The 60,948-nt window shown below is 47.2% G+C and overlaps 2 protein-coding genes across 4 annotated transcripts; one reads left to right on the forward strand and one right to left on the reverse strand.

The window, feature by feature from the left end:
- The first annotated feature begins 4,230 nt into the window (after positions 1 to 4,230).
- On the forward strand, positions 4,231 to 18,779 carry Clk3 (CDC like kinase 3). 3 transcript variants are annotated; one of them, XM_020165642.2, is made up of 13 exons: positions 4,231 to 4,879; positions 8,201 to 8,352; positions 8,960 to 9,176; positions 11,433 to 11,529; positions 11,808 to 11,874; positions 14,148 to 14,264; positions 14,956 to 15,122; positions 16,266 to 16,360; positions 16,449 to 16,578; positions 16,811 to 16,893; positions 17,342 to 17,421; positions 17,657 to 17,747; positions 18,376 to 18,779. In XM_020165642.2, the coding sequence occupies exons 1-13, from the start codon at positions 4,436 to 4,438 to the stop codon at positions 18,550 to 18,552; spliced, it is 1,917 nt and encodes a 638-aa protein (XP_020021231.1). In that variant the 5' UTR covers positions 4,231 to 4,435; the 3' UTR covers positions 18,553 to 18,779. The 3 variants fall into 3 exon arrangements, with proteins under 3 accessions (XP_020021231.1, XP_020021234.1, XP_020021233.1); XM_020165645.2 differs by having other exon boundaries at positions 4,837 to 4,917; XM_020165644.2 differs by lacking the exon at positions 4,231 to 4,879 and adding an exon at positions 5,522 to 5,654.
- A 331-nt stretch (positions 18,780 to 19,110) lies between these two features.
- On the reverse strand, positions 19,111 to 60,593 carry Edc3 (enhancer of mRNA decapping 3). The gene is made up of 7 exons (XM_020165647.2): positions 60,439 to 60,593; positions 54,004 to 54,214; positions 50,463 to 50,782; positions 39,619 to 39,954; positions 25,933 to 26,086; positions 22,926 to 23,143; positions 19,111 to 21,334 (listed from the first exon to the last, which is right to left on the reverse strand). Exons 2-7 carry the CDS (start codon positions 54,165 to 54,167, stop codon positions 21,000 to 21,002), a joined length of 1,527 nt encoding a protein of 508 aa, XP_020021236.1. The 5' UTR covers positions 54,168 to 54,214; positions 60,439 to 60,593; the 3' UTR covers positions 19,111 to 20,999.
- Positions 60,594 to 60,948: the final 355 nt, after the last annotated feature.

Consider the following 60,948-nt stretch of genomic DNA (forward strand, 5'->3'; position numbering starts at 1 on the left):
CACGGCCCTCCTCCCCCAGCTACTGCTCTGAGAATGAAGACAGAGAACAAAGTACATGGCAGGCCCAGTGTTCAGGGCCCTGCCATGCGGGCTCTCATGTCATCCCTACCTCAGGAGTCCCCAGGCTGGGCTCTGGATCAAGGGGCTGCTGGCACATCTGGCCCAAATGCCGAGGGACCTTTCCCATCTCTGAGTGTAGTAACAGGATTCTAGGGACAGAAGGGACTGTCTGTCTGCCCTTCACCACTCCACCCTCCTCTAATGTCTCCCTGCACCTCACTTGTCTGCTAAGTCCCTCCCACTCCTTCTGTGCCTGGGATCCCTATAGCTGGTCCCTCTCCTCCTCCAGGCTAAGGAGCACTGCTGGGAGGAAGACTGGAGGCAGCAGGTGCAGAACAGCTGGGGAGGCCGACCCAGCTTTCCTACCCTGCCAGGCAAGGCAGCATCAGCAACCTCTGAGAAAGCAGATTCCTAGCTAGAGGCCTAGCTGATCGCCCAACATGAGTCTGAACCCTAGATTGTACACAAGGGACTGTGGCCCACTGCTCTGGGAGGAGGGGGGACTGCTCAGCTGTTATCTATCATGACAGGCTCCAGATGTGTAAAAATCCCCACCCCCAGCTGGCCTAGAACATACCACATCTCCTCCCCAGCTACTGATAGTGTCAGCACTTAGGCCAGCAAGAGGACTGGGAACGTTATTGCTAGACAGCAAAAAAACACACGGAGACAGTTGTCAACCAAGTTCTGAGGGTCACCCGGGCCTGAGAGGGAGCAGTGGGTCCAGGGGAGTTAGCTCTGGGCTGAAGCACTGAGTCACTAAAGACCTAGGTCTATAAGGTATCAGAGTGGCATGAAGCAGGGATGTTGGTTACATCCCCAAAACGTCTCAACAACCACTGTCACCTCCGTCTAGCTTCTGGGGATGACTGGCCTTGTAAGGAAGCTCTTCTGCCCACTGAACACATGGGCAGAGTCTTTTTTTTGCCTCCAGCTGGTGCCCCCAGCCACGTCCAGCTCATGCCTCTCAAACACAAGCACACCTCTGGGGCACCAGAGACTACTGTTCATCCTGGCATCCCTGTTAGGGACTCTGTTCCCCTCCTTCTTCAGATCCCCTAGACCCTGGTAAGCCCTCTCCTGAGAACATGACACCAGGTGTGAGCACTAGCCCTGAGCATTCTGGTTTTCAGCTTGGTAAGAGGAACTTATTAGCACAGGGGATCTCACTGGGCTGCAGAAAGGCAAGGAAGACCTGGGGGAGAGGACAGGAGCCTCACTTTCTGCTTCAGAGCCAGTGGCTCACACTCGCCCAGCTGAGTCCCAGCTTGTACTCACACCTCTGTAGCACCAAGGCTTGCTCTGACAGGGTCTTCAGTGATGCCTGCAGCCAGCCAGGCAACTCAGCCTGTTGCCACTTGCTCTCTGCCCGCCTCCAGTCCCACTCTGGGGCCTTGTCTGAGCACTTGCCAAGGGAGAGGGGAGCCAGGCTGTAGCCTGGATCATGGAGGACTGCTGTGACCAATTCTCCATGTTCACCTGCACCCTTCAGTGGGGCTCAGTGGATGGACACAGTCCAGTGGCCAGAGGTGACAGAAGTGTTGGGGACAGCTGGCAGAGCTGGGCAGACCCTGGAGCTGGGGCAGTCCTGGGTTCCCAAGCACCAGCCTGAACCTCCCCCTCCCCGACCTTGGATGCAGAACTGAGGCCCTGGGCTGGGGGTGCAAGGAACTCCCAACCCTGACCCCTGATCCAGGGTCCCTGAACTGACCCCCTAGCAATTTGGATTTCATGTAAACACCAGTCTCAACTCTGCCAGAGTCCTCAGTTCCAAGCTTCCATGAGCCATGGGTGCTGACTGTGGGCAGCCAAGAGGTAATCATCCTGGTTCAGGAGGGGAACTGAAGCTCTGGAAGGAAGTTAGATGGCCCAGGTCATGCTGGGAATTCAGGGAATACCTGGAACTCCCACCCAATGCTGCCCAGCACCCTCCCCATCCTGCCCACAGCACTCCTCTTCCCAGTCTGAAAATGGCAGGGTCCTGGGGAACATTCAGGAGCCACTACAGGGAACTCAGGAGGTAAACAGGCAGCTCAGCTGTTGCCATCTCCTACTCACTACTCCCCTTGTCACCTCCAGGATCTGGGTCTGAGTCCTACCACTGTCCTTCCACTCCTGGGCACTAGGCCCTTGTCCAGCTCTGAGAGGGCCCAGGAGGCGTGTCTCCAGTGAGCAGTGAGTGCCAGGGCATCTCTCCCATCCTACAGTCCCAGACCAGCCCTGTAGGATGGCACCACCTCCAGCAGGCTCCTCCCCTCTGGACACTTGGCTGTCCTCTCTCCACACCCTGCCCAGATTCCTGCAGCATCTCCTGTCTCCCCATGTCACCACCACCTAAGGTCAGGCTAAAACACTCCATGAGCACCGACCCCTGCTTCCACTCCCCACCCCCTGGCACAGAGCCCACAGCGCCCTCTAACTGGGGGCTCTCTCTCCCCAGGGAGAAGTGAGGGTCTCTCCACACTGAGAACTTCATGTCGGTGCAGCAGGGAATGGGGAGCGGGCTAGGCATGGGCTAGATTGTTGGGCATGAGGAGCTGAGGGAGCGCAGCATCTGATCCCTCTTGAGGATCCCAGGGAGGCTTTCCAGGGAGGTGACCCTGGGGCTGAGGCTCAAAGGTGAACCAACTGTCCTCAAAGAAGGCAAAGCTGGATGTGCCAGACAAGAGCGCATGGACAGCAGAGTCAAGAAGTGCGAAAGGGGTGGGAGGAGGGAGGCCAAGTGGGGCTGGGGGGTTCCAGTGGATGCAGGGCACGGATATCTCCCTCCCACTCTTGAATTGTGCTCCAGACCTCAACTCACACCAAGAGTGAGCCCAGGGATGGAGACTTGAAAATCATGGGGGGTGAACAATAGGTGTGGAGCAAGCTCCTCTGGGGTGACCCACTGGAGGCATGAGGTGCAGTACCCCAGCTTCACCAAGGGCCTGATGGGTGTGAGTAGTTCCAGGAAAAGACACAAAAAAAGGAAACTCTAGCAGGAAGCCTCCAGGCTGCAAGGATGAAGAGGAAGTGTTGGGAGACGGCTCCTCTCCACTCAGCAAGAGAGCTGCTTCCTTTCTGGGAGCAGGACTCCTGGGTTCTCCGTGGTGGGAGGGCTCCTGGTTACCCCACCAGAGTCTGGCACCTGGGGCAGTGCTGGGGACCACAGCCTATTAGACCTCTGTCCTGAGCTGCAGGTGTGTCCAGGTTTCCCGCAGCCATGGAAATGACGGGCGGGCCACTGACAGCACAGACCCTCCACCTGGTCCAAGTGGTTGAAGTCCTGCCGGAGGGTGGGGGGAACAGCCCTGGCCGGGGCTGGTGGCCTCCTCCGATGCCTAAAAGTTTGCTGAATCTCCCGCTCCCTGTCAGGTCCTTAAGGGGTCGGGTCCCATGAGCAGGCGCCTGGGGGAAGGAGAAGAACTAGAGGTCACCCTGAGAACTGGGGCGGCTCCCGAGTCTCCACTGGGGCTCAGTCTTCTGTTCTACTCAGTTCTGTTGTTTACTCGAGCAGGGGTGGTGCAGCTGACCGAAATCTGGGAGCATTAAGCACCCCCTTCAGCCACACGGTCACACCCCAATTGCAGGGGGAGCCACAGGCAAAGGCCCTGGGGCATCTTTACAGCTCTGGAGGCAGACCCCATTGCGACAGCGCCAGGTGCGGCGCGCGTCCCCTGTCCTGGGTGGGGAGGAGGCACGGGTGGGCGCAGCCGTGGTGCTGGGGTCCCCCCAAACCTGGCCCGCAGGGATCCCCGTCCCGGCCGGCTGCTCCGCCCCGCCGACCTCGCGTGGCGTGGGGCAATTAGGCGCCGCACCCGCCCGCTTGGCTGCGCGACGCCCGCGACATAGAGCCCGCGGCGAGGTAGCTGGCAAAGTGAAGCCTCCCAAGGGACCACGACCTGCTCTGGAAAACCGGGCCTCGCGATCCCGCCCCGACAAAGCGTGGGGCCCTAGGTGGGAGGGGTCTCGGTGGCCCCACGCTCAAGGCACAGAGAAAGAGGTTGTCGAGTGACTCCGGGGAGAAGAGCAGCTGGGAGCCTGACCGCGGCAGGGCGCGGGGCCTCTGGGTGGCGGAGTTTAATAGAGAAAGAGTGCCGGCTGGCAGAAAGACGCTCCAAGGGGCTCAAGAAAAAGGGGGCGCCCTCTTCCCAGATCCCGGCTCCTGGCCAGGGTCTCCTGAGACACCTGCCGTGGCTTGCGCGTGTCTTTCCAGAAACGGCTCTGCAAGCACCCGCCAGCTGGGGCGTGGCGCCCAGGCTTTCAAAACCCCCCCACTCGCCCAGGGAGTAATGTGTGGTTTGCTTCTTTCACGCAGGCGGAGTCGCGCCCGCCTTCCCGAACCGGGGCGCACGGGCCTCCGTTGTCTCTAGCGCCCTCCGGGGCCCCAGAAACAATGCCGGTCCTCTCCGCGCGCGGGAAGGGGTCGGCGGGCACGGCGGGGCCGCGGCGGCGGAGCGGGCGGAGCCCCGCGGTGGCTCTGGCTCCACCTTTCGGCTCCCAGCGCCCCGCCAGCCCGCTTCGTGCATCTGTCCGGCCTCGGGAGCCTCCGTGCATCGCGATACGGCGAGCGGCGGGCCGCGACCGGGGACGTCCACTTGGGTCTCCTAGAGGGAGCCTCCACGGCTGCGGCACCCGCCGGAGAGGGGCGGGATGGTCCCCCAGAGCCTTCGAGTCCGGGGCTAGAGCGGCCAGGCCTCTGGGCCGGGTCGAGCCGGGGTCGACGACGGCTGCGTCACGTGAGGGGGCGGGGCCGCCACGGGCGGAGGCCGGAGCCGGAAGCGGAAGAGCCGCTCGGAGCGGGGAGTGGGGCCTAGCCGCAGCCGGAGCCTGGGAGACGGTGAGTGTGGGCCGCGGCCCGCGTTGGCGGAGGCTGGGGTGAGTCGGCGGGGCAGGCAGGCTGGTGCGGGGATCTCGGCTCCCTGTTCTGTCTCGGCCTACCCGCTTTCTCTCTCTCTTTGGCCCCGACCTCTCACCCCTGACCCGCCGCTTCTATCCGGGAGGGCGGTCACTGCAGCCCCCGACTTGTGGATCCCGCGGTGCTGGAGGCGGAGCCTGAGCGGTGTCTGAGGCTCCTGCGAGGGTCCACTTTCGGCCCAATGCCTGGCCTCAGGGTGGGATCCGGGCCGACCTAGGACAGCCGGAAAGGCTTCCTTACGGCGGCTCGGGGCTGAGTCCGCAGACTCCACCTCCGCGCGCCGCCTGGAGTTTGGTTCCGACCCAGGCTGGCCTCTGCCCGCTGGGTCCGCCCTTGGCGCCACTGGTGGCGGTTACTGGGAGCGGGGCTCCGAGATCTCGGGGACCCGGGGCGAAAAGGGGGGACGCAAGCGAGGGCCGCAGGCCCCCTCGGTATTTTGTTGTGATGATGGGGCCGCTCCAGCCCGGGGTATGGGCCAGACTAAGCCCGCAGTACCAGTGCCCAGGCTGCTCCGCGGTCCAGTCGGCAGGCTCTGTGCTTTAGTTCCGGGTGCGGGTGCCCTGATGTGCCGGGGTGGGAATTGCCTGAGCCAGGCCCCCGTCGAGGCGGAGTTGGCGGCCTTCCAGCTTCCCTCCTCTGTGCCCTTGAAAAGGAGGAGCGTTTCACCCGGTGGCGGCGGCGGCTTGCGAGGTGGCAGGTTTGAGGTTGCAGTGGTGGGGCAGTGCCAGCCAAAAATAACCATGGGGCGCTGGGGTGGCTGGAATCCGGGAGGGCAGCCGCTGACCTGGCTGGCTGCTCTTGTCAGCCCAGTTCTCTAGCCAGGAACAGCACATGAGAAGCCGGCTAGGCCTGTGCTCAGAGAAAAGCTGGCATCCTCGGCTTGGTTTTCTTCACGTCTCTTTTTCTCCATTGTGCATAGCAGAGGCTCCCAAAGCAGAATTGTGGCCCTTAGTTTAAAAGAACTGTCTGCTGAGGTCTCAGGCAATCAGAGACAATTTGTGAGAAATGGGCCCTAGAGTCCTGGCTGAGAGGATGCCAGGGGGGACCTGGTGTTTCCCATATTGCACAAGGGAGCAAGCGATCCTGTTGTTGTGTGTGTGTGTGTGTGTGTGTGTGTGTACACTTCATGGCTTTCATACTTGACATCTCCTTCACCAGGCTGGAAGGTATTATCTCTGTTTTCTAGGCATGATAACCAAGGCCTACAGTGACTTGTGTAAAGTCACAAGGCAAGTAAGTGACACCACTGGGATTTAGGTCAGTATTTTCTGCCAGAACTCTCTCCTCTCAGGTTCCTTGGAAGTGGCTTGTAAATTGTCCTAAGGCAGTACCCTAAAGTGGTACTTGGAAGCTTCACAGTGTCAATGAAAACCTCTGTGGGCCCAAACCTGTGCTAGGCATATGACTTTATAGGGCATACATATTTAATTCTCACAGACCCTTGTAAGATTTTACTGTTCCCTTGTCTAGAGAGGAAGCTAAGATCAGAGAAGTTTTAATAACTTGTTTCAAGGCAAACAGCTGGAAGTGGCATTGCCAAGATTCAGTTTGACATCTGACTGAAGCTGTGACTTGCCACACATATAGACATAAGAATCTTCTAGGTCCCAGGAGGTAGTCTTTGACCTGTTGTGGAGTAGACCATATCTTCTAGATGTGGTGTTCGGTCTGCCCAGTGAGGATGGGCAGGACCACACTTGCCTTGGGGTAAGACTTGTGCCCTGGGCCAGTGGGATGTCTTTCTGGTCAATTAGTGAGAGGTGTCATAGAATTTTAGGCCATAGCGTGGGCACCTGACCCAAGGTAATTGCAGGAAAACAATGAAACATTAGTCAGCTGATCATCAAAACAGCAATATAAGCTCTTGGAGCGGTCATCAATTTTACCTAGGATTTATATCCAAGGATTGTTGGGGACCAGACTTCCCAGGTGGGGAGCTGCTAGTGGGGAAATGGAGGGTGGCAGTACTTTACCTAGCATCACAGAGATGCTCCAGGGGTGTTGGCTGCTGTGTGTCCCCATCCTGCTCATCTGCAGGGGACCATTCCATCTTGCTGGACTCACTGTACTGAGCTGATAAGATGGGTCTGGGTGGATTTGTCCAAAATGTGCTTGGTTAGGCAAGCTTAGGACTGCCCATGACTGGAGATAGGCTGTGGCCAAGAGAAGGCTTGGAAAGGAGGCCGGTCATGGTCTCTGCCCAGTCATTCCGTAGAGGTAGTGTCAGAGGTTGGGATATGCGTGGAACAGGGAGCTGGCCTCACATAACCATCTCTTCCAGCTGGTGGCTGATCCAGCCTGGCAATCTTCTGTGGTAGACCTAAGTTCTCATGGACTTAGTGAGGAGGGCCCTTATGTCCTTCCTCACTGTGCAGACATACCTGCAGCCAGCTAACCCCCTGACTGAGGTGGACATAGGAGGGGAGCTTGAAGAGGGGACTGTCAGAAAAGGGCAAGGCACTTGGTGGGCACTGCAAATGGTCTGAGGGGTGCCAGATTGGCCTTGGGCAAGAAACTTGGATGTCTGAGGATCTTGGCATCCTCCTGGTGCTGAGCCCTCAGCAAGAGCTGAGCAAGCCTCTGGGTACACATCCACTTGGCTGGACCCTCAGGGGAGCTAGGGAATGTTGGTGAGACCTGTGTACCTCTTTCTCTAAGGGCCAGTCTTCTCATTTCTGCTATGGCTCCTCACACTGACTGTGGTCCTTACTCCCTTAAGTGGGATCCAGTTCAGGGCTTAGCCAGGCAGCTTTCAGCTTCTTAAATCAGGGCTGTAGCCCCCTTGCTCCTTCTGTGTGTTGGCTCCATGCCTGTAGCCCTTTGGCTTCAGGCTTGCCAGAGCATTCAGGTCCTGGGACTCCACAGGCAGGAAGAAATTGATCAAGGAGACTCCTCTTTCTCTCTGTGCTTGGCATCCCTGTGACAGAGCTCTCCATCCCCACCCTCTGTTCTGGCATTGTCACCTGGGCCTTGACTCAACCAGTTCCCCAAGTGCTTGGGCCCCCAGGCCATGGTAGGGAGGCAGCTGTTTGTTTGTTCACTGGCAAAGAAGGGAGTTACCCATTGTCTGCTGTTTGACCAGTGTGACCTCAGAGTTCTTCTTCACTTCATAAACCCCTGGGAGGGGCCACCCCAAACAGAACAATGGGCCTCTTCTTCAGGGGCACCTGGCTGCCCCCAGCAGCCCTGTGGCTGGAACCGGCTGGCTGTGTGTTGAGCAGGACTCTCTTTCTTGCGGCCTAGATGCATCACTGTAAGCGATACCGTTCCCCTGAGCCAGACCCGTACCTGAGCTACCGCTGGAAGAGAAGGCGGTCTTACAGTCGGGAACACGAAGGTCGACTGCGTTACCCATCCCGAAGGGAGCCTCCCCCTCGGCGATCTCGCTCCAGAAGGTGAGTGGGAGCTGGGTTGGAAGGAAGTGCTGCTTTCCTCAGCTGTCCGGAGGCTTTGGCAGCCCTAGGCTCCTTAAGACAACTCCGCCTCTGCCCAGCTGCCCCTGGAGCCCTGCCTTGACTTCTTTGAGCTCTTCAACAGCAGCTACTTTCCTTGCCACTCCTTTCTTTGCCCCGGAGTGCCCTCCCTCTTCTTTTTACACTTTGGTCCACTTTCTAGGCCAGCATCTTCTCTGCTAACTTCCTGAGCTTTCCCCACTGGGAGTTAGGAATGTAGCCTCAGCCTTGTGAAGAATGGTCCCTGGTCCTGTCTCAGGCCCCAGGTCAAAGTTCCAGTTGCAGCAGGCAACTCTAGTACTCTTGGAGGCCTTGCACCCCAAACCCTGCCTCTGGAGACACTGGAGGGATGCTGTCATTGCCAAGGTTCTCGAGGGTACCTTCCTACCTTCCCTCTCTTGCTCACTCCCTGTCAGCCTGGATGCTTCTGTTCCACCAGGCTGTCCTTGAGAGCCCTTTGCAGGGGTCCTACCACAGCACAGGCCTCTTGCAAAGAGCTGTGGGGCTGTGGGACCCCACTTAACTTATGTTTCCATCTCCTTCTTGGCAGCCATGATCGCCTGCCTTACCAGAGGAGATACAGGGAGCACCGAGACAGCGATACCTACCGGTGTGAAGAACGGAGCCCATCCTTTGGAGAGGACTGCTATGGATCTTCTCGTTCTCGTCATCGGCGGCGGTCACGGGAGAGGGGCCCATACAGAACTCGCAAGCATGCCCACCACTGCCACAAACGCCGCACCAGGTCTTGTAGCAGCGCCTCCTCGGTGAGTGCTGGCCAGAGTGTGCTGGCTGGGGCCTAAAGGCCTCATCTCTTTCTAGCCTCCTCAGGCTGGCTGGTCTGGGTGAGTACTGCCAGCCCTGTGCACGCGCACTGCTGTGCGTGTATGTGTGTGTGCGTGTGTGCGTGTGATCTGGTCCAGATGCAGGGCTGTGCATAGGGGCCTGGTCCTCTGGCTTCTGGCCCTTTGCTATAGGGGCTTTGGCTCCGGCGCTGGCTGGTCCCCAGCCTGACTGTGTCCACACACTGCTTCAGACACATGCCACATGGTACAGGTGGCCTGGAATGCTCCTCAGGAATTGTAGCAAGGGTCTGGGCTACAGGCCTGGTCTTTCCCAGGAGCTTGTCTTCCATGAAAGTGAGTGCTCTGACAGGCTGGACTGCACCCACCTCTGCAGTGTCATCTCACATCCCTCCCCAGAGCCCTCATGGGAGGGGACAATTTACCTATCAGTCTACTCACATTTTTTTTTTTTTCTTCTGAAGTGCAGGGTCTCATACGTACTAGGCAAGCACCCTGCCACCAAGTTACATCCCCAGACCTTTATTTTCTTTCTTTCTACCACCTTCCCCGCCCCACCCCCACCAAGATTTTAAGTACTGGCCTTGAACTCATGAACTTCCTGCCTCAGCCTCCTGAGTGCAGGGTGCCACTGCCTGGTTTCCCCAGCCCTTCTTTCCTTTTTTTTTTTTTAATAATTATTTTTTTATTGCAGTGCTGAGGATTGAACCTAATGCCTTGCATATGATAGGCAGGTGTTCTACCGCTGAGGTATATCACCAGTCCTTTCTTTCTTCTTTTTTTTTTTTTTTTTTTTTGATAGGGAGTTTCACTATATTGCCCAGACTGGGCCCAACCTTCCAAGTACTTGGGATTATAGGTGCACACTACTATGCCTTGTCAGTCAACTCAGATTGGGAGCTTCCTTTCTGACCTCCAGCCAGGCCCTCTTTAGCAGCTGTTACAGGAGGGGCAGTTACGGAGAAGAGGGGCAGCTGCCTGTGTGATGAAATGGCAAAAGGGCCTGCAGTTGAAGACCTCATCCTGTTGTCCTTTCGCAGGCCACATCCTAAGCAGGGCCTGGCTTGTGTTCTAGTATGGTGGATTGTACAGCTTTCTGCTGAGACCGGCAGCCCACGCTGCACTTAGTCCTGTAGGAAAGGAAAGCCAGTTGTGTGTTTCTAAGGCTATGTGCTTTCTTCTCTTTTCCTTCCATCCCTCTTCCTTGCCTCCCTCCTGCCTGAAGAGTAGTGGTAGGATCAGTGGAGGCATCTTCTCTGCCAACTTCTCTTTGTGATTTCTTTGAGTGGACATGGATTGAAGGTTGACTCAGTGCAGGTGAATCCAGCATGGCTTTGTGGCCTCTGTGCAGTGCCACATGCTGCCATAGGATGGCAGTGCAAGTCTGTGGCTCTGCTGCTTCTCTTTTTGGTGCCCTCTGTTGTCATGGGATGGGCCTGGCCTGTGAGCAGCACAGCCAGGAGCTGGCTTGGGGCCTGTGTAGGCCATTGTGGTAGGAGACCTGGAGGTTGACTGGCCCAGAAGATCCCAGCCAGTCTCGTTTCTTCCTTGAGACTAGTGGCAAGAGGGCTGCTGGCAGAAGGCTGTTTCTGGTAGTTGGTGAAGTCTGGCCGAGGATGCTGTCTTGGGGCAAGTAGCAACTTGGCTCTGCGTGGCAGCTGTTGTGCACGTGCAAGGCTGTATGGGCAAACGGAGGCAGGCAGGGACAGGCCGGGCATTCTGCAGCTGAGGCCTGGGAGGCCGTCCGGCCAGAGTGGATGATCGGATCCAGACTGGGCCAGCTGCCTTCTTGCGCCGTTTGTTCTCGCGTCTTCAGCTCTGGCCAAAGCCACCAGGGAGGGCCGGGAGGGGGAGACTCAGAAGAGGAGGGAGTCAGGGCTGTGGCTGTCCTTGGCTGGCCCCTCAGCAGCAGAGGCTGGATATCTTTCTGAGCATTTGTGGCACTCCTCTTATAATGTCCGAGTTTTCTTTACATACCTGTAGCTGTTTTTACTTTTCTGTTTTTGAAGTCAGTTTGTGTCTTGACGTGTCCCTTGCAATATCCCTATCGTTATATATGCTGTGTGCCTTATGAAATGCTGGGATCTGGAAATACCAACCAACCAACCCACCGGCTCCTCACCGTCTCCACCTCTGCCTTTGACTGACACCTCAATCTGTCAATCGGAACCGCCTACCATGCGATTGGTCGGATGGCGTTTCGGGGGGCGGTGCATGCAGAGAAGCCAACAGAGCAGTAAGCGCAGCAGCCGGAGTGTGGAAGATGACAAGGAGGGCCACCTGGTGTGCCGGATCGGCGATTGGCTCCAAGAGCGATGTACAGCCACCTTTCGTAAAACTTTACCTCTCTACTTTCTACCCCCCTTGTTAGACAAGACCTCTCCTGCGTGGAGGGGCCTCTAGAGCGCGTGGCGCCTTAGTGGGGCCACCAGTAATTGCCTGAATGACACAAACACTAGCAACTTCTGTTTTTAAGAGTGTAGCAGTGAGAGAGAAACCTTTTTTTGTTTTTGAGAATTTGAATGCTGTGAACTTACAGGAGCTGCCAGCCTCCTTCCCTTCAGATGCTCACGCCCAGCTTCTTCTCTCTTGTAGATGAGATCGTGGGGAACCTGGGTGAAGGCACCTTTGGCAAGGTGGTGGAGTGCTTGGACCATGCCAGGTGAGTGAGCTGGGGTGGCACAGCTAACTCCAGATGTGATCTTTCCAAGGAGAGCTAGCTTGAGGCTCTCAAGTGGTGGTGGCTCTTGGAACTTTCTTCTTTTTGGAGTGTAGCACATACAGCAGTTGGGTGCTAAACTGTACATGTTGGGTTTTGCTGATTTCCTAAAATAAGGAAGAAATTCTTGGAATTTGGCAGGCATGTGACATCCCTGCCCAAGAACTACTGGTCAGTGAATACTTCTGCCTCTGTTCCCCACTTCTCCAGGACTGTGAAGGTGGATATCAGAATAGGGTCCAGGTCATGGCTCCCCAGTGGTCTGGAGCTGCTTCCTGTGAACTCCTTCAGGTGCTTAGCCAGGCAGTGGGTTAGGACTGCTCCTAGCCTGGGCCTGACCCCAACCACCTCCCCAATTCGCCTGAGAGGCCAGGCAGGTCCTAACTGAGAGAGGTGGGACTCGGCTTTGTCATGGAGTAGGCTGCTGCCGTTCATCAGTGTGGCTAAGATCTCATGTAGCCCTGCTGGATATGTCAAGGAGAGTAGGAGTGTACGTTATGTGTGGCATCTCCCTCCCTCCAGGCCTAACAACGCAACACTTTTGACCCCTTGCCATTCCCCAAGACTAGAGCCCTTGACTCCTCCCCTTTAGCTCTGGGTTGAGGTCTCCGCCTGGGAGCCACTTGCCTCCCTGCCTTAATAGCCCTGTAATTGCTTCAGTGCTTTAGCTACAAAGTGATCGTGTCCTCATTTGAGCTCCATGCCATGTCAGTCACTGCTTAGAAATGGTGAACTCAGGGATTGCCTGTGACATCCCTCACTCAGCAGTTAATGGCAGAGCCAGCTTCCACTATTCACGGTGCTCCCATGTTAAGAGGAGCACATTAAGGGCAGTTGGATAAAATAGATAGAGAGCACAAACGTAAATATCACAATGTATCCCCCATACATCTATTTTATGCTTAAAAAAAAAGACAGTTGGACCCAGGAGTCAGCTGTCCCTGTAGCCACGAGACTGAGGAGACGTTTCCATTTGCCCTTAGCTCCCACTCAAACACCCCTTGAGCCCAGTGTGTCCCAAGAGGTTAGGTGCAGATCCAGTGGGTGGAGAGGTAAGTCCACACTCACTGTGAGTAGATGGAGAATAGGACAGATCTGAGAACTGTGACACGAGGGAAGCTAAGCTATCTGGGCTGTCCTGTGCCACTTTGAGTAGGCGGAGGGGAAATGAGCCTCGGAAGTTACTAACGATGCACAGGGTCCTGGGAACATTTAAGGAACCCAAATGGAGTTGGGGCAGGGTCTTTGAAGTAGGTTCGTGGAGGCAGAATTCAGCTAAGCCAGCAGCCTTGGCAGGAGCTCTTTTGGATGCCCCCACGCATCACTAGGATGGGAATGCCATGGAGAAGGACCTTGCACCAGGAGGAGGCCTCCTATGAGAGTTGGGAAGAGGGCGACGAGGAGGGAAAGCAGGGCATCCTCTAGAAGCTGTCTTTGTCTGGACATATGAAACTGTCCCCAGGCACCAAGACCTCAGAGGCCCTAGAGGACATACCCTTGAGGGCTGGTGCCTACTCGCTCCTGGTCCGTGCTGATATCTGTTGCTGACAGGGCCTTGCAGCCCAAACTCAAACTCAACAGGTTTCCTTTTGTTCCCATTCTTCAAATGGTCTACTGGGGTGGGGATATGAAAGGCAGAGCAGGGACTATTAAAATTCTCAGGGTTCCTGGCTTTCTGGTTGCTGGTGAATGCTGTGGCCAGTAGGCAGGCAGGGAAGAGGGCCTGGTGAAGGTGTCATACAGGGAGCAGGCCTGGCCACTCAGTGAGAGAACTCCACTACTGGCATCCTACCCTCTTACTAGGCTTTCTCTCCATCTCAGAGCCCTTGCCCCAGAGGGGAGCCTTTTGGCTTGTGGAGCTCAAGTCAGGAGGTGTGTGGGAGGGCTTTGAGGGGGGACAGCTTGACTTCCAGGGTAGGTTACTGAGTGAGCACCTGGGTGGCACTGGTCAGCAGGATAGGCTTCTACTCCTCTGCCTGCACTTCTGGAAGTGGCTGAGAACATAAAAGCCTAAGGTTAGCCTGGAGAACGAGAGTGGCAACGCAGACGCCAAGGGAAACTTGGTGTTAGGCAGGCAGCAGTCTGGTGATGCATAGGAAAAGCTGGGCCTTGAGTATCTGCTCTCTCAGGACAGGCCTTTCCTCCAGCTGGGTTGGGGTGGAGCGGAGAGGGTGGCAGCTGCTAATGAGAATCTCTGCTTCCTTGCTGGGCCCCAGAGGGAAGTCTCAGGTTGCCCTGAAGATCATCCGCAATGTCGGCAAGTACCGGGAGGCTGCCCGGCTAGAAATCAATGTTCTCAAGAAGATCAAGGAGAAGGACAAAGAGAACAAATTGTGAGTGTCTGCAAGGAGTGGAAGGGAAGCCTTCCATGGGGACAGCGAACTCTACCCTGACTGCCTGGCCCCTGGGGGCTTCGAGTGTCCTGGTGCGTGTTTAGCACAGTAGCTTCTCACCACACTCAGCACCAGGGGAGTTTGGCAAGTGAGTCTTGCTAGAAAGTGCTTTTGGACTTCAGGCTTTGCCCCCAGCCAGCTCTGTGTTCTGAGGCAGGCCCCAGCCCTTCATTTGTGAGGCAGGGGCCTCACTGGGTTGTGCTGCTGCTGTTTGGGTGCTCGCAGAGAGACACTGAGCTCCTGCCCCAAGTGCACTGAGCCTGGCCGTGAGGTGCGTCTTCCCAGGCGCTCAGGAAGCTAAGCAACATGGGGAGCCTGGGCTGTCCTGGTTTGCTTCCACTTCTCCCTCAGCGACTCCTGAGCAGGGTTTTTCCTCCATCCCAGATATGTGGGTGAGTTCAGCTAGAGCTGGCCCCTCCTGCAGCAGGAATACCCGTCCTTGTCAGAGCTGAGCTGAGTGATGGAGGGATGCTCACTCTTGTATCCGCATCGTGGTGTTCACAGATATCTGTGGCCTAGGAGGTTCCAGTGGTCTAGGAGCGAGTGGGGATTGGTTTTGCTGCCTGGGGAGGGGTTGTGTGCAGGCAGCTTCCAGCAGCACAGAGCCTGAGCCCCACCCATCTTCCCCCAGCTTATGTGTCTTGATGTCTGACTGGTTCAACTTCCACGGTCACATGTGTATCGCCTTTGAGCTCCTGGGCAAGAACACTTTTGAATTCCTGAAGGAGAATAATTTCCAGCCTTACCCCCTACCGCATGTCCGGCACATGGCCTACCAGCTCTGCCATGCCCTCAGATGTAAGTGTCCACCCTCAGATGGAGGGAGGGGTGCCACACACCCACATCAAAGTCACCTGGAGGTCTTCTCCATTCACTCCACACGTTGCTAACCATTCTGAGTAGGCCTGAGAGGCCTGACTTCAGGTAGGAATCTCAGTGTGAGGACTGAAAGGGTTAGCCCCTTCCAGGAACTTCACGGCCTGGCCCTGCGCCTGCTTCTTTCCCCGCCCCCACCCCCAGGCACGCAGGAAGGAAACAGGAAAGAACTGCTCTAGAATTGGCCCCACTACCAATTCTGCTTCACCTTCATGCAGAGGAGAAAAAGAAGGTGAACCTGACTGGTCCCTCCACAAGTCCTGTCCACCCAGGAACCTATAATCCTCACTTAATTTGCCTGCCAGCCTTGAGAGTAGATTTGGTGGTGCCAGTGCTCAGCGCTGCAGGAATTGTGGAATTGGAACAGTACAGAAAGGTCCCCTGGAGAGGAGGGTGATAGGCTAGGACATAGCGGGGTCTGATAGGTCGTGGGAACAGGGACCAACAAGCCAGAAGAGTAGCTCAGCAAAGGCCTGGCATGATGTGTACTGAGACTCATTAGTACAGGTACATCACTGAGCTGAGTGCTTCCTTCTTGTAACACTCCCATGCTGGGGAGTGGTGGGCCATGCAGCTGTTAGTCTTGTGGGCCAACAAGAACCTTGAGGTTGAAAGCAGTGAGCGATAGGAAGCCACTGCTGGTGGGACACAGGCTGAAGGCAAGGGGCTTCCCTGCTCAGGGTTGGCTTCATGCATGTGACCTGTATAGTCAGTCACACTTAGCTTCTTAGCAAGGGGACCTGCATTTTCATTTCACAGTGAGCCCTGCAAATTATGTGCTGGGGAGGGAGTCACCCTGAGGCTGTTGCTACAGCTTTGGTGAGATCAATGAGGAGGCCTGGTCTCTGCAGAGGAGAGGTAGAGGGAAAACCTCCCCTTCCCTGCCCTTCAAGGCCTCAGGTCCAGAGCCCTTGAGAAGGAAGTCAGTGGAGGGGCTGGGTCAGGGCCAGCTCCCTGCTGAGGTCAGGGTGTGGACACCTCCAGCAGTTAATGGCTTTGGAGGAGGCTGGCAGGAGGGCCAGAGAAGCAGCTGGGGTCTCAGTGCCTACTTACCCTCTCCTCTAGTTCTACACGAGAACCAACTGACCCACACAGACTTGAAGCCAGAGAACATTCTGTTTGTGAATTCCGAATTTGAAACCCTCTACAACGAGCACAAGGTAGAGCACTGGGTGGGAATGGTGCAGCCCCACTTCTGGGTGGGTTGTCCGCTGGGGCGGACTGACCGTCTGGCCTGTCTTGCTGCAGAGCTGCGAGGAGAAATCAGTGAAGAACACCAGCATCCGCGTGGCAGACTTCGGCAGTGCAACCTTCGACCATGAGCATCACACGACCATCGTGGCCACCCGTCACTATCGCCCACCTGAGGTGATCCTTGGTGAGTGATGTTACACTGGGCAGGAGCCATGAAAGGAGAGGTGGTGTGTGTGCCTGTCGGTTGCCAGCAGGGCTGGCCAGTGTCATGAGACACTGAAGTAGTTACCTTGGCCTTGTAGGGTCAGTCTTAGGGCCTTGTAGGGGGACTTGGGCAAGAGTCCTCCCAGCCAAACTGGCAGCTTCCTGTGTCCTCTAGGCTGGGTCTCACAGCTTCTCCCCATCTTGGCTTACAGAGCTGGGCTGGGCACAGCCCTGTGATGTCTGGAGTATCGGCTGCATTCTCTTCGAGTACTACCGGGGCTTCACACTCTTCCAGGTACATTACTGAACCGAGTGCTGCAGGGCCGTGGGGGGCGGTAAGCTCCACGTGGCTAAGGAGTCATCAGGAGTGGTTGTAGCTAGAGCAGTCAGGGAGGAGTCCTCTGCTATGCTCTCAAGGGCAAGGACAAGGACTGGGGTGGGAGCAGTGAGGGTTTTGGACAAGGGGCACACCATGAGCAAGGGCGTGGAGATGGGTGGGGACAGCGTATGTCCTGGGCAGTAAGGAACGAAACAGGTGTGCAGTCAGGGCTGACCAAGTCTGAGGCTGTGAGCCTGGCCCTGGCAAGAGGCTGGCCTCATCTCTGGCTACAGGCCTGCAGGCCACCACCAGGTCAGGCTGGAACTGCATTGCATTGGTAGGTTTGCATCTCCTAAGACAAGGAGGGCTCTTCTCAGCCTGACAGGGCTGGGACTGACCCCTGCTTGCTCTCTCCCTTCTGTAGACCCATGAAAACCGAGAGCACTTGGTGATGATGGAGAAGATCCTAGGGCCCATCCCATCACACATGATCCACCGCACCAGGTAAGGAGCCCCGGTAGGGTAGTTGCCTTGGCAGTGGAGGGCCTTTTCTTCTTGGGTGTGGGTTAGCAGGGACCAGAGATACACGTGGTCTTTGCTGGACATTCCATGGCTTGCTGGGCGTTCTACCTGCTTTCCCTGTATCTGGCAAAGCTGCTGCTCAGACTTCCCTGCTGGCTAGGTTACTCCACAGTAGGCTGTTTTCCACCACTTTACCCCTCCCCTCTCTCGACTTCAGGAAGCAGAAGTATTTCTACAAAGGGGGCCTGGTTTGGGACGAGAACAGCTCTGACGGGCGGTATGTGAAGGAGAACTGCAAACCTCTGAAGGTCAGTTTCTGGCTCCCCCAGCTCAGCTCATGCCAAGGACACCCCAGGCACTGGGCAAACACCAGAGACAGGATGGGCAGCTAGCTGCCCTCTCGTTCCAGCTCTGTGTGAGGCGCTGCTGAGTGCCAGCAGTGGGGCTTCCTGCAAGTAGCCCCAGTGGGGCCCTTAGCCCCCCCTCCCTCACAGAGTATCTGTGAATGTAATAGGGGAACACCAGAAGAGCCAGATGTCAGACTCTGCTGCTTCCTGTCCCTCCCTCTTCTCTCAATTTGGGAAGAACTAGGCAGAACTGAGGTGAGGGGGAGGGAAGACCTGGCCGGGAAGTCTGTCAACTGCATTTGGTGCCTGGACAAGTGAATTTCGCAGAGGTGAAATCTACCCACCTGTCAGGACTTTGCATGTGGGGTAGAGGCACCAGCCTAGCAGCCTAAGTTCCAAGCAACATGTTAAAACTTGGGCATGAAAGGAAATGAGCTGCTGTTGTCCATTCCGGAGGGCAGAAGTAGAGTCCTCCAAGGAGGCATCGCTGCCTCCTCAACCCAGTCCAGCAAGGCATCCCAGAGGCGGGGACTGCAGTGGCCTCCCACGACCCTGCCGTCACACTGAGGCACCTTGTGTCCCTGAGCAGAGTTACATGCTCCAGGATTCCCAGGAGCATGTGCAGCTGTTTGACCTGATGAGGAGGATGTTAGAGTTCGACCCTGCCCAGCGCATCACACTGGCGGAGGCCTTGCTGCACCCCTTCTTTGCTGGCCTGACCCCTGAGGAGCGGTCCTTCCACACTAGCCGTAACCCCAGCAGATGACAGGTGCAGGCCAGCGCTTGGAGAAGGAGAGCGGGACTGGGCTGCCGGCCCCTTTTCTCCAGCCTCTCCCACCGGCCTTGGGGCCAGAGCCACCCATGAACAGTGCAATGTGAAGGAAGGCAGGAGCCTGTGAGGGGCTGTGGCGCCCAGCTGCCAGAAAGCACAGATTTGACCCAAGCTATTTATATGTTGTAAAGTTATAATAAAGTGTTTCTTACTGTTTGTAACCCTGGTGTACCGGTGGTCCGTCTCCATGCTCCCGGCCTTCCCTTCCCTGACTTCACTAATAGTCTTTCCTAGCAGCTCACTTGTGGAGGGCTAAGTGTAAGGTGTGGACTGGGCCAATGGACAGAACAGAAGCAGGGTCATCCCTCTGCCAAGCAGGCCTAGACCCAAAGCTGGGGCTGAGATGGTCGGCCAGGCAGTATCTGGTTGTTCCCTGTCCTGAAAATTCCATCACTGGCCGGGAGAGGCTGTAGGTTTACTGAGGGTGAGGCCTTGGCTGGGGGAGACAGTGCTCCATCATAGAGCAGCGCAGAGTAGTTCACAGCACAGAACTCGGGTCATTCAGCTTTTATTGTAGCACTGGTTTTTGATTCCCCAAGAGCTGCATGAATGATAGGCTTGGCCACCTCACTGGGACCCCTTGGGGACTGACCACTGGACAGGATGTCTCTGAAGAGAGCTGCAAGTAGAGAAATCACACCTATCTTTAATGCCTCTGGGAAAACCCAAGCCGAGAGCAGGGAGAGGCCCCAGTGCTACCTGGGGTGAGAAGAGGGAAAGGCATGAGCACAAATCCCAGTGGCCCCCAGGAATACTACCACCTGCTGGTGCCACCAGTCTTCAGGGCCAAGGTTCTAGCTTGTTTTCCACTGGGCCAAACCCGGGCCTGTTACCAGGTAGGCAGTCCGGACTGCTCCCAGAGTGTGGCTCTGCCTATAGAGAAGGCCCAGTTAGGGAGCTGCTTCGCCTGAGAGTAAACAGAGGCTCCCAGTCCCTGGCCACCTCTCGCCGTTGACAGTGGAGAAGGATGGGAGGAAAGAGGAACCAGCCCCCTGCCCTGCCTCATCTGCTCCTGGCTACGCTCCTCTTAAGAAAAGTGGTAAGTAGCCTGAAACCTATGGCACTAGGGCCTACCCTGTGTTCATACTCCCTGGCAAGCCTGCCTGCCTGCCTGCTCACCTATCCCTCAACCAGTGAGGGGGAGGCACTGAGCAGAAGGAAGCCTGAAGCCTTAAAAAAGGGTCAAAAGCACAAGTCCTTTGCAAGGGTCCCTGCCACATCTCCAGGCATGGCTCCTGTCCCACCAGCCTGCAGAGCCCAGGATGTGGGCAGTGGAGTGTTTCCATGGCTGAGCCCCACCAGCAATTTCATCCAGAACCAGCCTCATTTTGGCATCTTTGAGACAGGCCATTGTCCTAAAGCCTGCACGACAACCAGAAAGTGTTCAAAGCTCAGGCGTGAGAGCTGGCGTGGAGCCCAGGCAGAAGAGTGGGGCTGTCTGTGCAGGCAAGGAGGCAGGGGGAGGGGGTCTAGGGCAGAAGCACCCGGGAGCCTTTTCTGGCTCAGCACCAGGCTCCCCTGGAACCTCCCCAATACTGACATCAAAGCTGCGCCCTGAGGGTCTGCCAGACTAGACAAAGGCGAATCCCCCAGCTCTGGGGCATGGCACTGCTGGCAAGAAGGGCACTGTGGCTCTACAGGAACTTAGTTTTCTATGACCTGCGCTGAAGATGACAAAAGCAGCACAAAATCCTGCCGCAGTAACACCATTAGACACCACCTGAAGCCACCCCCTTCCCTGCTGCTCAGTGATGGAATGGACAGACCCTAGGAGAAATCCCAGCATTAAATTTGGATCAGCTCAGGAGAGGGTCAAAAGCTCCAAACCAGTGGTGGGACTGGGGAAAGGCCTTTGGCTGTCACAGCCCCCAGAATGGAAGGAGAGCACAGGCCTGCCCTCTGGTGGACAGCTGCCGTGTAGCCCAAGCTACATGATTAGAGGAAGGGCTGCCAGCAGGCTGGGGGACTGGAGGTGGGGAGAAGAGAAGCAGGGGAGACACAAAGCCACAAGCTCAGAAACAGAGCAATACAGGCCCCCAACAGGCCCTCACCTATTCCCAGGGTACTTGCCCAGGCCCAGTGGCTGTAAACCTGAAACACAGTCTAAGCTGCCTATGTCTGTAAACAAAGCCCCACCTGGGCGCAGGACAGGGTATAGAGATGCCTAGAGCTGCCTTGCTCAGCCTGCCCCTGCCCCACACCCTTGGCCAAGGGCAGGTAGCAGATCAGTTTTAAATGTGTTCTGTTCTCTCACAGGAGAAACAAACCCAGAACAGAAAAACTACAACAGGTCCATGAAGCTTCACATCCTTAAGGCGTTCGTTGTCAGGTTCAGTGGCAGGAGACAGAGGACTGCAGCATCCAGCCACCCAAGGGCCCCTCTAGGCAGAGTGCAGTGGGATAACAAACTTGCAGCCAAAGGGCGAGTGGTAGTTGATGCCCACCTCCTGGAAGACCTGCTGGGGAATGCCAATGTCACACAAATAGACGCGGCCTGCATGCTCCCCCAGTGGCAAAGGCAGGCCCAGTGCCAGTGACCATTTGGCATCAATGCCCTGTTCAACTTCATGCACAGGAGGGTCTATGCTGAGTACTGGCGCCCGGTTCTGGTTGGCCCAGGCCACAGCTGCCTTGTACCAGGGCTGATCTCGCAGGAAGGCGTTCTCAGGGCAATCCAGGCAGTTGATAACCAGGTCCACAGGGCTAGTGGGCAGATCTGTGGGTAAAAAGAGTTACGTATGAAAATCCCTAGAGCAGACAGCAGCCCAGGCTACGAGCCCAGGTGACCCCAGAAGTGTCTTGTTTTCCAGACACCACTCCAACACCTCTCCAAAGGCATGCCTTTCTCAAGGCTGGCTGAAGTTCAAAGGCTAGGGTGTACTGGACCAGCCGGGACCAAGAGCATGCCCCTTCTTGGACCACTGCCCTCATGGAGCTCCCTAGCTAAAGCACTGCTCTGATGAGTGTGCACTCACATAGCTTCCCTACTTAGAACATGACAGCATGAGGATTCCGTGTGGGGCTCCTGCAAAGGAGCCTGCAGTCCAGGCTTTTCCCAACTTGCCATCTGACCTCTGGCAAGGTCCTCTCTCTAGACCCTACTTGTTCTCTCAAATTCTTCTCCCCCCATTCTCACTTAAACCTCAATCTACTCAGACTCTGCTCCCACCACTGATTGCACTTAAAACTGCTCTTGAGCACACCAGGGCCTCCACTTGCTAAATCCCATGGCCAGTGCTCAAATCTCCCAGTGAACTTAACCTGGAGGGGCAGCAGCGCCTTTTAGCTGCACACTCTACTGGGCTTCCTTCTCCCTCCATCTGCTTGGCTCCCTAATTTCAGAACAAACGGCTCAGTCCTTTGACTTTCTGTTTGAGATTTTAGTATCCTCTGTACAATTCACTCCAGATTCACACAACTTCCTGCCCAAGTAACATTCCTCTGCACACAGCACCTAAACTGAGCTTCTGTTCTTCCTCCACCAAGTCCCACCTCAGTGGCAGCCCTCAGTCACTCAGGCAAAAAACCTTGGAGCCACTCCTAGCTCTTCTCTCATTCTCCTCAATGTGTTGATTCTATCTTCACCACCAATTCAGAAACTAACCGCTTTCCACCACTGCCACTGTCTCAGCCACCACCTATTCTCGTAAAAGTGTCTGAGCACCCCTGTCCCCCAATCATCTACTCTCAGCATCCAGACACCTGTCTGGGACCTAATGAACATTCTGCTGATTCCCTGAGCAACTCTCCAATCCACCTGGAGTCAAAGCCCAAACCTTTGACCCTCATGGCCACACTGTCTCCTGCTCCCCAGCCTTCCAACACACCCTTCCCATCCCCATGCTATTTCACTCCATAACACTTACTAATGCATGTCACTTGTGTGTTCAGCTCTCCTAATCAGAATATGAGCTCCATGGAAAAAATGGATTTTAAAAAAAATCTGTTGCCCTATCTATCCCAGAGCTGGGAACAGTTCCACAGTTTATGAAATACCAGCTCTCCTCCGAGTGGTGGGAAAGAATTAGGAAGTAGAAAAGAAGATACCAGGGCTATTTCCCATAGGCAGTTCCAAGGCTCCTTAAAGGCAGAGCACTCTTTTGTAAGCATGTGGTGCCTTTCCACCTGTCACCACTGGATGACACCACTAGACCATCAAACTACCAAGGAAGCAGGAGGCCTTAGGCCCAGCCCTGGAGTAGTGTTTTGTTTTTTTGGTTTTTGTGGTGCTGGGGATAGAACCCAGGGCCTCCTAAATGTTAGGTAAACTTCTATCATTAAGCCATACCTCCAGCCCTGGTACTCACCTTTGAGACTAGACACTTGCTGGCCTTGAGTCTTACTGAAAAGAGACAGCTCGTTGGTGATGGACTCCAGCATCTTGACGAAGTTGGGCAGAAAGAGGATGACCTGCACATCATGGTTGGCAAGGTGCCTTCCACAGCTGATTCCCTGAGCCCCCTTCACATGGGGCCCACATAGCAGGGCCACTGTAGGCCTCTGGTGGACATTCTTAGGGTTCAACCTAGAACAGAAAGCAAACTGGCTACAGATTGGGCAGTCCCTTGTGATCCCTGTCAGAGAAGTAGGTGTCTCTTTCTCTTATTGCTCACCAAGTCCTAGGCTCTAGAGGGGCCAAAATCCACTGCAAACCAGGCAGGTCTACAGGATGGCATTCCTACTGCCCTACATCCCAAGGTCAGTCACTTCATTGCTGGGTCCTCACCTAGATCTCAATGCATAGAACCCTATTGCCAGAACACTGTTATCTGATCTGAGAGCCCTTAATGGTTTCTCCTTGGACCTGTTAGGTCCAAACTCTTGCTTAACAGAGGCTGTTCCCTCTCTGCATCCTTCTTCTGCACTTCTTCCCCCAAAATATTACTCTGCTCCAGCAAGGCAGGTCTCCTCTGCACTGGTAAGGCTCTTTCTTGCCTATGCTCAAACTGTCTCCTGCCTGGAAAGTGGGGGGTGGGGGATAAGGGGGTTTTGAGGGGTACAAGGGATTGAACTCAGGGCCTCACACATGTGAGGCAAGCACTATTACTTGAGCCACATCTCTGACCCTCTTAGATATTATTTTCGAGACAGGCACTCACTAACTTTGCCCAGGCTAGCCTTGGATCTCGATCCTCCTGCCTCTGCCTTCCAAGTGGCTAAGATTATAGGCCTGTGGCCGCCACTCACTTTTCAAACTCCAAGACGACACCATCTCTCTCTCTCTCTCTCTCTCTCTCTCTCGGCAGTAGGAGGGCTTGAACTCAGGGCCTTGTGCTTGCTTAGGCAGGTACTCTACCTCTTGAACCACACTCCTAGCCCCCTTAACCACCTTTTCTTTGGGCTCCAGATGAAGGTTTACCTCTTCTGGGGTCACTCTAGCTTATGACAGTTTTGTGGGTTTTTTTTTTTTTCTCAACTCCTATAAACTCACAGCAAGTACCAGCTTAGGGTACTTCTAAACTGCCTTGCTCAGTTGCCAATCCAAATTCTCTGTGCTGAGCCACTGGTGCTCTCATTAAGAGCAATGCTGCAGTGTTCCTGGTTCCAAGGACACTATGTGGATCAATGGACGCACAGCACTCAGCAGGGCCTGACACACTGAAAGTCCCCAACTGACACCAACCACTGAGGAGACAACAGTGTTGGATGGAAGAGTCACTTCTGGTTTTCTGCTAGTCAAAGCTAAGATGTTTTTGGTCTCAGAGAAGCCACTAGTAAGGAGATTTGAAAGATTAGCCCTGGAGCTGGGCCCAACTCAGGCAGCTCAGCTGGCTCACAGGGTAGGAAGATAGGGGGAGATGGACTGCAAGGCTGCAGGTCTCTGCTTAGGGGTGAACATGACAAACACCATCTCCCAAAAGGAAGAAGATAACTTGTTGCCAGGAGCTTTAAAATATCCTCCCTTCCCAAATGTATTTGGGCAGTTTATCAATGTATTCTACATAGATGCCAAACCATTCTGTGCATCTAGAGGAAACGGATGAGTACATTTCCCGTCAGACAGATGCTGCAGAATTAAGGCACTGGATTCGCCAAGTCTGTTCCCCTCAATGTGCTGTTGACCTCACCCCTCACCATCAAGAAGGCACAGCTTGAACACACACCGCAACACCTCTGTGGAGTGGAGACCTGGCTCCCCTCTTATCTGACAGTCTGTCAGTTCTGAGCCACTGCTTGCTCATCTTGAAACATTTCCCTTTAAGGTGAAATTATTGTTATGAAAGTCCAGTAAAAAGCTGCACGGCACTTACATATGCTGAACTTCAAGATTACTAACTGTGGGTCTAATTCCCAAAGACAGACAACCAACTGCTACAGATAGAAATGGTGCTTCTGAGAGCCCAGCTGGGAGAAGACAGGCAAGAGGAGTGTCAGTCCCAAGAAACTAGCTAGAGAGGAATGTGACTTGATGACATTCAGCTCCTGCCCACAAACTAATGCTTCTGGAAAGCTATTTAATGGTCTCAAAAACTGTGAGGAGCTCATTCTAGGAACTGCCCCAGTGGGTGCTCTGGGAGGAGGCTTGGCAGACAGTAGCCAGGGCTGGCTCCTTCCCTGAGGAGTCTTCTCTGATCTTCCTGCATGGGAGCTGGCACAAGCAAGGGGCAAAGGAGGAAAGACCACCCTCTAACTCTACAGGCTAGGGAGTGGGGGGGCCAGTGGGAGAAATCTCACATCCAGCCTAGACTGGCCTCCTTTAGTCAACACTGCTTCAGAATCAGGAGATGCCTTCCCCCAAACAGCTGGAGAATTTTCTGTTTCCTCCATCACAGCACTGTACTTCCTGGAGTCTATGGAAGGACACGAGCAGTGTTTTATTCTTGGTATCCCCAGTGTGGAGCTCAAGTACCAATGGCACATGGTATCTACCAGTAAATATCCACCAATAAGATAAAGCACTGCTTCTGATATATGAACCCAAGGGCAGGTGGGAAGGTGCCAAGCCCCGGCAACCCTGCATGTCTATCAGGGTGGTTCTCAGATATGGCGTGCAGGACTGATTTGCATGCCAGATACTTAATGTGAATAATGAGTGTCAAAGGCCAGGTCTTCAAAGGCTCCTACAGGAGGCAGGCCTTTGACAGCAGGAGTCTCAAAGCCAGACAGCTGCTATCAGGAAAGAAGGAAGAATAAGAGGAGGATTTCTAGGAGATGGGTAAAAGGAGGACATACAAAGAAACCTGACAGCATACAGAGAAGTGACTTCAAAGAAAAGCTCTTACGAGACGAGCAGCGACTGTCTAGTGAACTCTTCAGTGTGTGTGTGAGAGGTGCTGTAGTATTGAGGCAGAGCTGCCAGTCTAGGGTACTTACCTGTTGGGTCCTCCAAGGAGGGTCAGTGCCATCTGACTGGCACACACACCTGTCATCTCCAGTCTCCGCTCTAGGGTCAGCCCGTGTTTCTCAGCCACAGACAACAGCTTTTTATGCAGCTCATAAGAAACACTTGGGACCACCAGGCCAGAATCTATGGTTCAAAAAGAGGTAAAGAGAGCAAGGGAAAGTGAGAATGGGAAGTCAGGTCTAAAAAAAATGGGTGTACTTTATCCGAAATTCTGCAAGTGCCAACCTTTTAAGACCAAGTGTCACCTGGATCATTTTCTTCCTTGTCTGGGACTGAGGTGTGCTCTTCAGAGTCCAGAGCTCAGACAGCAGATGATGGACTAAGTCACAACTTGTTCCAGATCATCACAGACCAGGGTCAGACTCACCCTCCCTTTGCAGTTTAGTTTTTTAGAACATGAAGGGCAAGTTTACCATGATGTATTTAGTACTACCAAAAATAAGGCCTGCACACAGCACGTAATGGCTTTTCCCAAAGTGAGGCAAAAGCTGTCCTGGGCAGCGGAATTTTCCTCACAAGGACCCTCATTTTCCCAACATTGATGAGGAACAGACAATAGCTAACCCTGTGACCCTCTGGGCCTGCTGTTCTTGTCAATTTCAAGGCCCTCTTCTTGCTTCTCTCTTCTGCGTAGCCCCTTCCTCTTTGCTTAAGAGATTCATAGCAACTGTTTTCTCAAATAATTTGTCATTTTCTCCCCACTTGGGGTGAGTATAACACAACCACTGGGAAGGAACGCAGGGAAAGTAACCTATAGTTTGCTTTAAGCTACATAAGAGAACATTTTTTATTCATGACAAAGACAACCCTATCAAAGGTTGAGGAGGAGAATCAATCACTGAAAGTACACCATGAAAGTCCTTGGCTCCATCTTTTTTTTGGTTGTTCAAGCCTTTGTGACATGTGCCTCCCTCAAACATGACCCTTCTGACGTGGCAAAAAAAAAAAAAAAAAAAAAAAAGGACTTGGTTCAGGGACTCAAAGCCAAAGCCTACAGCAGCTGTTATACTTGAAGAAGTCTCATTGTATGCATCACTTTCAGCATACCACTGACATTTTGGGGCTTAGAAAATGCAAATCTTGTCATCTGCAGAAGACAACTCTTGCTTTAACCTAGGTCTTCCTCCCTCTGAGAGGCCAATGGCATCTTACAAATACCAAAACTTCTGGGATGGTCCAGGGGAGCAAACCCATTGCCAAAGAACCTCATTTAGTCACTAACTGGGGAAACAACAAACACAGGTTCTAATATTACCAAGTCATCGTGGGAATGCATGCAACTAGTTTTGTCATACTTTTTAGATCCTGTGTGTCCTCAACCACACTGGACTGTAAACTCCTCACAGTAGGAAAAGAATCCTTTTACTTATTTAATCCTCACCTTCTTAAACTTGTTCCAGCCAAACTTATTGACACAGGTGAGTACTCAAGATATATAAATGATGCAAACCCCTTGTTATTTCTGATCTGGCCTAAGTAACTCTTAAGGTGGAAGTTTTCAGTAAATTCATCATCATTCCATTGTTTCAGGGCCCTGTACAGAAAAACTTGCCTCCCTTATTGGTCATTTCTGGAGAAATCTCTTGACTTTTACAAGGTGTCCAGTCCTGCCTGTATAGATTCCTAGAACCACAACAGACTGAGGCTATGGCTATATGTTTTAGCAATAGGAAACCAAGTAAAAGACTGATTGTACAGCATCCAGGTTAGTGTCTTCTCAAAGGAAGGTAGAATAATAACAACTTAATGTAATGATAATAAAAAATGCCTAACTAATATATCAAAACAAATACTATCCAGCTGGTTAACTGGGTGTTTCTACCTGCCCAAGTCCTTTTTGTTTTGACAGAGGCAGCAGACAGTGTCATTAGCAGGGCTGAGCCTCTCCTCCTGCCTCTTTCTGAAATGTCAGTCACTGGCCTGCCAGGTGCCAATGCTAGAGGCTGCAGCCCGGCCTTGCATGCCAACAGCTGATTAAAACAGTCATTTTTATGGTCTGCTTCAGACACGCACGTATTATCAAAACTAATTAGGATAACTTGATAGCAGTGTGAAAAGCCAACTGAATCCTCAAGAGTCCTAAGCCAATAACTCCAAACCTGTCAGACAAGTCATGCACCTGCCTACTTCAAACATCCTCTTTAACCTGAAAAGTCATGCAAGGTAGAGTTTTTACCCAAGTCTCAGCATACCTTCACCTATTTATCTGAATTCTTCCTTCTGGATTTGAAATGGGTCAAAATAGCAAGTCTTGGGCCTACAACCTTACAAATCAAACTTACTTTCTGGGTCTGGCTCTAGTGCTGTGTGTACATGTAGCCCCTAAGGGCGATACAGGAGAGGAGTGCTCACTCCATCCTGGCTGGCTAGATGCTGCAGCTGGAAACTGAGTCTTCTACCATCTCCCCACTGGTCTCTGCTGCAGGAAAGGGACACTGCTGATGAACTGGTAAATTTCTAAAACCCAGGGCAAGGTAAGGCTTGAATCCTCACAGCCTGGCAATCAAGGGTCTAGGACTGTCACTGTGTCCTGCTCTGACTGCTTCTTGGAAAGGAACACAAAAGTACCACAAAATGTTTCTTTTAAATATGTACATACAAAGTCCAACTAGTCAGAAACAGCAGAGAGAATAAAATAAACTCCAAAGGAAGAGAACCTAGAACATAGCGTGTAAACTGCAAACAGTAACACTGCCAAAGCCTGAACATGAGCCAAGCCTAATTATGCTGGGGTTGGAAGGTGGATCTTTATTGTTTAGGAATCCAGGCAGTAAAATCAGTTGTTTGGCTTTCTTTGAATATTAATATGTGTTTTACAGCTGTGGTGAAACAAGAAAGGGAGATATAACTGTAACCAGTTCATGACACACAAACATTCCTTGGGCCAGTTAACCTCAGGGTATCAAGGAAAACAACTTGATATACACAGACAGACCAGGAAAGACGGCTCCTCCCTGCACAGATCATTCCCACAGCACAGTGCTGGGCTGCCTCTTGGGGCCATGGACCCAGCAGCTCAGCAATTCATGTGCCTGCTGCAGCCTGCACCTTGCCATGTCATCACTTCTGTACTGCTCACTCCAGTCCGTGCCGTTTCAGGCCTTTCCTTCCCTTTCAGCAAACATGCAGGTGTGTGGCACCCACCCCTGCAGTACAGGATCTCAACCAAGCTCTCTCTCTCTCCTCCAAATCTGCCTGGCCTGGCAGCTGTGTAACAAGACTTACCATAGCAAAGCACATCTCAGATCTAACCCAATCCTCACTTGGATATGGACTTGGATAGGAAAGGGTGTGTGTGTACCATGTCTCAGCAACAAGAGGAGCAGAGCTCACTAACAGGCACAAAATTTCTCTGAATCTGTGAATTCTGAGTCCATTCTGGAGCAATCACAAAATGAGGTGCTGGTGGTATCACAATGGTTCCTTTTGGGATACAAAACCACCAGCAACTTGGTTCCTTCAGAAAGCACTTTACAGGCAGTCCCCCAGAGCTACCGTATGCTACCACAGATGCAATTTGGTGACAAATGTATCTGTGAAAGGAGGATTTGTGAAAAACAGCCTAAATATATAATACCAGAGAACATGTTTAACATGAATCAAATAAAAAAATCAAAACTAAGAAGCTGCACACTGGTGGCTCACCTGTAATCCTAGCTAAATGGGAAGCTAAAATAGGATTGTGATTGGAAGCCAGTCCAAACAAAAACTTCACAAGATCCCCAGCTCAACCAATGCTGGGTGTGGTGGCATGTACCTGTCATCCCAAGCTATGAGGGAAGATGAGATTGGAGGACTACAGTTGCAGCCAGCCCAGGGTGGGGAAAAAAGTCTGGGAGACTCAAGTTCAATGGAAAAAGCTGGGCAGGTGGCATGAACCTGTCACCCCAGCAATGGCAGCAAGCATAAAAATAGGAAGATCACAGTCCAGGCAGCCTAGTCAAAAAGCAAGATCCTATCTCCAAACTAACTGGAGCAAAAAGGACTGGAGGTATGGTTTAAGCAGTAGGACAACTGACTCCAACATGTGAAGCCGTGAGTTCAAACCTCAGGACTGCCAAAAAAAACCCTAAAGGACATTCTGTAAATCAACTGGCCTTAACCCTTCAGAAATATCAGTATCTCAAAAGACAACAAACATTATAGGAACTGTTCTAGATTCAAGGAAATAAAAGGGATGTGATAACCAATTGCCATATGCAATAACTGATTAAAAATGTAACTAGAAAGAACATAATCGGAGACCAGGCATGGTAGTACCTGCCTAGAATTCCAGCACTTGGGCTCAGGCAGGAAGATGATGAGTTTGAGACCAGCCTAGGCTACATAGTCAGAAATAAAACAAAACAAAGACAAAAACAAAAACAAAAGACAGGGAGAGAGAGAACATTATTGGGATAATTGGAAAGTTTTGCATATGCAGTATATATCAGGTATTTTTGTTATTAATTTTAAATTTCCTGAGAGCAGTCTTGCAGTGTGGTTGTATACAGCAATTAAGTATTCTACTAAGGATATGTGAAATGTAATGTAGAGTACAACTAGATCCCAAATGACTCAAAATGTGTGAAATGTTTGTACATATGTATATTTATTTTATATAAAGCAAATGTGCCAGGGTTGAGGATTTGGCTCAGTGGAAGAACACTAAATGCAAGGCCCCGAGCTGAGTCTGCAGCGAAGGTGGAGGGCCCTGGGTGGTGGCACATGTGCAAATGCCCCAATGCTAACTGGCGGATCTGAATGCTCATTACACTATTCTAGCAAGTTGTCAGAATCTCCTAAATGTTTTTCAATATAAAAAGTTAGGAAAAAAAAGAAACAACACAGTTAAATGCTTCCCAATGTCAACAAATGTTTGCACAGTAACAAATCAAGCCAGAGGTGGGGATGGGAGTGTTAGGAAAGAGAAAATAAAAAACAGGTGCTGTTCCTAGATTCTTACAATCTACCTGGAAATATACACACGCATGCAAGCATCAGCAAGAACACCCAACAGTCCTAAACTGTACTATCTTGAGCATAGTGCCAAGTATGGATTTTGAACCTGGAACTGCAGGTAGAAGTGTCAAGTTCCCAATGTGATGTCTTAAAAGATGAGCAGGACTGTAGTCACAAGATGGATACCAAAAAGGGAGGAACCATGGACAAAGTTCCACAGGCCAGAATGGGCACAATACATGCAGATGAAAACACCCCTGCCTGGAGCCCCGGGGCTGTAACAGAGGCTGTTTATAGCAGACCATGCCAGACTTTAGAAGGCTTTAAAAGCCAAGTTGTTATACATAGAATGAAGTGGATGAGGATAGAAAATGAGGACAGAAAGACCACACAGAATTGATTTCAAGGGACACAGAGAACCTATGGGGTAGCACAAGAAACTAAAAGGTCATGAAAATTTCAAGGGAGTTTTGAAAGAAGCAGCAAATCTAGAACCAGAATGAACACTACTAAGTTAAAAAGAAAATTTTCTGCCAGAGCTACTAGAGAAGTAATCTATATTGTTTGCTACTAAATCAGAAAAAACGGCCCTGAGTCTTTTCCAGACTTGTATATTTATGGAAAGGAAGAGGAAAGGGTAATCCCAAAGTTTCATAGTTTCAAAACTGCATACTTAAAGAATGGCAATTGTAATGACAGAAATGGGGGTGGAGGGGACCATGTATGGTGACTCATGCCTACAATCCCAGTTATAAGGGAGGACGAGGATCGCCATCCAAGGCCAGCCCTGGGCAAAAGCACTAGATCCTGTCTGAAAAATAACTGAAAGCAAAGAAGTCAGTAGGTAGTCATGAGCAACTCAGCTTGGACAGGTTGAATTTAAGAAAGATAGTGGGTACTTTCTGTGTGGCTGTGGTTTGAACTCAGGGGCTCATGCTTATCAGGCAGATGCTTCACTTCCAGTCCTGGTGATTTTTTTTTTTTTGGTGGAACTGGGTTTGAACTCAGCTTTTGCATTTACAAAGCAGGCGTTTACCACTTGAGTTACACCTCTACTCCGGATACTTTTTAAACAAACTTCTGTCTCACTCTGTCTAGGCACCTATGGTACTGAAATTAGCCAAGTAATCAATCATGTTAGCAGAGATCAGTGCAGTTCTAGAATGTGCAACTGAAAGCTTCATCAAAAACTCAGGGTTCACATGATAAAGCGAGAGCACACAAGGGAGGGGTGAGGATAGGTAAAACACCTAAAAAACTAGATAACATTTGTTGCCCTCAACGCAGAGAAACTAAAGCAGATACTTTAAAGCAACTGAGGCCAAGAGGAGAAGGGGACCAGGGACTAGAGAAAAGGTTAGTTCAAGAAGAATTAACCTAGAAGGTAACACACATGTACAGGAAATCAATGCGAGCCAACTCCCTGTACAGCTATCATCTCAACCAGCAAAAACCCTTGTTCCTTCCTATTATTGCTTATACTCTCTCTTCAACAAAATTAGACATAAGGGCAAAATAGTTTCTGCCGGGTAGCGAGGGGTAAGGGACGGGGCAGGGGGAAGGGGGGAGAAATGACCCAAATATTGTATGCACATATGAATAAAATAAAAATTAAAAATAAATAAATAAATAAATACTCAGGGTTGTTTCTTTACTGCAAAAAAAACCAAAATAAACAAAACAAACAAACAAAAAACAGGTGCTGGGCTCCAGATCTTCCAGTCCTTAGTTTTAGCTTAAAACATGATGTCAAGTTGTCACGAGTACTTTCTGGTGGAAAGTATGTAGGAAGTATGAGGTTCATTACCAGAGTCAAGAGTCCAGCCAAGACACCTGTCATAACAATCTAAAACTGAACAATCTAAAACTTTGTGAGACTGCAAATAAAACCACAACCAAGCCCTTTAGGCCTGCGACAGTCATCTGCATGACCAGAAACTCTGAGGGTTTCCAAGCTAAAAGGACTGATTACATGCTGCACTCCTGGCACTAGAGGATCTATATACCTGAGGTTCTCAAAAGTCAAGCAAGTGGCTATCAAGGGAATCTGCAAGCAGGGACACAATTTCAGAAACTTAGGTTCATCAACTCTGCTCAAGAAAAGCTGTGACCCTTGGAATAGGAGGACAGGATTATCAGTCCAGGGGTTCTGGTGCAGTGAACATCCTAGAATTTACTTCCTCTCTCTTCTGATGGCTGTGCCACAGATGACCCTCTTTGTAGCACTTGTTCTAACATGTGAACACAGGATGGGGGAATGAGGTGGGGGTGGGGACAATGGGAAGACTAACATAGGAACCCATGTGGGTTGGGTCCACGAAAGGAGGCCGTGAAATAACGAGCAGCACCACTGCAGTAACACCCGAATGAGAAGCAGTCTCCTCAGGAGCACAACAACTGTTGCTGGAGGCCTTCCCATCCCCACCCCACTGCTAACACTCTTCAGTGGTCCCTTCAAAAATCCAAGTTCATTTCTTCCTAACTTCTTCTGAACACATGCAAACACAAGCAGAACAGATTTCTTAACTACCTGGTCTTTTGTTGTCATTGTTTTGGTGGTACGAGGGCACCACTCTACCAGGCAGACACTCTACCACTTAAGCCACCCCACCAGCCCTTTTTTGTGATGGGTTTTTTTGAGATAGAGTCTCACAAGCTATTTGCCCAGGCTGGCTTCTAACCACTATCCTCCTGATCGCTTCCTCCCAAGTAGCTAGAATTACAGGCGTGAGCCAGTAACAGACCTCAAGAAGCTTTCTGGAGCTGGACATAGTGGTGCATGCCTGTAATACCAGCCCTCAGAAGGCGGAGGCTCTTGGTAACAAGATAGGGGAAAGTGGCCAGGGCAAAGAGACAGAATGGAATGCTAGCTGTGGAAGACAGTTGCCAGCCTGGAGTACTGAATCAAACTTGTCCTTAGAGCAAGAGACATCCACTGAGGACAAAAGACTTCGCTAGTCAAGGTCAGAAGAGCAGAGACACAAGGTAGCAGGAACAAATCAACTGTGGTTTCACCAGCTGTTCCCCTTCAGAATAGAGGCCAACAGAAATGGGTCTGGGGAAGCAATGCTGGAGCTCAGACCTGAGCACTTCACTCAAACTTTGATGGAATCCTTCACAAGATAGTAAACAGTAAGTCTAGTTCAGGTCTTGCTGCATCCTTCCTAAATCTCAACAGACAGTCTAATCTGTGGAGGTTAGAGAACCTCCTTCAGGCAAAGTTGATGGGATGTGCAGAAGTTCAAGGTCTGCACCAAGCATTGTACAGATGGGAGACCTCCCATCTGCACTTCTATTTACATGAGGACAGAAGAAAGCCACACAGTGGAAAACCAATGGTAGAGGTTAAATAAAAGTCTACACAAAAAGAACAGCTGATGAACAAAGAGAAATTTATTATAACCTAGGGAACAAAAAATTCAAGTGACTTTTAAGTCATTCCTGACCACAGGTTACCTAACATGAGCAAAACACAGATAACAAAATGGGCAAGACAACAGTACAACCTCACAGAGATGCCATGAAAATTCTGTGAGGTAAGCACACAGAATGCTTTGAATGGTACTTGGAACACAGTAAACACCCAATGTCCAGTAACTGTCAGGTTGTTGATTAAAACACTGAAGTTGCCTGCCTCCCAACACCTGGTACATCTACTGTCACACTCTCTCTGGACTCTGAGCATATTCTATCTCCTATTGCTTTAAAAGAATTTTTTTTGGGGGGAGTGCTGTTAGAAGATCAAACCTAGGGCCTTGTGCATGCTAGCCAAACACTCTTCCATCAAACCATACCCTCCAGTCCTTCCCATTACATTTTAATACTTGTCTTGGAGTGACTTACACATCATAAGCAGTGTTTTGACTGACCCAAACAGTCTTAAATATTTCTTTTAAAATATTATGAGTATTCAGCAAAGACTCTTCCCTGAAGCCTTACCACTCTCCTAAGTAGCATTCTCTGGGGACCTCTCAGTACTAACACCTAGAAATTTGTACTTAAATTTTCACATGCACTCTTGTAAATGTCACAATGTACCCCCAATCCAGCACAATAAAAAAGGAAAGAAGAAAAAGAAATTTCCACATGCAGAGGAGATAAAAGAGAATAATGGATGGGGTAAATTCAACTATGATATATTGTAAGAACTTTTGTAAATGTCACGATTGCCCCAAGTACAACAATGTAAATAAGTAAATAAATTTTCACATGCATATGCACGCACAGTATCTGTCTCCAAAGAATTTCAAATTACAGGCCAGAGAGATTCTAATCAATTCAGGAGGTGACTACTGGACACCATTATTTTGCAGGGTAGGCCCAAGCCAGAGGAATATCTGGTATCTCTGAATGTTGGAGACAGCAGCTCTATCAAAGAACCCAAAAGGACTTTCCAGAGAGAAAAGATTTGGGTTAAACAAAGAGCTAACTTCAGTTGCTTCCTGAATGTGTTTTCCCAGTCAACAAACCTATTACAAACTGCCCCCCTCCCACACATACACAGAGTTGGCAAAGAGTACTGCCAAGAGTATGAGCAATTAGTGAATGATGGTTTATACACTGTTGACACCACTTAGCATGAAGTCAATATGTAGAACACCAGCATCGAGCTGTCAAATAGGTAATAAATATGTTCTTCTTTTGCTCCTCCAGGGATTCTTAAGAAAATAGTGTTTCATATTCTAGGACACAAATCCACAGACCAGCTGGAGAGCTCTCCAGGCTCCTCCCATAAACTGCTCATCTAAATCAACCCATTTCTGAGAGAGTACCAAAGAGACAAGACTACAGTCTACTTGTTATTGTAACTGCCCTTGCCTTCCTCTGCTGTATTCTTTCCTTTCCTATCCACATTAAGAAAATAAGAGGCCAGGCGCCAGTGGCACACGCCTGTAATCCTAGCTACTCATGAGGCAGAGATCAAGAGGATCACAATACAAAGACAGCCAGGGCAAATATTCTCGAGACCCCCATCTCAAAATACCCAACACAAAAGAGTTGGTGGCATTGCTCAAGTAGTAGAATGTCTGCCTAGCAAGTTATGAGGCCCTGAGTTCAAACCCCACTATGGAAAGGGAGGGAGGGAAGAAAAGAAGGAGGGAGGGAAGGAGGAAGGAAAGTAGGCTGGCCTCTCTGGGCCTCACATCCTCATCTGCAAAATGAGAAAATCATACCAGGGAAACAAGTAACCTAACACTAACATTTTATGACCCTAGATCGTTTCTCCAAATATTCTGGATAATTTAGTCTTACTCTCATTCTAACATTTGGATAGTAGATCCAACTGGAAAAGTGTCCTCAGCTCTGCACTATTCAAATGCTGCTCAGTAAAAACCTGCTTGAGGCTTGTGCCTTGAAGACAGAGAAATGAAAACCACCAATAGGAAAAGCTGCTCAGCAAGAAAAATGCTGCTCGCTGTTTCTAGCAACATAAAAAAAGGGCTTTATTTCTACTCCTTACTACTGTTAAGAACAAAGAGAAATATCAGATAGCATGAAGTGTACTGAGCTTCTGTCCTCCCATTGTTTTACCCCAGTAGAATGTCACTGGTCACTACACAATACAAGCTACCATACCTGAAATCTTGTCAAGGACCAGTACATGTGGTTCATAGTATGTTTGTTGGCAGCAATTATAGGAAAATACTTTCATGAGAGAAGAGAACTTTCTAGTTCTGTCAACTGAAAGCAAAAAAAGTATGAAGACCAAGTTGGTGAGGTGGAGTGTGTAATAAGAAAAATTTCCACCTCTCCTTATGTCTACTTTAGCCAATATTTTCACAGGCTCTTTAGATCTGAGAAGCCTTCCTGATTCTCACTGTTATTCTTACCCTTTCAGCCACTTCACTCCCAGGCTAACCATAATTCCAGTAGTACAAATAATTCCAGGAAATCGCATGCTGCATAATCTAACAACCTCAGCAGCACTGCCTGGATTACAGATACAGACAGCTACCAGTAGGAACAGCTTCCTTTAGAACCAAGGGAGTAAAAACAGATGCAGTCAGAGGCAGACAGTTGGTGAGTATGAGATTAAGACCTAATAGATGCAAAAAACTGAAACTAGATCCATGTATATCACCCTATACCAATATTAACTCAAAATGGATCAAGGATCTTAATATCAGACCACAAACTCTAAAGTTGATACAGGAAAGAGTAGGAAATACTCTGGAGTTAGTAGGTATAGGTAAGAACTTTCTCAACGAAACCCCAGCAGCACAGCAACTAAGAGCTAGCATAGATAAATGGGACCTCATAAAGCTAAAAAGCTTCTGTTCATCAAAAGAAATGGTCTCTAAACTGAAGAGAACACCCACAGAGTGGGAGAAAATATTCGCCAGCTATACATCAGACAAAGGACTGATAACCGGAATATATAGGGAACTTAAAAAACTAAATTCTCCCAAAACTAATGAACCAATAAAGAAATGGGCAAGTGAACTAAACAGAACTTTCTCAAAAAGAAGAAATTCAAATGGCCAAAAAACACATGAAAAAATGCTCACCATCTCTAGCAATAAAGAAAATGCAAATTAAAACCACACTAAGATTCCACCTCACCCCTGTTAGAATAGCCATCATCAGCAACACCACCAACAACAGGTGTTGGTGAGGATGCGGGGAGAAAGGAACCCTCTTACACTGTTGGTGGGAATGTAAACTAGTACAACCACTCTGGAAAAAAATTTGGAGGCTACTTAAAAAGCTAGACATTGATCTACCATTTGATCCAGCAATACCACTCTTGGGGATGTACCCAAAAGACTGTGACACAGGTTACTCCAGAGGCACCTGCACACCCATGTTTATTGCAGCACTTCACAATAGCCAAGTTATGGAAACAGCCAAGATGCCCCACCACCGACGAATGGATTAAGAAAATGTGGTATCTATACACCATGGAATTTTATGCAGCCATGAAGAAGAACGAAATGTTATCATTTGCTGGTAAATGGATGGAATTGGAGAACATCATTCTGAGTGAGGTTAGCCTGGCCCAAAAGACCAAAAACCGTATGTTCTTCCTCATATGCGGACACTAGATCAAGGGCAAACACAACAAGGGGATTGGACTTTGAGCTCATGATAAAAGCGAGAGCACACAAGGGAGGGGTGAGGATAGGTAAGACACCTAAAAAATTAGCTAGCATTTGTTGCCCTTAACGCAGAGAAACTAAAGCAGATACCTTAAAAGCAACTGAGGCCAACAGGAAAAGGGGACCAGGAACTACAGAAAAGGTGAGATCAAAAAGAATTAACCTAGAAGGTAACACCCACGCACAGGAAATCAATGTGAGTCAATGCCCTGTATAGCTATCCTTATCTCAACCAGCAAAAACCCTTGTTCCTTCCTATTACTGCTTATACTCTCTCTACAACAAAATTAGAAATAAGGGCAAAATAGTTTCTGCTGGGTATTGAGGGGGTGGGGGGGAGAGGGAGGGGGCGGAGTGGGTGGTAAGGGAGGTGGTGGGGGCAGGGGGGAGAAATGACCCAAGCCTTGTATGCATATATGAATAAAAAAAAAAAAAAAGACCTAATAGATAACTGCCTTTGGAAAACTTTAAACAGTGTCTGTTTGCCCTTACACAGCCAGTAGAAGTCAAGAGTCCAGCAGTCCCACTGCCCTGCATGTAAGGAGGCATGTTTACTAGTCTGCTCATGAAAACTTAGAACAGTTTCACAGACTTTCCTAGTCTGACAGTTTGCCTATTCTTCACATGGAAAGCACATGCAAGCAAGCTTCTATACTCACCAAACACAACAGAACCCTACTGTTGCCTACAAAAAAGCCATGTCTTGATTTATCTTCAAACGCAATTAAGCTGTCTCCATAATTCTCCCTGTAACAATTACAAGTATTCGAGATCTATATTCTCTTTATTCTGAACTTCAAACCAAAATGAAAATATTCCTTTTCTACTTACTATATGATCATGAGTTCCCCTTTAGCTCTTAGGATCACTCAATAGCAATGGTTTGCAAACCATATTCTATGAAGCCCAGTTAATACATGGTTTGGGAGGAAGAGGTGAGCAGAGATGAGATGGACTACCTCTTCTATACCTGCTTTTATCTGCTTTACAGGCCATATGTTTCAGGATAAGGTTCTAAGGCTAAAAGAAAAAAAGAAATTTAAAAATCATGGAGGTACCAAAAATGGACTCTCATATACAGTGCTCTACAAAACCACCAAGGCACTACTGTTGTCTTAATCATTCTGCTAGAGTTTCCAGGAGACAAGGAAGTGGGGCAAACAAATGTAATTTCTTCAAACTAATTTTACCCAGTGGTTTCAGTAATCGGTCTTCAACTGTTTTTTGCACCAGCAATTACTAATAAAACAGAGTTGAACTTCTGGTGAAATGTACAAGCAGTATAAGGAGAGCCAGAGTAAAAACAGATCTGATAATCTGAAGCTAGACAGCCAGCTTCTATGATTTGTTAATCATGACAAATGCTAAATAAACAGCCAACTAGATCCTGCCAGATCCAGGATATAAACAGACATGTAGAGAAACTACCCCTCCTCAGTGGTAGGAAGCTGAATTGGCCACAATCCCAAAGAGAAAATAACACTGAGCAAACCACCAAGCCACTTAAGTTAATTCTTAATGCAAGATTTTGACTCAAACACCTGGGTGTTTTTGTTTCAAGCACAATAGGAAGAAAAGAGCAGCCTTAGGGATGGGGAACCTAGTGCAACTTACCCGTGCAGAACTCCTTGCTCACATTGTGGGGCACTGTGATCCGCCGGTAGACAATGGGTTCCGACTCTAGGATGTTCTCATCATGGCGGTACCGGGTAGGTCTTTCATTTGGTATGCCCCGGGAACGGGTGCCACTTCTCCTCTCATAGGTATCAATTTCCTCAAACACAGCTGCCTTGTCAAAAAGGGCCAGGTTCCCTTCAAAGTCAAAATCTGTATCTGGGATCTCCTCAATGTCATCCCCAAAGCACTCATCATCTTTGTTCTTCATTTGGCCATTCTTTAAACCACTTTTCTTTGGAGTTGCCTGATTTGGGTGCCTGCTGCTAGATGACCCTGGAGGAAAAAACAGGAACTCAAGTCAATGTACCCATGGAAAGTATTCAGTGAAAGTAGGAAATACAGTACATTAATCCTTTGAAGAGAGTGTAACAGGAATCAAACAGAAGGGCTGCTATTTCTAAATCACATTAAGTAGCACAAACTACTAAAAACCTCAAGTGAGCTAAAAGATTTTGAGTATTACCCAAGCAACTAAATATGAAATAAGCAGTACTCCTGGAAATCTTGGCCAGTTCTGCCCTTCATAAGGAAAGTGGTAATGACATGCCCTTTTGGTTTTTTTTTGCAAACAGGGTCTCACTACTGCCCAGTCTGGCTTTGAACTTGTAATCCTCCTGAGTAGTTGGGATTATAGGGGTGCACCACCAGACACAATGACAGAAGCTTTTTTGACAACTTAATACCAGAAAATAAGTGGGAAGGATGGTGGAGTGGCTCAAGTGGTAGAGCGACTGCCCAGCAAGTGTGACACTCTGAGTTCAAACCCCAACACTGCACCAAAAAAAAAAAGAAGCGAAGGGCAAAAATAGCGCCTCTCCCTTACAGGCAAGGGTGGCCTGAGTCTAAGTGCTCTGAAGTCTTTTAAGAGAGAAGCACACCACAGTAGGTCCGGTGGAGTGGCTCATGGCTCACGTGGTAGAGCACCTGCCTAGCAAGCATGAGACCCTGAGTTCAAGCCCCAGTACAGCAAAAAAAAAAAAAAAAAAGAAGTACCCCACAGTAAAAGAAGGCAGAAGGCCAAACTACTATAACATGAATGCAACTTTCTGACTTTTAATTTGCTGTCAGGCTAGACCCCAGCAGGAGAGAATATCTGATTAAGACAACAGATTCCAAATCTTGAGTCAGATATGCATCACTATAAATTGATATTTTGACTTATAAATTTATCTTTATATCTTTTGGTTAATATGCTCTCTTTTCTCAGAATTTTATCTTTTCTGGGGAAGGAGTTTCTGAACCATCAAATGACAATGTCCATATTAAGCTGATCCTGTGACCACATGAAGAGGCACTTGAATAGCAGACCAATCAGCCGCTCTCTGTTTCTGAGACCATATCTGCTTACCACACATCAGTCAACAACTACTCCAGCAGCCAGACAAAAGGTCCCACACAATTGTGCAAACCATCCACTCCCAGAGAATTCTGAATTACATTTATTCTCTGATCCCTACCTGACTACCCTGAAAGGGTGGATCAGGTGACCAGTTCTGCCCAACTGAACCTCTGCCATGGTTTGAATAAAGGCACTGTACTTCCCTTTGAGAGACTGAGCTCCTCAATTACTGAAAACACTCAAGCAGCAGAATGATCAGGAACAACTCCCCTCACACATTTCATCCCAACAACACTGCTCTAACTCTTCCCACTGCAACCCCTTCAATGGACTAAGAATCAGAAGACCTATGATCTAGTTGCAGTTATGTGATTAAAATGTTTTACAGCAGTAGACCCTTGGTATACACAGGCATATGGTTCCAAGGAGACCACCACTGAGGAAAAACCACAAATGCTCAGGATACATAGAGGTCAGTATTGTACTGAAGATGTCTTTTTTTCCCCATAATGCCACCCAACTTCCATCAAAGACATGCTCCCTTCCAAAAAATCACTCTGCAAATCACATTTCTCCTTTGTGAGATGCTTCTTGGTAGGGCCCAGCACAAGTAGTGGATATATACATTCTTGTTTGCTGCTATTCCCACCAGCTCAAGTGCCTGCTCAGAAAGAAGGACAGGCAACAGCTCTGAAGACTCTTTGAACTATGGGGTTCTGATAATCAGACTAACAGGTAGGTACTCAATCAACGCCCTGTATTAAATTCTACCTGACGTTAAGTAGTGTGGTACTATTTTCCTTAGTGGTATACTGATGTTTTAAAAATCAGACTTTTCTGTTATACTAATTTCTTAACAAGCAAAAAATATTTGAAGCCTTAAATAATTATTAAAAAGTTCCTTTCATTTTTAATCCTTTTTAATTTACACTTGTAGCCTAGGCTGGCCTAGAACTTGGGTTCCTCCTGCCTCCACCTCCAGAGTGCTGGAATTAAGACATGTACCAGTATGTCCAGACAATTTATACCTTTACGTCTCATATCTGAGGTATACAGTATGGAGGTATAGAAGTAAAAAAATCAGTGAGTCATTCAACAGCCCTTATCAATGTCATAGAAATGTAGTTTTGGAGGGAAATCTAGTAAAATAGCGTCAATATTACAAACTGACACTTAATTCTTATTTTAAGGCATGATTTAGGTCAATATAGTTTATTTGGAAGAAAAGAATGGGAGTGGTCTACACAAAACTCTTTATTTTACCCAACTGCATTTATAATTACATCAGCTGCTTCTAAAACACCATTTCATCCATAAGAGTATTCTGATCAGCATTTTTCTATATTCATTCATTTAAAATTATTCATTAAACATCTGCTGCGCCCTGGGATCTGTGCTAGGTATGAGAGATTCAATAGTGAACAGTATAATGACCAGCTCAGTCCTTCTCTAATGTTAGACTCACACCATCATCATTGCAGATCACTTCTGCAGACCTAATCATCAAATCACCTACATTTTTCCAACATAGTATTTTCAAAAGGCCCTCACCACAGGCAAGCAATTTTAGTTTCCTTATAGCAGATCTGTTGTTGCCTATCTAACACCCACACCCTTATACCCTCAGAACCAATCTGCAATTTTGTTCAGAGTGAGAGGTAATGCTCAAGCCAGTAACGGATTTGGGATGGACATGTGAAGCAAAGCAATACTGGCAAGAAGACATGACTGGCAGGGACTGGGGAAGGGAGATCTTTCAATAGTTTCTAATAAAGGTTTCCTTAAACTCCTGGCTCTCAATCGGAAGCAAGAGGCATTTGACAATGTCTGGCAACATTTCCGGTTGGTACAAGTGGTGATGAGGTTCTACTGGCATCGAGAAGCTAGAAGGCAAGGATGCTGCTAAACACCCTAGAACGCTCAGGATAGCCCTCAACAGCAGATCACCTGCCCCAAAAACAACAGCCCCGAGGATAGCCCTCAACAGCAGATCACCTGCCCCAAAAACAACAGCCCCGAGGATAGCCCTCAACAGCAGATCACCTGCCCCAAAAACAAAGCCCCGAGGATAGCCCTCAACAGCAGATCACCTGCCCCAAAAACAGCCCCGAGGATAGCCCTCAACAGCAGATCACCTGCCCCAAAAACAGCCCCGAGGTAAAGAAACTCTGCTAAGGGTGATACACTAAAGAAATGAAATGTCTTCCCTTGCTAAAAAGTATTTCTTTCTTTTTTTTTTTTTTTTTTAAAGGTACCAGGGATTGAACTCAGGAGCTTCACACTTGCTAGGCAGGTGCTCTACCACTTGAGTCCTTATTTGTGTTAGGTATTCTTGAGATAGGGTCTCATGAACTATTGGCCCAGGCTGGCTTTGAACTGTGATCCTCCTGATCTCTGCCTCCTGAGTAGCTAGGATTACAGCTGTGAGTCACCTTGCCCAGCTGAAAAGTATCATTTCTGGATGACACAAGGAACTGCAGCAATGGCCAGTTAGCATCAATCTGAGGACAAAGCTGAAACACAAGAGAGCCTGGAGAAATAATGCTGAACCTCTGGATTTACTGTGATATTTCTGTAATTTTTAAGCCACTGAGTAGTTTTCCATCATTCACAGCAAAAGCATCTGGATTATCTAGTACTTTAACATTTAGCATGAGCTTTTTCACAGAGATCGTTTAATTCTTTTACTATACTCTAAGATATTAGAAAATCAGGAAAATATTTTATAAGATGATCATTATTGTCTATAATCATCTACTAGCTTAAAGGAAGAAAGACTAAAAACTCCCACCATTTGTCATCCTCAAGAATTTAAGTGCCTGGCACCATCTTAGGCTTTGATACAGATATTAATCACCTCAGTTTGTCTTCTAAACAACCTGACTAAAATTACCAATCAACACATAAGAAATCTTAGGGGAATTAAATATCCTAGTCCAAATTTACACAGTTAATAAATGTTTGAATTAGGATTTGGACTTTGTATCAGAGTCCAAATTCTACACTATTTCCACATATACTGAAACCATGTAGCCTCTGATAGAACTAGGCAAAGTTAAAAGAACCAACAGAGAGCCATCTGTAGAAAATGAGCACAAAAAACAAAATATTAAGTCAGGTGCTGATGGCTCATGCCTGTAATCCTAGCCACTCAGTAGGCAGAGATCAGGAAGATTGTGGTTCGAAGCCAGTAAATAGTTTCAGAGACCCTATCTTGAAAAAAACCCATCACCAAAAAGGGCTGGTGAACTGGCTCAAGGTGAAGGCCCCGAGTTCAAGCCCAGTAACTCAAAAAAAAAGAAGAAGAAGAAGAAAATCAGTATAATATAACTGTTAAAGAAGGAATTCAAAGGCAAAGTTTCTATCCAGCTTTCTTGCTAAGGAGCAGCTTCCCGTTTCATAAAAGAAATCTTACTTTATAGGACTACATAAAGTATAGATTATCCCCTATTGATATTTAGATACAGAGCATCCACACTGATAAAACTTTTAAGGTATTTTCTCATTTTTATTACAGACTCAACCCAAACACACTCTGATTACTCCAGCTGAAAAAAAAATCACTCCTACCTGGCTACTTTTGACAGTGTAGATGGTGACCCAGCACGTACCTTATACTATCTCCTTTCTTCTATAATCTGTATTCTTTAAACTTTTTAATTTTCATTTTGTTCATACTGGGTTTTAACTACTGCCGTGTGCTTGCTAGGCAAGCACTCAACCACTTGTGCCAGGCTCCAGTCCTATAATATGTATTGTAGCTCTAATTCCCAAAGGAGTTTATAATCTAAGAGGGCGGATGCCAGGCCATTCAAACCTGTCACCTAGTACTATACTTAGTCTATCATTAAGTACACAAACCTCTACTGAATTAAAAAATAAAAACAGCTATATCAAAAAACAAACACCAAACAAAGTAAAGTCTAAACTAGCGACTGTAAAAGAAAAGGAAACTTGTGATCAACTATGAGAAAGAAAATGAGCCATCAAAAATTATACCAACTTTGTTGCAAAACGGAAAGAGGTTGTTGACAAATAGTACAAGGGAAGTATGAGGCATAGGGTTCGGGAGAGTTCAGTCATGCCCAACAAGAACAGACAATGGGCTATTAAACTACCATAGATCAATGATGATAAGTGAGTGATCCATGAGGGCAAAGATAGGTAAAAACAGCAAAATGGGAAAACATTCCTAATCTGACAAAACTCTAAGCTCCTGAAAGCTCTTGATAGATCAAGAATAAAGCTCAGAGGGAAAAAGAACAGGCATTGCTAAAGTAGACCCAGGAAAGGCACAAAACAGCTGTAGGAACAAACAGAAAAGAACCAAGACTCCACAGACCCCAAAACTCTGCAGGTAGTTCAGAGTTCAGGCTTTCCAAATGACATCAGTAGATGATCAGTTATTTTAGAATTAAAGTTTGCATTACCCAGGATCATCAGTTACTCTAACAACTAGCCCAGTGTTCAGGGTTAAGAAACACTTAAGCTAATACCAATGTGAAAGTATTCAGAAGTATTTAGAGGGAGAGCACAGTGCAGAAACAACACATTTTATTCAGTTTTTTTAAAAAAAGGTAATAAATAGTACCTATGGCATATCATGCCACATGATAAAAAGCTATTGAAATACAAAGTAGAAAAGCAAAGAAAACCACCACCACTGGCTGTAAAGCTCTTTCTCAGCAGTGGGACTGTAAAGACTAAAGGTTCACAGTGGAAGGTGCCATAAATCTGCCCTAATGACACTGGGTGCTGTTTTTAGTTCTAGCATAGGATTCTGCAAATATAACCTGCAACCAAACCCAGAGCTGTGTATTTACAAGATTTTAGGTGTTTTTTTTTTTTTTTTTGTACTCCTCTGAACACAGACCAGATATGCTCCTAACACTCAGACAAAAGCAGAGTGTAAAACATTTCCAAGAGGCAATACTGACATAAGAAGTCAAGAAGAGAAAGGTAAGAGAATATAAAACAAATGAAAGGCAGGCTAAGACACTCAGTTGTCTTATTCTCCCTTTAATCATACTTTAACACAAATACTGGGAAGCCATGGTCAATAAGCCAGGGGTGAATAAGCTAGCTCAGTACTTGGCTTGCTCAGCCCGAAGGCCCGGGCTTTGTATTAAGCAAGTTGGCCTTTAGCCACTGGGAGAGTAAGGCACTTCCCCCGGAAAAGATGAACCGTGCTTCCCAGACTTCTATACCTTTCAATTACAAGGGCCGACCATGTGTTAAAACTGGACACTGGACACCTTCCTGTGCCATTTTTCTGCCAGCCTTTGGTACAGAGGCCCTTTGGCCAGGACATTTTGTAACAAACCTATTGTTGTGTAACCCTCAGTACCACGTATTTATTGGCTTTTGTCACACACACATATTATAAAGGCGAACTTTGTCCTGCACTTTGCACGCTAACGGATACCTGATGGTCAAACTGCAAATGCTTTAGTGCCAGATTCAATAGGCTATGAGAAGGTACCTAAGAACTAGGTCCTTCTGATTTACCCCCAAATTCTAGGCCCTGCATTTTCAAGTCTATAAGATACACGAAGTACGAACTCACAAGGACCATGAAACTTAGCCAAACATAACTTCTGATCTCAGTTGGCAGAATGGTTATTAAACTGAACAGAACATAAAAGCCCAACCATACTGCAACAAGATATATCCAACATCTTTCAATCAGAGGAGGAAAAAAGGGGGATTAGTGCCAGGTCAAGACAATATCATACCTATGGAACCACCTCTGCCCACGTATCAGTGAGATCAAGCCCAGCTATCTACTGTTCATGTCATATAGCAAAAGAGCCTTGATGGTTTAATTTTTATTCAATTACCTGTAGCCAATGACTCTCAAGTTCACTTAGAATGCAGTCATCATTTTAAACTCTAACATGGGATTTAAGAAACAGCACTTGTACCCCATACACAGACCAATACCCTCAACAAGCCTCGAGTGCTTTCCCTCTGCTTCCTGGGACCAATGATCTCTTCATCCATTTGACAAATATTCTGAGGGTCATGGAAACTGTTTTTTTTTTTTTTGATGGGACTTGGTTTTGAACTCAAGAGCTTCCCGCATGTAAAGCAGGTACTCTACCGCTTAAGCCACACCTCTAGTCCATTTTGCTCTGGTTATTTTGGAGATGGGGGTCTTTCCAACTATTTACTCAGGCTGGCCTTGAAACAAGACCCTCCAGATCTCAGCCTCCCAAGTAGCCAGATTACAGGCAAGAGTCGCTGACTGACTGTATATTTTTCTATGCAATTTTTAAAATCCATCCCCACCCCCACCCAAGGGAAGAGATTAAAATCTGCTTGTGCTAAATCTCTCATCAATGTTGGATTGGGTAACTAGGACCGACAAATTCTTTAACTCTTCAATGCTAATCTTGAAGGAATATTTAAAGAGTCAGAACTAAACAGAGATTATATTCCTGTAGCTTCATGAATCTACAAGTTTCAACACTAATGTACATATAGCAAAGAAAATTCTAAGGCAGAATGAAGGGGCTCAATGAATAAATAAATAAATATAACTCTACCTTCCATCAGTTAGAAATCAATTCTAAGCCACATTTCATCATCAAATTTCCAGGCCACATTTTCCACACTAATCTAGATTCTAAAAAAGTTCCCTGAACTTTTTACTGCCCCATGATCTCTACCGTATTATGTATAGTAACCAAGCTAGGGCTGGGAGTGGTCGTGCATGCCTGTAGCCCCAGCTACTCAGGAGGTGGAGATTAGGAGGATCATGGTTCGAGGCCAGTCCAGGTAAAAAGTTAGTGAGACCCCATCCAACAAATAAATCAGGCATGTTAGCATGCGCTGTGCCGTACCAAGAGTAGTGCACACTGTACAAAAAATACTGTATGTAAAGGAAAAAAAGCAACTTTTCAAAGGGGCAACACTGAAGGTCATGAACTATTGTCATAGTACAGACCCTTGATACAATGTGCTAAGATGGTGTTTTATGTTTTTTGTTCCAGTTGTTTGGTTTTTGGTGACTCTGGGGTTTGAACTCAGGGCTTTGCTCTTGCTAGGCACGCACTCTACCACTTGAGCCATACCCTCCAGCCCTTTACACTTTATTTTGCATTTTTTGCCCAAGTGGATCTGGACCTGCTTCTATTTATGTCTGCCCCATAGCTGGGACGACAGCTGTGCACCACCATGCCCAGGTATTGGTTGAGTTGGAGTTTTGCTAACTTTCTGCCCAGGCTGACCTCAAACTGATCCTCCTGATCTATGCTTCCCAAGTAGCTGGGTTACAGATGTGAGCCAAGCACCTGGATCTGTTTTTCCTCCCCGAAATATACAACCCCAGTTTAATAATGAGAAAAATATCAAACAAATACCAATTGAGGAATATTCTACAAAACACTTGACCAGTACTCATCAAAACTATGTCATCAAAACTAAAGGAAAGCCTGAGAAACTGTCAAGAGGAGATATGACTAACAAATGTAGTACAGTACAATGGAAGGGATCCATGAACAAGGACATTAGGTAAAAACTAGGACAACCGGAATGAAATATGTACTTTATTTAATAATGAATCAATACTGGTTCATTAATAACACACTTAATATAAGAGATTAATAAAAACATAAGAAAAAATGCGTCAACTGCTAACAAGGGTCATGTTCAAGGTGACATTACAAAATGTTTGAATATATGAACTATTAACAAATACACAATATTTTTTGGTAAAGAAAAAATATTTAAAAAGAAGAACAATGCGAAGTAGAAAAGGTTAAAGTTTAAGCATTCTACAGGTTTTCTAAGAATACAGAAGTAACAATTGAATTTCACTCTCCAATTGTCAATCATCATTAATTCAAGAGTTGTTTCATAGGTAGGTAAAAGAAACTGCCTTGAAATACTGGTTTTTCTCAATTTTTAAAATTTTCAATTGTTTAGGCATTTCCAAAACTTAAAATGTTGTCCTGATACAGGTGCCACGTCACAAGCTAGAATTCACACAACTAAAACCACACTACAATGCCACTGGGCCCAGTCCGAGGAACACAGGGCAGCAAGAAGCATCTGGAATTTTCTGTAATAACCTCCCTAATTGGGTTTCCAAAGAATGCCAGCTCACTTTAAATTCTTCCTTTAGAAAGTAATCCCATAGCATGATTCTAGCTTGTAACTTCATAGCACTTAGTGAATATGAATATGTGCTTAAAAATTCTTACATCATATCACTATCTCAGGGTACAAAATCAGTAAGTAAAAGTTAGAATAGCTTCATCATTTAGAATTTCTTGGGGGGGGGGTGTGGTTCTACGGTTTGAACTCAGGGCCTCCTGCTTGCTGGGTAGGTGTTCTATCACCTGAGCCTCAGCCCCAGCTCTTTTTTTGCTTTTGTCAGTTTTCAAATAGGGTTTCACTTTTTTTTGCCTAAGCTTGCCTGGACAGCAATCCCCCACATAGCTGAGATGACACACATACACCACCATGCCAAATTTTTTTTTTTTCCAGTGCTGCGGTTTGAACTCAGGGCCTTCACCTTGAGCCACTCTACCAGCCTTTTTTTTTGTGAAGGGTTTTTTTCAAGATAGGGTCTCATGAACTATTTGCCCTGGGCTGGCTTTGAACTGTGATCCTCCTGATCTCTGCCTCCTAAGTAGCTAGGATTACAAACGTGAGCCACCAGCTTTTTTGACTGAGATGTGGGGAAGGGGGTTGTCTACCTAAATTGTTGCACAGGTTGGCCTCAAAACACAATTCTCCAGATCTCTGCCTCCTGAATAGCTGGGATTATAAGCATGAGTCACCACGGCTAGAAATAATTTTTAAAAAGAACAATCACAAGTAAATCTGTAATGATTCATGATTATAACATTACTCAAGTGAATTATGTTAAAAAGCATTAACAGGTTCTAGTGTCCAGACCATCTATGGTTTTATAACCAGCAAATGATATTTAGTAACTCGTTACTACCACACAAAGCTGGGTAGCAATACACATCAGTACATGAGGTCGATGTTTTAGTAGGGATAATAAATACAGCAAATTTAAAATGGTCAGTTCATCGGAAAATGAAAGAGCAAAGATGTCTACACCAGTCCCCACATCTCCTCTGACGATACGAGTCAAAAAACAAGGAAAAGTTACTCAAGAATTCCTTGAAACAGCGCAAGTGCAGGTTGAACTCACTACCATCAACAGTTGTTAGCAGATTTAAAACAGTATCATGGATAGTGATAAGTCAATGGGCTCTGGGAAGTGATGGGAGTGGGCAGGAAGCCGTATCTCTTAACGGTTCATTTCTTTCCCTTGACATCTTCAGGGACTAGTTCTGCAATGACAGAACCATGGTCTAGTTCCATGAGCCTTTTATATTAGACTACCACAGGACTTACTTACTGAGCAGCAGGAGATAAGAATTTGCAGGTTAAGAAGAAACAGCGACTTGACCATACTTACAGGAGTTGTGCCGACGACGGAAGCTTTTGGACTGACTCAAGGATTCCACGTGCCTGTCCACATAGCTCTTTGAGCACTGCTGCTGTTGGGGAGAGACAGCAGCATCTTGGCTCTTCACATCTGACCTCTTAGGGATGCTCTGAGGAGCACTGCTGGAAGAGGCTGGCTTCTTGACCAACTTGCCTGGGCCATTCTGATTGATACCCACTTGGTACCCAACACCAGAGGGGCCTAATTCTGTCTGGTGAAGGTCTCCAAAATGCTGGTTGTCTCCATGACCTGGTATCTCCAGAATTTTTAATTCTGTAATGTCACCTGCCCTGAAATACACAAAAGAGTCCACATCTCAAAACAGAAATAAGAACACTGAAATTGGAATCAAAAGTAAACAGCTACCCCTTTGCTGTCGTCAGAGACAAAAACTAGGAAAGGTGGCAGAGCACTTAGAGACATTCAATTCATGTGGCAATGACTTTTAAAAAGGGACTGTTATTAATAACAAACTACAGGATCACCTGAGATTTCCAGAATTTAAAGGCCTTTTTTCATGCATTCACCCATCTACTCATTTCAACAGACATATATAAAGAACATGCTATGTGTTCCTGTGCCAGGAATAGGACACACGGAGATAAAAATCAATGTGTTGTAAATATGAAGCTCTGAGTTCAAATCCCAGTCCCACAAAAAAAAAATCAGTATATATCTGACAAGAAACTTAATGTGGTTGATGAAAACGACAATACAATCAATCAAATGTGTCAAATGTGCAGGACGTGGTGGGGTCACACCTGTAAACCCAGCTACTCGGGAGGTAGAGATCAGAAGGATCAGGCAAAAAAATTGAGACCTCCAACTCAACCAATAGCTGGGAGTGGTGGTGCACACGTGTCTTCCCAGCTATGCTGGAAGCATAAATAGAACTGGATATAAACGGGAGACTCTATTTAAAAAATAAAGCAAAAAGGACTGAGGGTATGGCTCAAATGGTAGAGTACTTGCTTAGCAAGTACTAGGCCCTGAGCTTAAACCCCAATACCACCAAAAAAAAAGAAAAAGGTCAAATACTATCACAGAGGCGTATATAGGGCACTAAAGCGCCTAGAAGCAAACAGCTAAACTAGTTCAGTACATGGGCTACTTAAACTAAGCTGGGATGAGGGAGATAAGAGTTGGCCAAGCAGAAGGCAGTAGGGAAAAGGGCTTCTCAGGCAGAGGCTCAGATTTTGACAAAATCATGGAAATGTTCCTATGTGAAGAAATGCAAATGCCATAGTGTTATGAAGGAAAAGATGCTGTGAAGGACCATCAGGAAGCAAGGTGCACAGGTAGCCAGGGGTCAGGTCATGAGCACAATGGATTTTTCTTGTGACAGCAGGGAGGGTAGAGAAACTAGAAGCAGAGAGCAAAGTTAGGAAACCAGACAAGAAATAAGAGGGGATGAGCCACACCACTGACAATGCATGGAGAGAAGGGAGAATGGGCCAAGACACATTTCTAATACACATCATTTGGTGATTAAGTGAACAAGAGGATTACAGGGAAAGGAGAGCTTATTATGATTCCTCAGCTTATTTCCCACCCTGGAAGTACTGGAGTGTCAACTCTGGGCTGTGAGCTTGTTAGGCAGGCATTCCACCACTTGAGCCATGCCCCTAGCCCTTTCTGCTTTAGTTATTTTTCAGATAGAATCTTACATTTTTGCCCAGGACCTGCCTTGAACCACAATCCTCCTTACCTATGCCTCTCAGGTACATGGGATCACAGACACATACCACATTCCCATCTTGTTTGCTGAAGTGGGGTCTCACTAACTTTTCCCCCAGGCTGACCCTGAACCATGATACTCCCAATCTCTACCTCCCAGGTAGCTGAGATTACAAGCATGAGCCACCACACTCCACACCCTTATGATTCCTAAGTTTCTAACTTGGGTAAAAGGTATGTCAACAATAGTGGCTTGACTTCTGAAAGAAGAAATCTGCAGATAAACAGAATGAGCTCAGGTCTGAAAATCTTTAATTACTTTGTGTAACATACTACTGGAAATGACAGTAGACAAACTGAAGATAAAGATTCACATTCTCATTAGTGTATAAGAAGGTACACATGAGACTAGAGAATAACGACTAGAGAAAAGAGCCAGGTGCCAGAGACTCACACCTGTAATCCTAGCTACCCAGGAGGCAGAGATCAGGAGGACTGCAGTTCAAAGCCAGCCAGGGCAAATAGTTACTCAGACCTTATCTTGAAAAAACCCATCACAAAAAAGGGCTGGTAGAGTGGCTCAAGGTGTAGGCCCTAAGTTCAAACCCCAGTACTGCAAAAAAAAAAGACTGAGAAAAGAACCAAAGATAGAACTATAAACAAACTGATCTTAGAGGTGAGCAGAAGGAAAGCACACTCTTCAAGAGTGATGGAGCATTATAATCGGAGACACTACCAATGAATGTGGCAATAAAGTCATTTGTAACTTTGGCAAGAGCTAATGCAGGAAGATAATAAGGTAGAAAAAAAGATAAAGGAGGAATCAGACAATGAAGTCACAAAAAGGAAAGAATGAGGCTAACGGAATGGCTCAAGTGGTAGAGTGCCTGCCTCACAGGCACAAGGCCCTGAGTTCAAACCCCAACACTGCCCTCCCCACCCCCCAAAAAAAGAAAGAATGACTGCAATAGACAATTTTGCTCTTGTAGAACTGTGGGCATAAAGGGAATGATAGAATAATACCTAGTGGCAAAAGCAAACTGGGGGAAGGGAGTGTTTTTTACATGAGGGAGACTGGGAATGTTAGAATGCAAAAAGGCAGTACAAAGGTTGAAAGTGAAGACACAAGGAAGATAGAGCAAGGTCTCACAATAGGTAGGAAGAGAAAGCATCTAAAGCATACATGATAAGACTAGCCCTACACAAGTGCTTCTCCCATGGAGACTGCAGAGAAGGTAAGCAGTTAAGAATGGGCGTACCCACAGAAAAGGTTGTGTGGGTTGGGTACGTAGGGTAGGAATCAAGGAAGCCCTTCTTTTTTTGGCACATAAGTCTGCTAAACTGGTGAAAAGAGGTATGTAAAAACACAAGAGAACTTGAGATCTACTGGCAAATACTAAGAAAAGGACCTTAGATACCAGCTATAGGGTGCTCCTGGAATAAATTATAATACAACTTTACAAAGAGAGACACCTTTATGCAGGGAAAATAGCTAAAAGATCTCTGATGTAAGAAAGCACAAATACAAAACTGAGAAAGAAAAAAAATCTAAAACCATAAAAAAAAGGATGAATTTAAATAATCTAATATTACATGCTTGACAGAGATCAGAAGCAGAGTTTATGAGGCTCTGAATCATTAGCTAAGAGTTCATTACAACACCAAGTTTCTGCTGAGAATAACAGCTGAACCACAAGACCTAAGACAGCAAAATCTCTCACCTGCCCAAGACTACTGAAAAGCAGTCCCACCCCAAAGAATACTAGCAATCAGACCTACATTCAGCACCATAGTCCACCAGGCTGGATTTGGAAGAACTAGTCAAGACACTCACCTGAATGTGACTTCTGGCACAAGACACTTCACTCCATTGTGGAAAGGCCGAGTAAGAGAAATGGTCTGGCTGACCTGATCCACTGCTGACACTCTTCCCTGATAGACACCCAAGCTATCTCCACAGTTGATGGACACAATGCTGCCCAGCCAATCTGTAGCCATGTTTCAAACGTGCAACCACAGTGAAGAGAAGAAACCATTCAGTGCACCTTAAAGAACAAACAAATCTTTAATTAAATTCAGCAAACATGTCAGGCTCTATACCAAGTGTTGCTTAGTAATACATATTCTGTCGCATCACAAACTGAGTAAATAAAGCATAGAAAATACAAAATTTTTTCAGTAGGCGTATGTACAGAAATAAATGATATTACTTAATATATACAAAGATCTTATAGTTACTTTAAAATATATGGATTAAAGATAATATTGACCAGATATAAAATCACACAAACTACAGCTATTTATATTATATTTTAATAAATCTGTTATCAAAACACTTTCAAAGAGATTGGGCTGGGGATGTGGACTCAGTGGTAGAGCATTTGTCTAGCATGCATGAGGCCAAGTTTAATACCAAGCACCATTAAAAACAAAAAAAAAAAAAAAAAGAAAGAAAAGAAAAAAGCTAAACAAAGAGAATATGTTGTCATGAAATAATGTTAATGGTAAATTCTGAACCGAAAAAAAGCCAACTGAAGGTACTACAGCACACTACACCTGACAACTACTACTACAGGACACATGAACGTCCACCAACATACACTGGGCCTTACTATCAAGAAATTTCAAAGGACCAAAATCAGACAGAGTATATCTTCTGTCCACAACAGAAATAAATCTGAAATTGCTAATAAGATATTTAGAATATTTCCAGCTATTTGGAAATTAAGCAAAACATTTCCACCTTTCCTCTAGTACTGGAGATCAAACCCAGGGTGTTATGCAAGCTAGGCAAGTGCTCTACCACTGAGCTCCATTCACAGCCTAAACAAGACATTTCTAAAACTATGGGTCAAAGGAGAAATCAAAAGGGAGTTAGAAAAGTGTTTGAACTCAATCACGAAAGCACAATGTATCAACATTTATGGAATGTTCTTAAAACAGTGCTTAACAGAAACTTATAGTTTTAAATACTTATGCTAGAAACAAAAGATTTTGAATGTTTTCACCATTAAGAAGGATAAATGTTTGAGAAGACAGGTGTGTTTACCCTGATTTAAATTCACAATGTGTAACTGTATTGCAACATTACATGGTACCCCACATACATGTACAATTTCTATGTATCAGTTTAAAAACTTTTTTTTTTTTTGCAGTGCTGGGATTTGAACACAGGACTTCATGCTTTCTAGGCAGGTGCTCTACCACTTGAGCCACTCCATCAACCCTAAAAACTTTTTTAATTGAAAAAAAAAAATTTTTAAGTCAATGAATAATCTAAGTAAGCTTCCATCTTAAGAAGCTAGGAAAAAAAAAGAAAGTAAATTAACCCAAAGTTAATAAAAGGAAATAAAGAAATCAATGAAGAAATAAGAAAAATAAAACTAAAAATTAGCTCTTTGAAACTATTAATAAAGTTGACAAATCCTTAGTTAATATATATACAGTATGGCAAAAGAACTAGAATAGCTAAATCAATTTTAAGAAGAAAAGGGGAATAATCAGCCTCCTTGATTTGAAGACTGTGTGGCACTGATATAGGGACATATAAATCAAATTGTGTAGAAATACACAATTATGTTCAAATAATTTTTTTGACAAGATGCAAAACCAACAGAACAGCAAAGCTTTTACAACAAATGATTCTGGAACAAATGGACATCCATTAGTGAAAAATTCAGACCTCAACCAAGTCTCATACTTTTTACAAAAATTGACTCAAAATGGATATGGATTTAAATGTAAAACATCAAATTCTAAAACTTTTTCTAAAATTAAGAAAAACTGGAGTCAGTGGCTCACATTTGTAATTCTAGCAACTTGGGAGGATTAGAGTAAAAGGATCACGTTTGAGGCCAGCCCAGACAAAAAAAGTGTACGAGACCCCCATCTCAATGGAGATGTGAGCCTGTCATCCCAGTGATGGTGGGAAGCTTAAAATATGGGGACTGAGTCAAGGTTGGGCTGGGTAAAAAGACCCTGTAGCTCAGGAGGACAGAGGTTCGAAAGTAGCCTGGGCAAGTTGTTTGTGAGACCCTATCTTGGAAAACAACCATCACAAAAAAGGGCTGGTGGAATGGTTCAAGATGTAGGCCCTGAGTTCAAACCCCAATAACAACAACAACAAAATCATACTAAGATACTAAGATACATGCATTAGCAAGATCACAGGCTACATGTTTAATGTACTCTATAAACAAACTGAAAACAAAAATTTTAAATACTATTTATAACATTATTTTAAAAAACAAAATACTTAGAATGAAGAATCTACAGTAAATCTACAATGAAAACTATAAAAGGCTGCAGAGGAAAAAATTCAAGATCTAAATAACCTGACAGATATAGAAGAGATGTATCACATTTACAGGTGCCAATTTCCCCTAATGGATACACAGATCAAGTACATTAATCAAAATTCCATCTGAGAAATTAGAGGGTGTAGCTCAGTGGTAAAGCACATACTTAGCATATGTTAAGCCCTAGGCTCCACCTCCAACATCTGTCCTCCAAAAAAGGCAAATCTCAAAGTTGGCCTTTTTGGAGAAATTAAAAACCTAATTCTAAAACATACATGAAAATGTGAAGTACTAAGAATAGCCAAAACAATTGTGAAAAAGAGAAACAAGGCCAGGCCCAGTCTGTAATTCTAGCTTCTCAGAGGATCGTTGTTTCAGGCAAGAGGTTAGTGTGATCCCATCTCAACCAATGGCTGGGCACAGGGCCCAATGTCTGTCATTTCAGCTACCTCAGGAAGCACAAATAAGATTGTGGATCCAGGTCATCAAAAATATCAACAGAAAAAAGGTTGGCAAAGTGGCTCAAGGGGTAGAGTGCCTGCCTTGCAAGCTCGAGGCAGAGTTCAACCCCTAATACCACCAAAAAAGAAAAAGAAAACAAAGATGTTTTACACCAGCATGCTTCAAGATTCACCATAAAGCAATGGAAATAAAACTCCCCTCTCACTATTCTCCAGATATAACAGCCCTTCTTACTCCTCCTCAAACACATCAAGCTTCTTCCTCCAGGACTCTGCACCAGGTATTATTTCCAGAACACTTTCTCCAGTTCTTTGAATGGCCTTTCTTGTATGTGCGTTCTTGAGGTCCCCCGATTTAATATGGCTACTGATAACTTTCTAAAACATCACCTTTTGCTAGGACCCCAAATCAAATCACCATATAAATTATCTTTTTGTTTATATTGTGTGCCACTCCACAACAGGGCAAAGGACATTGTTTGCCTTCTTCAGCCAACAAGAGTGCCAAAAAGGGTGAAGCTGACACAGTGGCTCACGCCTGTAATCCCAGCTATTTGGGGGCAGGGGTTGGAAAAGAAACAGGAAAATTGTGCTTCAAGGCCAACTGGGCAAAAAGTTAGGGAGACCTTATCTCAAAGAAAAAGGCTGGCAAGCACAGGTCTGTAATCCCAGCATACATGGGAGGCATTAGGTAGAAGAGTCAAGGTCCAAGAACCAGCTGCTGCAGGCAATAGCTAGAACCTATCTGAAAAATAACTTAAGCCAGGAGAAGTAGTGCACGTCTCTAATCTCAGCACTTGGGAGGCTAAGGCTAAAGGTCACAAGTTTGATGCTAGCCTCAGCTACAGAGTTAGGTTCTTTCTCAAAAACTTTAAAAAAATAAATAAATAAATAATAACCTAAAGCAAAAAGGGCGAGAGCATGGCTCAAGCGGCAGAGCTCTTGTCCAAGGAGGAGAAATGTCCCCCTTTAAAAAAAAGTGCCTAGAATAGAGGAACTCACTATTTAATCAATGAATTAATTTGACATTAAAAATGTGACAGATGTTAATGAATCAAAATCTAGAGTATCTAAATGCCTTAACTATTCTTGAAAATGGTTCCAACATATAACGTCCTAAAAACATACTCTATGCAAAATCCTACCTAAGCTATGAACTCTAATACTTCCCTAGTCACAGAAGGAAGTCAGGAAATAGCTAACACATACAAATGTGCATGTTAAGCACTAAATAAAACACTGCTTCCGTGTTTTTCATGAAAAAAAGGAAATTAATTAGTATTTCAAGCTCTTTTCAAATATTAGAGATGTATACCTACATAAATGCAGAGTCTAAAAGAAGGAAAAAGATGCCAGACGCTGGTGGCTCAGGCCTGTAAATAATCCTAGCTACTCAGGAGGATCGTGGTTCAAAGCCAGCCCAAGGAAATAGTTTGTGAGACCCTACCTCGAAAAAACCCACCACAAAAAAGGACTGTTGGATTGGCTGGAGGTATAGGCTCTGAGTTCAAGGCCCAGTACCGCAAAAAAAAAAAAAAAGCAAAAAGAAGAAAGGAAAAGGGGCAAAAGAACACAGAAAAGAGCAACTAAAAAAAAAACCAAAAAACACTCCTACGATAAAAAATAGTATGACCTATCAAAAAAAAAAAAAAAAAAAGCGCTCAAGGGATAGAGCACTTGCCTAGCCAACACAGGTCCTGAGTTCAAAACCCAGTAACCCAAGGGGAAAAAAAGAAAAAGAAATGTAAAACATGAAAGGGCCAGCTCCAGCTCTAGGGATTAATCAAACTGGGTAGTTCTCTAGTGATCTAACCAAGCAAGTATCAATCAACGAACTATGCTAACAGAAAAAAAAACCATGCATCAGCAGGTTCATCCACGGGATTTTTTCTTTTACATTATAGAAAATTGCAAACATACACAAATGCAGAAAGACAGCATAATCAATCCCACATGCCCATCACTCAGTTGCAACACATATCGATATACCCGGTTAATAATCTGAGATCAAGAAGTGGAGGGGGGGGGTGGCACAAACAATGTATACACATGTAAGTAAATGTAAAAAATGATAAAAAAAAAAAAAAAAAAAAAAAAAGGAGCGGTCGGCAGAGTGGCTCAAGTGTGAGGCCCTGAGTTCAACCTCCAGTGCCACAAAAAAAAAAAAAAGAAAAAAGTTAAATTTTTCATGTCTTGAAGTATTCTATCACATAAGTATGCCTCAATGTCCTGATCCATTCTACTGTGGATAAGCAGTTGGGTATTTACAGTTGTGAGCATTATGAATGGTTAAAATTCTTATATATTTTTGTAATGGATGAATGTACACATTTCTACTATGCTTTTTACACAGGAAGTCATAGAGTTGATTACTCTATTTGGTTTTATTGGAAACTGCCAGGTTTTTGTGTCTTTTTTAGGGAAGTGGAAAACGTCAGAGCATCATCTGTAGAAAGGGTAACTAAACTTTCCACTGTGTGAATGCAGGGGCACACTGAGCCATGAGGTAAAACCTATCTGCTTGTGGATCACAGGCCAAATAAATTCAAGACACTTTTCTAGTCCCACAGTCCTACCCCCACAGAGGTTTCACCAAAAAATTCTTAGTAATCAAAAAGTCAGGTTCTTTGCAACTATTTCCACTCCATACAGAGAAGCCAACAAGTAGGCATTTTGTGCCAGAACACCAAATCTACCATTCGTTTTAAAAAGAGATTGGGATCCATGTGCGGTCTCTAGTTGAAATACAAAACAGCTCAGAGACAGTCACTTTGTACCTCGGGAGAATGAAAACAGCTAGCAGGCTGAGAATTCGTTTAGTCTGAAGCAAGGGAAGAAAAACCACTGGGTCGCGAGTTCCTCATCTCTAACAACTGGGGAAGGTTGTGTAAGAATCCTCTTAAGTTGGGAGACTGAAAGTCAACTGACTAAGCCGACAAGGACTGTACTTCCCATACACCAAAACTCCAGCGAACCGATCACTACACGAACACAATCAATATCAAACAAAGGGTTCTGAGGGTAAGAACTGCAGCCTTGCCCCAAGGGCAGGAACGGACCAAAGGGAAGTTCCGGGGATTCATCAGCCGTGCCCTGGCAGTCACCCTGTCCCCCACCCCACTTCACCTCTATCCTCAAGTTATCGATCACAGAGGTGGCACTCGCGCTCGTCCCCGCCACAGGGAAACTGAGGCACGGGGCAGTTAGTGGGTATGTGAGCGAGCTGCAGCAGCCACCAACAAGTCTGGTCTACCAGGCCGCAAAGCCTCCCGGCTCACACAATCCCCAGCCTACCCCGAACTCCGCCGTCCCCGGCCTCCCACCTGAACCCAGAATCCTGGGGCCGCCCCAGTACCCGCCTGCGTGCGCACTGGGAGCACCCCAGCTCGTGCCCGCCTCCATAAAGGTCTACAAGGCCTGGAACCCCGTGGCCTGAAAACAAACCCGGCTGGAACACCGGAACCCCCTCCCACGAGCACCCACAAGCAGGCCGTCTCCCCTCGCTCCCACCTCCGCGTCGTCCGACCCAGGCCTTCTCGGCACACCACACCAAGCCGAGCCTGCAACACCAAAAGGCCCAGCAAGGGGCTTCTCCACACCCACCCCCGCAGCCACGGACGACGACGCCGGAAGTACGGCCGCGTCTTCACGCCGTCGTCGTGACGTCACTTCCGTTCAGACGTCCAGGAAACGCAGTGGAGGGGCGGGGTGCCCGGGAAATTTGAGAGGTGACGAGAAGACAGCGAGGGCGCTTGGTCAGTTGTTTTTCTTGCCCTCCTTATACTCGATGGGGTCCTGGCTGGAGTCCGGGTCCATCAACCCCACTCACCGGCCTAGTATTCTGGTGAAACACCCCCACCTTGTAGGCTCTTGGAAATCTTCCAGCTCCCATCAAGCGTTTTTCACTTGGAACCCCATCCTCGTTGTGATTCGCAATAAATAGGTCACCCCTTCCCCCTGACAGATTCAATGAAATAGATCCCCTTCCTGGTTGATGTTCGACGTTTATCAGCTTCAGCC

The sequence above is a fragment of the Castor canadensis genome, chromosome 19 (assembly GCF_047511655.1).
Source record: "Castor canadensis chromosome 19, mCasCan1.hap1v2, whole genome shotgun sequence".
Lineage (NCBI taxonomy): Eukaryota > Metazoa > Chordata > Mammalia > Rodentia > Castoridae > Castor > Castor canadensis.

Bases quoted from the DNA above. Each gene is read 5' to 3' on its own strand.
- Clk3 (XM_020165642.2), top strand. From the start codon at position 4,436: ATGCCGGTCCTCTCCGCGCGCGGGAAGGGGTCGGCGGGCACGGCGGGG. The intron at 16,361-16,448 runs GTAGAGCACTGG...GTCTTGCTGCAG, and splicing joins CCCTCTACAACGAGCACAAG to AGCTGCGAGGAGAAATCAGT. The intron at 16,579-16,810 runs GTGAGTGATGTT...CTTGGCTTACAG, and splicing joins CCCACCTGAGGTGATCCTTG to AGCTGGGCTGGGCACAGCCC.
- Edc3 (XM_020165647.2), bottom strand. From the start codon at position 54,167: ATGGCTACAGATTGGCTGGGCAGCATTGTGTCCATCAACTGTGGAGAT. The intron at 26,087-39,618 runs GTAAGTTGCACT...TTTGAACCATAG, and splicing joins GAGCAAGGAGTTCTGCACGG to ATTCTGGCCTGGTGGTCCCA. The intron at 23,144-25,932 runs GTAAGTACCCTA...TTTCTGTTCTAG, and splicing joins CTCCTTGGAGGACCCAACAG to GTTGAACCCTAAGAATGTCC.